Below are 72,089 nucleotides of genomic sequence, written 5' to 3' on the forward strand. Positions count from 1 at the left end.
CTAACTGCAGGAGTTAGGCGCCGCACGCCTTTGTGGAGTAGCCTTAGAAAGCATGGAGTTAAGACTACTCAAGAAGTTTTTGATAGAGCTGATTGATACATCAAGCTTGAAGATGCCATCGCCAGTGAAGGAAAACCCCCAAGCAAGGATAAGGGGACTGCCGATCCCGCCAAAGCCGCCAATGGGTCAAAACCCAACGACAACGGCAAAGGCAATGGGAACGGCAATGGCAATGGCAAGAATGGGGGGAAACGGCCGCATAATGAGCCTTCCACCTCTGAGAATAAACGCGACAAGGGCAATCATTATGAACCGCGGTTCACTAACTACACTGCCCTTATCGAGTCTCGAGGAGAGGTGTATTAAGCCATGAGTTCTAGTGTGCCTTATAAAATACCCACTCCCATTCGAAAAGATATTTCGAAGAGAGATACCACCAAGTTCTGTCGTTATCGTATCGACTACGGACATGATACAAATGAATGCAACCAGCTGAAGGATGAAATCAAGTTCCTTATCAAACAAGGACACTTGAGAAGATACGTACGGGCCTCGGGAAATTCCCAATGAGAGGCTCCAGGTGGCAACGAGCATGCGCCCGCACGCCAACGCTCGCCACCTTTGTAGCCTGACCCCGTAGCTGGCACTTTACTCACCATCTGTAGAGGCCCACACCTCGCGGGAAGCAGTGGAAAGGCGAGGGAATGATATGCTCGGACCCTACGTCACGACCAGGACATCGAGATGATGACTGTGGAGGACAGGGCATCAAAGAAGGCTCGATCAGAGGATGGTGAAATAACCTTCTTTGATAGCGACGCCCAGCATGTCTGGTTCCCACATTCCGATCTGCTGGTCGTGGACGTTCAAATCGCCAACATGATGGTGAAGAGAGTATTAGTTGATACAGGGTGTTCGGTAAACATCATGTACAAATCCTTGCTGGAACGCATGAAGTTATCCGTCAAGGACTTGGAGCCCTGCAACCAAACGATTTACGGCTTCTCTGGTGAGGGACTTACCCCCACGAGGTCAATCAGACTTCCGATAACAATAGGTACAGCGCCTGCTACCAGAACATTACTCGCTACTTTCATAGTAGTCGATTGTCCTTCGGCGTACAATGCTGTAATCGGAAGGCCCATACTGGTTGACCTCCGAGACGTCACCTCAGTATGACACCTGGCCATGAAATTCCCAACGGACGCAGGGGTAGGATGCGTGTTGGGGAATCAGAGAGAAGCAAGAGAATGCTACAATGCCTTGGTCACGAAGGCAAAGAAGGGAATGGTGAAAAGCACTCCCCCATAAAGGTTGCAGATGGCCATTGATACAGAAGCCCAATCCGGTGATGGAGTCACGAAATAGGGTGTTGCCCAAAGTGAGGATAGAGATTTAGATCCTCGCTTTGGGGATTTTGAAGAAGATGTTGGACCCGTCGAGGACCTTGAAGAGGTCCAACTTGACGAAAAAGCCCCGACCAGAGTTGTAAAGGTCGGGAATAATTTAGAAGCAACAACGAAGCATGCACTGGTGGAATTTTTGAGAAAGAACCAGGAAGTTTTTGCCTGGTCACATAAAGACATGGTTGGGATAGATCCTGCAGTCATCAGCCATGTCCTGAGTGTTGACAAGATTTTTCCACCCGTGCAACAGAAAAGAAGGCTGCTCGATAAGGATGGATCGAAAGCCTTAAAAGAGGAAGCTGAAAGACTGAAGGAGAATGGGTTCATCATGGTGGCTTTTTATCCATCGTAGGTCTCTAATCCAGTACTGGTTCCCAAGCCTAACGGCAAATTGTGAACCTGTGTGGATTTCACAGACCTTAATAAATCCTGCCCCAAAGATTGTTTCCCACTCCCAAGGATCGACCAGCTGGTCAATGCAACTGCAGGATATGAGATCCTCTCTTTCATGGATGCATACTCAGGATACAATCAGATTAGTATGCATCCCCCTGACGAGGATCACACTAGCTTTCAGACCGATACAGGGTTATACTGTTATAAAGTAATGCCCTTCAGACTGAAAAACGCTGGTGCGACTTACCAGCGATTGGTTAACCACATTTTTAAGGAGATGATCGGAGTAAACATGGAGGTGTACGTGGAGTCTTCCTTCAGGGCTCTCTTCCTGTCATCATCATGGAGTCTTCATTTTTGCTGCTTCGGGGGGAAGCTTTTTTCAATGTTAAGGGCATGGCTTATCACATTCGGGCTTATCCCTACCATGTCCGAATGTGACCACGCGAAAACATGCTGGTTCTTCTTCAAAAAGCAAATTAATTGCTATTTCATTTCTTCCAGAAGGATTTTTCCTACCTTCACTGTTTTCGAGGGGTATACTTCTTCGAGCTTGACCTCTTCGAGCTCTTCTAATGGCTCGAGATCATTGTTTTCCTCTATTCTTGGATCAATTTCTTCATCTATCTCGAAGACTGTCCCATCCTTATCCTGAATTATGACAAGTATTTGTGCACTTGTCTGTTTCTTTCCTTTAACGAAAATGTTGTAACATTCCCTTCCCACAAGCTGGTCTCCTTTCAGCGTCTTGATGCCACTAGAAGTTGGGAACTTGATGGCCAGGTGTCTAACAGACGACACTGCCCCCATCCCTACCAGGGCGGGTCTCCCGAGCAGTATGTTGTAGGCCGATGGAAGATCCACTACTATAAACTCCATCATCTTGGTTGTCGAGACTGGGAAGTCTCCCAAGGTCACGGAGAGTTCGTGGATCCCACACAGGCAATCCTTTCTCCTGGAAAACCATACAACGTCGTTGCATAGGCATTTAGGTCATGAAGCGCGAGTCTCATCTTTTCTAAGGTGGCCTTATAAAGGATATTTACTGAGCTTCCGGTATCAATCAGGACTCTGTGTACCCTCTTATTCGCGAACTGAAGAGTGATGACCAGCGAGTCGTTGTGAGGGAATTGTACATGAGACGCATCATCCTCGGTAAATGTTATGGGTTGAGATTCAACCCTTTGCTATTTTGGAGCTCTAGGCTCGGGTTCGTAAGGAGACCTGTCACCTGTTTTCAGCTCATTCACATATCGTTTCTGGGTGATCCTAACTAATCCTGCAATATGTGGTCCCCCCGAGATGGTTATGACATCTTCTCCAACAATTGGAGGGGGTCGTTCGTCCTCCCTTGCTCAGGAGTTTCTGTTCTAGGCAGGTGGTGCTGTTGCTGCCCTCTGGCTGGTGGAAGCCTGATTGGGGTTTTGATTTCTAAAATATTGCCTGAAATATCCTCTTGAGATCAGGCCTTCGATCTCATCTTTTAATTGCCTGCATTCATCGGTTGTATGTCAGATATCTCTATGGAATCTGCAGAACTTGTTGGAGTCTCTTTTCTCCTTCCGGTTTCTCATGGGGTCCGGACGTCTGAAAGGGGCCTGGTTTTCATTAGCCAGGTAGATATTCTCTCGAGACTCATTGAGATCGGTATACATTTTGTATATGGAGAAATATCTTTCCCCTTTCTTCTTCTTTCCCCATTCTGCCTCGGGATTATTCCCTTCATTCTTCTTCCTTTTAGAAGGGTTGTCCCCAGGGGGTTTTGAGGTCGTAGGATCCGCCGAAGTCGAAGCAGAGTTTGTGTTTGTTGTTGTAGTTATGGGCTGAGAGGTCATATTCAATGCTGACCTCGCCTCTTCTACATTAACAAACCTCTGAGCTCCTCGATTGAACTTGGTTAAGGACCTTACATGCTTCCTTTGCATGTCCTCCCAAAGAGGACTTCCAGGCATTACTCCGGCTCAGACAGCCATTAAATGGCCACTGTCGTCTACGTCATGAGCTTGGGCAACTTCCAAATTAAACCTTGTTCGGTAACTTTTCAATGTTTCATTCGGCTGTTGTCGAACAATGGTCAAGGCAGACACCTCAGGCCTAATTCTGACCATGGCTTTGAATTGATTCTTGAAATCTCTAGACAATTGATCACAAGAAGTGATCCAATGTCTCTTATACTTCTCAAACCAGTTTTTTGTTGGCCCTGTAAGCGATGCTGGAAACAGCATGCATCTGAGCTTGTAGCCCACATTACTCGTTCACATGATTGTATTGAACGTACTCAAATGACTGTATGGATCGGAATTCCCATCAAATGGTGGGACATGAGGAATTCGAAATCCCTGAGGAAACGGGATGCTGGAAATATGAGGGGCGAAGGGATCGAGTTCTTCGTCGAACTCATCGTCCCGATCCTGACCTGGTTCATTTTGTAAGAGCGCGAATGCTCTTTCCAGTTGTTCAATCCTTTCTTGGACTGGATCCACGGGGGGTCTGACTTGAAACTAGTTATCATTGATCACAGCCCAAGTTTCGCGCCTCCACACATGGTTCTTGCGTCCATTGAGATGATCCCTCAAATCTGGATTCGAGGGGTTATCATTACCCCGATTATGGTTCAGGTGTTCTCGTAAATCTAGGTGATCCCTTCAATTCCCAATATTTCTGCATCCCAGGTCATACATACCGATTGATCTAGTGTCTCCCGAGCCTTCACTGACATGGCTCGTTGCATAGTTGTTTCGAGATGGGTTCCTTGCCGGTTGCCTCGTCTCAATAGTGTGAGACTGAGACATTTGGCTTCTCGTGGGTTGGGTACCTCTATGCCCCTTAGTGGTCTCCCCATTTCCAATTCTCTGCCCAGCTCGCCTTTCCCTATCATCCTAAGTCGGTTGTGTGTTTCTCCGAGTTGGTGAGGGATACCTTATTGGCGATGGTGGGTGCCTTGTGGGTGATGGTGGCTGCCATCCATTACGGGGCCTAGAAGGCCCTGAGGTTGCATGAACTGGTTCAGGAACGCTCTGCGCGTTACTAGGATTTTGGGTTTGAGTCTCCGTGGGGGCTCGGTTATTCCCTATCCCGGCTGGTACCTCCGCAGATGAGTTGGCAAGAGCTCCAGCCCAGTTACTTCTCCGGGGCCTTGATGGAGCAGGTTGTTCTGTTGGCGGCAGAGGTTGCTCCGTTCTCCGAGTGGCAACATTTTTGCGCGGTCGCCCATGAGGCCTGCGTGGTGGAACATGAACGTCTGGTGAAGCCGGAACTTGGCCCTCTGGTGGAGGTGGGGCCTGAGCCACCTGTGCCTCAGCAGTCAGTCTGGCCAGCTCCTCATTACGTTTCTTGTCCTCTGCCAACTGCTTTCACAGTTGACGATTTTCGAGCTCCACTATTGGGACATATCGTTCAGGATTATAATTGTACGCCCTGATTTTCCCATGGGTTGATTAGCAGGCCGAGCTTCGGACTAATCATGGTTAGTCCATAAACATCCCCCAGACCGGAGCTCCTGTCTTGAGGTCGTACCTCCCTTAGCTCTAGGAATCCTCAAGGACTCGCCAAGACTCGCCAGGACTGGAGCAAGGAATCGGAAGGCCGAAGGTCGGGTCAAATGCGCAGCTCGTGGTACGAGCTAGATATGGAGGCTATGACCCCTTGTAAAGTCAACACACGCAAGATAAATGTGCATATATCTGACATCACGTGTCCGATATCTCCCTGACTTCTCGGACACGCAGCAGGAACGTGCGTGTTCAGACACCCACGGCTGGGTTAGGCAGTGCGGCCCATTATCTCCTTACCTATTGATTTGACCACACTTATGTGTCAGGTTTAGGAATTAATCATGAATGTCACAGAGTTGATATGACAAATAAGAAGGTCACGGGATGACCTCCTTACCAACTTCCAGGTGCCTTCTCCTATAAATATGGAGACCCTGGGAGTTGATAAGGGTTGGAAAAATAATCCTTTGTAAGAAATACTTTGTAACCAAATACTGAGTATAGATCAATAATATTTACTAGTGGAGTAGAAGGATTTTAACCTTTGAACCACTTAAAAACCGTGTCTTGAGTCACCCCGTTCGTCCCCTAAGATCATACATCTATTTCGGTTCACGTTTAGCACTAATCATTTTCTCTCATTCTCTTAATTACCTGTTGGCGAAGAACTGCGTCAACAGTTTGGTGCTTTCATTGAGAGCAAGTTCGATTAGTGCTGCTACAAACATCCAACTATGGTGACTACTCGATCCAGGCATGGCAACGAGACAGAACAACATGATGGGCAGGAGGCTCATCATACCGCCATCCCTGATGAACAAATTCCTGAAGTCCAGCAGCGGCCAGGAAAGCAGCCGGCGGGCCAAGACGATACTGGTAGTTCGGCGCCCCGGCCACCTAATCCGAACCCGTGTTATTATACTGCGGTGGAGATGGAGAACGCTCAGCTGAGGAGCCAGTTAGCAACAGCTAGTCAGCAAATCCAGGATATCCTGGCCCGACTACCCCCTCTCACAACCAACGTTAACGTTGGAGAGAGGCAAGGTGAGGCTCCTAAGTCTCGCCGGGGTAATCAGTCCAGGCATAGCCGTTCGAATAGACTTCCAGCAGCCAACTCCACCCCTTCATCGCACCATCGAGAGGCAAACTTTGGGGAAATGCCTGGGACCAGACAACAACAATACAGCCGTTCGGTTTGGACATCAACTCCTAGCTCTCAGCCATCCTCGAGGACGCCCATAGGAGCTCGAGAAAATTCCCGAAGAAGATCCGGGGAGGGCCCACGACATAAGCCCGTCCCCGAAGACCTTCCTGCGCCTCGCCCAGATCGCCTGGCGCGGGACCAGCAAGTTGGCAGGGCCGAAAGGCCCCCACCAAACTTGATCCATCCAGACGGAACTAGGATCGCCTCCCCAGTCAGGCATCCTCCATCTTCGATCAGATATCCATCTCCTCCTCGGCCAGTCCGGGACATCCCAGCCTATGGGAGTAGGTTGAGATACCCACCGTCTGCTGGACCTTCCCGGCGTAGCAGGGCACCAGGGGAAAGCTCAGATCATCACCGCCAAAGGTGGACTCCTAGCCTATCCAGCAGGAGCCATTGGACCAGCAATCGCCGGAGTGATCTCTCTGGAGGAGACCTGCGTCAGCGATTAAGTTCGGCACAAAGTCACCAGACCACCCAGGGAGGCGACCTTCGGGATCACCTCAACTCTCACAGAGAGGATCGAGCTAGAGATGGTAGTCAGGCTCGCTCGGGGGGGGGGGGGGGGGCGGTCTGAAGTACGTAACGGAGGGAATGTCCCAAATAACCTGTCTCAAGATAGAAGGGGCAATAACCCACCTAATATGTACAATGGATCCGGGGCTGTCGAGCAGCCCCGGAATAACCAAGGATCTCAGGACCAAACCCTCGAGCGCCTGACTCAGATGGAAGAACTAATGAGGAAGCTCCTATCAGAAAAGGAAAAAGACGAATATGATTCGGGAGACGAGATGGAACTCTTCGCCCCCAACATAGCAGCGACGGCATACCCATCTGGTTTCCGTATGCCTCACTTGTCAAAGTTCAACGGGGATGGAGACCCGTCGGACCATTTGGGGATGTTCAAAACCCTAATGATGGCCCATAACATTGGCTCAGAGCTGCGATGCTTAATCTTCCCCTCCACACTGACCGGACCTGCCAGGCAGTGGTGCAACCAGAGTAAAAGACAGTCAATCAACTCCTGGAAGACTTTCTCAGCTGACTTCAAAAGGGCGTTCCGCGCCTCCCAGGCCGCCCGAGTCCAGGCCGACTCCCTAGCTAACGTGAGACAGCAGCCCGGTGAGACGCTGAAAGCCTACTTGAGAAGATTCACGAATGTCGCTGCTCAAGCCAGGGACGCAGATGATAGCTCCAAGCTCATGGCCATGAGAACCGGAATCCTTGTCGGAGGAGACCTATGGAAGGATATATAGAGGAAGGGAGTCAGCTCGGTCAACGAATTCCTTAACAGGGCCCAAGAGTGGATAAACTTGGAAGAAGCCGAGGCCTCAGCTGCGAGAACCAGCCAGGTTTCCAATCAGCCTGCAGGGATAGGGGCAGAGGTTGCGGCAACAACCCCGAACGACTCACAGAGCAACTAGCCCGGTGGAGGCAAGAGAAAGGGCAATGGCGAAAACAATCAGCACGGCCAAAAGAAGAATAAGTCTGTAGACAAGTTTAAGCCCGTGTTCGCGACATATACCGAACTCACCCAGTCCAAGGAAAGTATCTTCCTGGCCAACTCTACTCGGGTCCCCTGGAAGAGGCCAGAGCCATTGAAACACCACAAGGGAAAGAGAGACACTTCCAAATTCTGCCGTTTTCATAATGACATCGGCCACAATACCGACGATTGCAGGCATCTCAAAGATGAGATAGAGACTCTCATCCAAGCATGCCCCTTGGCTCAATACTCGCGTAATCGGGTCCCAGCGAGTCGGCCTGCTCCAGAAGCCCCAGCCAGTCAGCCCGGGTCTCGGATAGATCAGGACGTCCCTCCTCCCGTGGTCGGAGGAGAGATATCCACCATCTCTGGAGGTCCGAACATGGCTAGCACAAGCAGAGGTGCCCAGAAGAGATACGTGAATGAACTAAAGGCTCATAACGGAGTGGAATTCGTCTCGGAGCAGCGTCAGTCAAAACAGCAGCGATTGGAAAGACAACCGATCATTTTCACAGAGGAAGATGCAGGCCATGTCCAGTTCCCTCACAATGATCCCTTGGTTGTAGCAGTCCAGCTCGCCAACCGGAGAGTGAGAAGGGTGCTAATAGACAACGGGAGTTCGGTGAACCTTGTATTCCGATCCACTTTAGAGAAGATGGGTCTGATTGTCGCCGATCTAAAGGCAACCTCCATGATGTTGTATGGTTTTTCGGGAGAAGGATCAGCAGCGATAGGGACGATCGAGCTAGTGATCACCCTAGGAGAAGAATCTCGAATAGTATCCAAACCACTCGAATTCGTGGTCATAGACTGCTCCGCTGTTACAACGCCATTTTGGGCCGACCCACGCTCATAGCCTTCGAGGCCATCACTTCCATCCGACACCTCGCCATGAAGTTCCCCACCTCGCTTCCAGGGAATGCTACAGCATTTCCATGAAAGGAAAATCTAAATCCGGGCAGCTGGCTATGGCCATCCTGAGTGAGGAGGAATCCCAGAAACCCTTGGCAGCTCCTGAGATTGAAAAGCCTCAAAACGCCAAAGGGGAAATTGTCACCTTGGGAGAGGACATTGACCCCCGGGTAGGCGAAGACAGATCCGAACTCCAGGCTATTGAGGAGCTCGAGGAGGTGAACCTTGATCCACAAAATTCATCATGGATGGTCAAGCTCGGGAAAAACCTCTGTAGCAAGAGAAAGACGGAGCTGATTACGTTTCTGTGGGCTAACTTAGATGTATTTGCCTGGTCCCACGAGGACATGGTGGGAATTAGCCTGAGTGTCATCATGCACACGCTCCATCTGGATAAAAGCATTCCTGCCAAGTCTCAAAAGAAAAGACGTCTAGGAACAACCCGAGCTGAAGCCCTTGAAGAAGAAGTGGCCCGGCTCAAAAAATGTGGCTTTATCCGTGAAGCCAAATTTCCAATTTGGGTCGCCAACCCCGTGCTAGTTCCAAAGCCCAACAGGAAATGGCGGACCTGCATTGACTTCTCCGACCTGAATAAAGCCTGCCCCAAGGATTGTTTTCCATTGCCAAGGATCGATCAGCTGGTGGATGCCACAGCGGGGCACGAGCTCATGTCCTTTATGGACGCGTACTCAGGCTACAATCAGATCGCGATGAATCCGGCAGACCAGGAACACACCAGCTTCATGACCCTGACTAATGTATATTGCTACAAGGTCATGCCATTTGGTCTGAAGAACGCCGGAGCTACCTACCAAAGGCTAGTAAACAGAATGTTTGCGGAACAGATCGGAAAAAACATGGAAGTGTACGTTGATGACATGCTAGTCAAGTCAAAGACTGCCGACAACCATGTTTCTGACCTGGAAGAATGTTTTAAAATATTACGAGAATACGGCATGAGGCTCAATCCCCAGAAATGCACTTTTGGAGTCGCGTCAGGAAAATTCCTGGGGTTTATAGTCAATACATGAGGAATCGAGGCAAACCCCGACAAGATCAGGTCACTGCTCGAGCTTCCTTCACCTAGGTCGCGGAAAGATGTCCAGGGCTTGATAGGGAGAGTGGCCGCACTGAACCGGTTTATTTCCAAGTCAACCGATAAGTGTTTGCCCTTCTACAACCTACTCCGAGGAAACAAGAAGTTTGAATGGACAGTAGAATGCGAAAGCGCATTCCTCAACCTGAAGGCACATCTGGCTGAACCGCCCGTGCTATCCAAGCCCAAGGCAGGAGAGCCTCTTTTCCTCTACCTGGTCGTCACTGAGGACGCGGCTAGCGCCGTACTAGTACGAGAAGAGGATCAAGTTCAGAAGCCAGTCTATTACATCAGCAAGAGACTCCTCGGGGCAGAATCACGATACCCACTGATGGAAATTTTGGCGTTCTGCCTAATCACGGCCTCGCGAAAGCTCAGGCCGTACTTCTAATCTCACTCGGTACACGTCATGACCGATCAACCTCTAAGGCAGGTTTTACAAAAGCCTGAAGCATCGGGACGTTTGTTAAAGTGGGTGGTCGAACTCAGTCAGTTCGAGATTTTCTATACTCCACGAACTGCCATAAAAAGTCAGGCCTTGGCTGACTTTTTGGTAGAATGCACGGGATTCCAGGAGAATCCAGCGGAGGACTCATCTCAGCTCACCTCGCCCCAATCGTTGTGGAAGATCTTTGTAGATGGTTCATCCAACGAAAATGGCTCCGGGGCCAGAATCATTCTGATATCCCCCGAGGGACATAGGTTCCACTCGACGCTAAGGTTCGGGTTCAAGGCCTCCAACAATGAGGCGGAATACGAAGTTTTACTGGCCGGCCTAAGGATAGCCAGGGAGTTAAAGGCGAGCTCCGTCCAGTGCTTCAGTGACTCCGAGCTCGTGGTGAACCAGGTCCTGGGCGAATATCAGGCACGGGGACCCAAGATGGCCGCCTATTTGGCGAAGGTAAAAGCCGAGATGTCCGCGTTTGAGCGAGGATCGATCGAACAGATACCTCGAGAACAGAACACCAATGCAGATGCTCTTGCCAAGCTCGCCACCTCGGGAGAGACAGAGACCCTGGGGTTGGTGCCAATAGAATTCTTGGAAAAACCAAGTATAGAAGGATATCGGGCAGAGGTCGAGATGATCGACGCCAGGCCAACCTGGATGACCCCCATTCTTGAATATCTCGTCGAGGGCAAGCTGCCTGAGGGACGTAACGACGTGCGGCGAGTCCTATATCAAGCTCCAAGATATACGATAGTCGATGGAGTGTTGTACCGACGTGGGCACTCCTTACCTCTCCTCCGGTGCGTTCTTCCAAGTGAAGCGAAGGCCATCTTGTAGGAAATTCACGAAGGATTCTGCGGAGACCACACTGGAGGGCAAAGCTTGGCCTTAAAGGTTCTCAGGCAAGGTTATTATTGGCCGACTCTGTCCAAAGACTCGATTTCATACATGAAGAGCTACGACAAGTGCCAGCGATTCGCTGCGGTTACCCGAGCTCCTCCAGTCGAGCTAAAAATGATCTCGGTCCCTTGGCCGTTTGCCGTTTGGGGAATAGACTTAGTAGGCGCCCTTCCCACTGGAAAGGGCGGGGTCCTCAAGAAAAGATTAGATGAAGTGAAGGGAGTCTGGCTGGAACAGCTCCCCCAGGTCCTATGGGCATACCGGACCTCGCATCGGACTCCTACGGGTCATACTCCTTTCTCCCTAACCTTCGGCAATGAAGCAGTCCTCCCCGTGGAGGTTAAGGTTCTGTCGCATAGAGTCCAGTCCTACGACCAAGGTCGGAACCATGAGCTCCTATGCCATTCCCTAGACCTAGTTGATGAAAGGCGAGAGGATTCGCAACTCCAGCTCGCCCATTATCAGCAGAAGATCACTCGCTACTTTAACACCAAAGTTAGAAAACGCGCCTTTAGCGTTGGCGACTTGGTCCTAAGGAGAGTCTTCCTGGCCAGGAAAGATCCCAAAGATGGAGTCTTGGGACCAAACTGGGAAGGACCATACCAGGTCATCGAAGTCATCAGGGGGGAACTTATAAGTTAGCTCGACCTGATGGAGGGGCCGTCCCACGGACTTGGAACGCCATCCACTTAAAGAAATATTATCAATGATCCACTTGTAAGGCCTGGAAAGCCACTTTCTACGTATTAATAAAAATCAGCTTTTTACGCATTTTTGCAAGTGTTATCTTAAAGTAACCACGAAAGACCCTTTCCCAGTTACTTGGGGGGCATATGGTGCCTGGATATAACCAGGTCTCCTTAACGACTTAGATGTTGATCCTTATCTATGGATCGTTGCTCTTCTTAAAGAGCTCGAGATATGGATAAGGGTTAACGCTAACTAAGTCCTATCCTGGTTTTAACCGGGTCATAAAACTTAGAAGTTGATTTAAATCTATTTCTCGTTGTTCTTCTTAAAGAGCTTGAGATATGGATAAAAGTTAACACGAACTAAGTTTTTCTAAATAAGTTCCTGGTTTTAACCGGGTCATAAAACTTAGAAGTTGATTTAAATCTATTTCTCGTTGTTCTTCTTAAAGAGCTTGAGATATGGATAAAAGTTAACACGAACTAAGTTTTCTAAATAAGTTCCTGGTTTTAACCGGGTCATAAAACTTAGAAGTTGATTTAAATCTATTTCTCGTTGTTCTTCTTAAAGAGCTTGAGATATGGATAAAAGTTAACACGAACTAAGTTTTCTAAATAAGCTCCTGGTTTTAACCGGGTCATAAAACTTAGAAGTTGATTTAAATCTATTTCTCGTTGTTCTTCTTAAAGAGCTTGAGATATGGATAAAAGTTAACACGAACTAAGTTTTCTAAATAAGTTCCTGGTTTTAACCAGGTCATAAAACTTAGAAGTTGATTTAAATCTATTTCTCGTTGTTCTTCTTAAAGAGCTTGAGATTTGGATAAATGTTAACACGGACTAAGTTTTCTAAATAAGTTCCTGGTTTTAACCGGGTCATAAAACTTAGAAGTTGATGTAAATCTATTTATCGTTGTTCTTTTTAAAGAGCTCGAAATATAGATAATGGTTAACACAGGACTAAGTTTATCAAAAGGATATATATTGTAGCCAAAAGCATAAAAAAAAAACGTAAGTTAAAGGCGTCAAGGCAAATTGTCTCGAGGTGAAAACACCTCATGCAAAGGTTACATACAAAAAACTTAAAAATATTCAAAGGCAAAAAGAGAAAAAGCGCCCTAGGCTCCGTCAGTTGGCCCTTTGGAGGTCGTTGTTTCACCCTGCTCCGCCGCACCAGAGGCTTCCCCAGTTTCTGAAGGCGGCGCCTCTTTCTCAAGGCGAGCTTGATACTTCACCAGCAAGCTCGCCCAAAGGCTCGGTGACATGAAGGAGAAGTCAGCCTTCGGGTTGAAAGCCCAGCAGTGATAGAACAGATCCTGCATGGACTGCTCCGATGTGGTCCGTTCGGCCTCCAGGGCGACCTGGGTGGCTTGGATCTCAGTCTTCGCCGCCTCGAGGTCTTTCCGCGAAGTGGCAAGGGAGGTCTCGAGCTCTTGAACCTTCAAACGAGTCTTCTCCAACTCGGCCTTCGAGGTCTCCAAGGCATCTTTAGTCACCTTGGCCTCCTGAAGGGTGGCCTGGTGCTCGGTCCTCATATCCTCGAGCTGAGTTTTGGCCCTGGTGATGCTCCGGTGAAGAGCGACGACGCCCTGCGGGAAATGAAAGATAAATTGCCTTAGAGGAAAAGTAGGGCAAAGTATAACGGTAAAAGCCTAAGACAAAGAAAAAAGGAGGGGGCAGCTTACCGTTAGAGTCATGCTCATTGAAGACTCCATTACGTCAACCGGGCTCATTGTCTCAATAGCCCGGAGTTCCTTCTCGGTGAACTTATAGATATGGTCAACGGCGTAGTTCGCCGATTCGTACACCGTTCCTCGAAAGGCCTCAGGAATCTTCTCCAGGTTCTGAGGGTTGACGGGGATGCGCACATCGAAGGCCACCGCAGCCGGAGCCTCGAGCTCCATCCCAGCGTCCTGGGTGACGGTTGGAGTTCGCTGAGGTGGTGGAGGCATTTGGCCTGCTCCGATAGCAGGAAGAATCGCTCCCGCGTCCTGGGCTGACGGGTTTTTCTCCATCTCCTTTGCCGGGGACTTGGTGGAGGTCCCAGCAGTGCTCCTGGACCCCCGGAGCCTTTTCAGTCTTGGCCCGGCTGAGGGGTTTCCCCCGAAGACTGCGCCTCCCAAGCTCCCCTCGGTCTGAGACATCTCTTTTGTCAAACAAAAAACATGGTTATTACAAGTTAACAATCATACAGAGATAAAGACAAAAGGTTAAAGCTAAAAAATATACGATTACTAAGGGAGCCCTACCCCCCGAGCTGGAAGAACCTAAGACGATTATTTCCCGAACTGGCGCAGGTTCTGGCTCCGGGTCCGATTCGGGGCTAGATTCTCCTACGTACTACCTAAGCCCCGGAGCATAGATACCCCTCTGGAGTGATGACCATGTGCGTAGGTTTGTCCCATACTCTTGTAAAAGGATCGACCTAAAAAATAAGGTGTTATCTACTACTACGGTACTGTTGTGATATTTTTGCTATGCAAGTGCACACAGTCGCAAACTTGTAATAAAATGGTAAAACCAAGTATCGTCCTCAAGGACTGATTTATCAATTACCAGTCAATTAATTTCTCATTTTATTTGATTAATTGAAATTCTTGATTTTTGTAAATACACCAAAAGAAACTATAAATTGCAAAAAAACAATAATTAAAAAATTGAATAACAACTAATAGAAAAACTTTTTAATTTAATCACTGAGAAACAATTAGGATATTTAATCTCATCAACTATCCTCCCTATTATTCCCTAATGCAAAGTGTGAATTCTTCTTCTTTTGACCTAATTCAATTAACAAGTTGATATAGCAGCCTATAATCATACTATGAATTATAAACTCAACCTAGGTGACAATTTCCTATATTTCTATGGTAAATTGAACCACACAGATAGCATTAATCTCACAACTTAATAACAGTTACACAATTAATTCAGATACTTTCGTTCTAAATTAGAATTATGTCCAATATAACCACAGCATAATTCAATCTCACTTCTCAGATTTTGACTTAAAAACATATGTAAATGACTAAAGATGGCCAATCAATAATCAATCTATAAGAACAGGTTATATGGAATTGAAGAAGATTGAAGAAGAATAATATAAAAATTGCATTAGTTCATAACAGGGATTCAAATGATTCAATTAAACATCCTAAACAGAAAATTAGTTCCTAGCCATAGTGCTAATCACAATAGAAATCAAAGATAACATCAAGAAGAAGAAAAACATGTAAAAATACTCTAAGCTTGAGCCTTCCAAATCAGTCCTCTCTCCTTTCGTCCGTACCCCTTTCTCTCTTCTTTTTCCCATCTTAAAAACCTAAGATTTTGAATTTTAAAGAGGCGGGCCGCGGCTCTACATACACTATGCCGTGGCTTGTGTCTAAATTCCTGGGCAAAAAGCCTTTTCCATGTCGCGGCTCTCTGAAGCCATGCCGCGGCCTGCATTGACGATTTCTGGGAAAAATGCCCATCTATGCCGCGGCTCTCTGTAGCCATGCCGCAACCCGAGGATTTCCTCAAAAAATCATTGCTTCTGTTTCCCCCCTAGCCGCGGCTCCACTTTGCTCATGTCGTGGCTCTTAAGGGATTTCTCAATTCTTCAAGTTTTCATCCCAAAACTTAACCAACACTTCCAAATTGTGTTGAGAACCATTCTTTATCAAAATATGATGAAAAACTTGGTTATTTATTCCCTTTCTTTGGCATTTTCTTCCACATGCTCAATTCTTCCTGATATTCACAAAGACAAACAAACAAAGCATAAACCCGCACTAAATGAAAGAAAAACGAAATAAAAGACTACTAAAAACATCACCAAAACATAACAAAAACTAGACTCCACAAACTCCCCCAAACTTAACCTTTACTCGCTCTCGAGTAAGGACCAAGTTAAACTAACAAAAAGAAACAAACACAAACGAACAAGCTAAACCATCATTACCATCTACAATGCTTTGCCAAAACTCATGAAATCTCAATTGCAATATTTATAACCAGAATTTCAGCTCAATTGCCTTAAAGTCCAATTTGTACAGTTCAATTAGGGAAATCAATAATATATCATGAAAATGACTACAACACTTGGATTCTATCATATATGCTCAACTCATTCCAGACAATTCCACAAACCAACTCTACAATATGCTTGCATTACTTGACCTTCTCCACTAATGTCAACAACACGTGTTGTGAAATCAAAAGGACTTTCACAGGTTATAGCGTTAGGCTTAGGTAAGGGTAGATGAAATTGTCATTTAGGCTCAATCATTACCATAAGCATAAAAAACCTTGAAACCAACCATATTTCTCTTCACTACACCAAAAATCACCCTTTTATATAATTAGAGAGAGAGATTACAACACTTTTCATCTTTTTCTTATATAGATATATATATATATTTAAATCACACTCCCCCAAACTTAAGATTTTCCATATCTATATAATCGAGGAGTGTGACAAAGTGATTCTTTTTTTTTTTTTTCTCAAAGACTTCTCTCTTTCTTCTTTTGGTACAATCATAATACATTCCAATCATACTAATTCCTTCTTATTTTTCATTCTTCTTTCCCCCAAATTATATGCTTATGATAACAAAGGAAAAGGAAAACAAAAATAATGACGTTAGGAAATTTAGGCTCAAATAGTATAATCAAGAACAAAAACCAAGTTTAAGGCTCAAAAAGGGTAACTAAGGATAATTAAATCAAGGTTGGCTTGAAAGGCACAATCGATCCAATAAAATTGCCTAAATCACTTTTCTAAACACATGTCATCAAGGATTTCGCCTCAAAGGCCAAATAATGCAAGTTCTATCAAAGTCAAATTGTCATTCCACCAACCCTAGTCAAACTCATATAATAAAGTCCAAAATGTTGCATTTTCAAAACATATTACAAATTTCCCACAAAACTTTAAGATTAAACTCTAAAACAATTGAACCAAGCACACAGTTGAATTCAATTTCCTTTTCACGAGCAAAGACAAAGCAACAACAGACAAGAATGATGGCTTAACAGTTACACTAAACAACACAGAAAATAACACAACAGACTAAAAACTAAACTAAATAACGCACAAAACAAAACAAAACAAAATAAGCTTCCCCCCAAACTTAAAATGCACATTGTCCCCAATGTGATAAAGAAAAGAACAAGGGAAGAGAACTTACCTGATGCCACATCAGTATGGCGGAGGAGGTGGTGGAGGTGGCCACTGGTATGGAGTGTACTGGGGCGGAGGAGTGAAGTAATTCTCATCAGCGGAGCTCATAGTCCACCTCGTCACTAACGCATTCAACTCCTCAATGTGAACTCGCCCGTACTCATTTTGCTGCACCATGAAGTCATTATAGTGCTGATTTTGCGCATGATGTGATTGGATTAAGTATTGATTTTGCTGAATAAGGTAATCCAATCGATCATGCGTGCGCTGCGTGTGCTCATCAATCGGTCCACCAATTGCCAAATTTGAAGGCGGGTTACTAGGACCGGCTTCATCTGCTTCCTCCTCCTCAGCTGGATCAATGTCCACTGGTTCATCAGCTCGGCTACGCTTGTTTTGCTGGCTAGAGTCAGGTGGCGTTAGAGAGGCCGAAGGGAATGCCGTAAACATAGTCTGATTGATTGCCCCCATTGGCCTCCGGACTAGATCGCTGTTGTAGACTGGTACCTCATAAGTGTTGCAGAGGGTCGAGAGGAAGGTACCATGGGCGACACCAGCTGTAGTATTGAACCTGCTGATGTTGCGAATGCTATAGCGAATAATGCGACCCACATCAACTTTCATTTGAGTCATGATAGCATACACCAACAAACAGCGCTCTCTATCAATAGAAGACAGATGAGAAGTCGGCAGTAAACGGGCACTCACAAAATAAACCCACGCCTTCGCAATTGGGTTTAGCTGCCACTTGTACAACTCTTTGGGCTTTCCATTATGATAATTGAAACGTGCCCCTTCCATACTCAAAACGGCAGCCACAGCGTCATAGTCTGGCTCCTCAAAGTGGGCCAACTGCCAATGCTCATCCTCTTGTGCAGACAATGAGGGAAGGCCCAGTAATTGGTTAAATGCATAAGAGGTTGTAGGCACCAATTTACCCCTGATAAAATTTTTCTGTTCTGCATCTTGATATGAGAAATTGGCAAAAAATTCATATATCTGAGAGCAATTGGCTAAGCCCACATAAGTTGAGTCACATAGGAAACCCCAATTACGGCGTACTATTTCAGCTTTGATCATGTCATAAGCAGGGTTTTGTACAGCAGTGGCCTCATTAAGCTCAAACCCCCTTTCCCTTACCACCGATCTCTTATGAATCTTTTTAAATAAATCAGCTGCGTCCTTATTGACAAATAAATTCGTGTCATAATCAGCTGGGGCAGGTGGTGTTGGTGGTGGTTGAGTGCGCGAGGAGGAGGCTTTCTTTGAGGAGGTACCTCTAGGGGGATTTCTCTTGAGACCCATAGTTTCTTTCAAACAAGAATAAACAAAACCCCCAAATAGGTTTTCAAGATTTTGAGTACAATTTTCCTTAGGTGTCACTCCCCCAAAACTTATGATTAACACAATCAACAGCACAAACATTAATTCCCAGATAAACAATCGACAAACCCCTTAAACGCTCACAAGAAAAGCACAGAGCAATCCACAATACCACAATGCAAACTATTCTCCAATCAAAAGCACTAGAATAGGTAAGATACACTTACTTGAATGGCACAAAAGTTCTTCTTTTTATCTCCTTGGCTGATGGAAGTCTCAAGAAATAGAGAGAAAAAGATGTTTTGAGTAGGAGAATAGTTTCTGAAAGTGAGAATGAGTGAGAATGTGGCCAAATTTGGGCGTTTTATCCCAAATTCGGACTCGGGCCGCGGCATTACCTTGACCATGCCGCGGCCCGCATAAAATCTCCAGGGTATAATGCCGCGGCCCTCTGATACCTATGATGCGGCCCGCCTCGATATTCTGGGAAAACTGGGGTTCAATGCCGCAGCCCTCCTCATCCATGCCGTGGCCCGCCCCTATACTTCAAAAATTCGTGGGCCTCTGGAACCCCCAATGCCGCGGCATCATATGGCTATGCCGCGGCCCTTAAGGATTTTCTATTTTTTTTTATTTTTTTGATTTTTCACGTTTTTCACGATTCTAAAGGTCCAAAAATAAACCAAATATCCAATGTTTACAAATACAAAAATAAAATAAATAACAAGTAAAACATAGGATGCCTCCTACAAGCGCTGTCGTTAACGTCATTTAGCCGGACGCTGAACCCCTCTTCAGAGAGGCTTCAGAAGGAGGATAGACTTCGCTTGATCAAAACTACCACCCAAGTATGGCTTCAATCTCTGACCATTGACTTTAAAGGACTCACCTGAATTGCCCCGAACTTCCATAGAACCATATGGAAAGACTTGGACGACAGTGAATGGCCCTGACCATCTTGACTTCAATTTGCCAGGAAACAGTCGCAGTCTTGAATTGAAAAGAAGTACCTGCTACCCTGGTTGGAACTCTTTTCTGATTAAGTTCTTGTCATGCCAAGCCTTTGTTCTTTCTTTATAAATCTTGGCGTTCTCATAAGCCTCATTTCTGAACTCGTCAAGTTCATTCAGTTGCAACAGCCTTCGTTCACTAGCGGCACTCCAATCAAAATTCAACTTTTTCATAGCCCAGAATGCCCTGTGCTCCAATTCAACTGGAAGATGACACGCTTTACCAAACACCAACCTGTAAGGAGACATGCCTATTGGTGTTTTGAATGCAGTTCTATAAGCCCAAATCGCATCATCTAACTTTTTCGACCAATTTTTCCTTGAACTGTCAACGGTCTTCTCAAGGATGCTCTTTATTTCTCTGTTTGAAACTTCAGCTTGCCCATTTGATTGAGGATGGTAAGGCAAAGCTTTTCGGTGATAAACTCCATAACGAGCCAACAATGCATCCAATTGCTTATTCACAAAGTGTTTCCCTTCATCACTAATCAGAGCTCGGGGAGTGCCAAATCTAGTAAAAATATGTTTATGCAGAAAATTAAGCACAGTTTTACCGTCATTGGCTCTAGTTGCTGCAGCCTCCACCCATTTGGATACATAATCCACTGCCAATAGAATATATTCATTGTTGTAAGATGGTGGAAAAGGCCCCATGAAATCGATGCCCCATACATCAAACAGTTCCACTTCAAGAATCCCCTGTAGAGGCATTTCATTTCTCCTCGAGATGCTACCAGTTCGCTGACACCTATCACAAGCCTTGACAAAAACATTGGCATCCTTGAACAATGAAGGCCAATAGAAACCACTTTGTAATACCTTGGCCGCCGTTCTTGATTCTCCAAAGTGCCCTCCACATTGTTGAGTATGACAGTGATTAAGAATGGACTGCATCTCTTCTTCAGGAACACACCTTCTAATAATCTGATCAACACAGTGCCTATAGAGAATAAGTTCCTCCCAATAGTAGTGTTTCACCTCAGAAAAGAATTTCTTTAATTGCTGCTTTGACATCTCAAGCGGCACAATCTTGGCGACCAAGAAATTCACTATGTCTGCAAACCAAGGGACAACTAAAGTCTCACTTACCCCAAACAACTGCTCATCAGGAAAGTAGTCATTGATTTGCACTACTTTCTTATTTTCAGTCTCCTCCAACTCAAGTCTAGAGAGATGATCAGCCACCACATTCTCGCTGCCCTTCTTGTCACGAATCTCCAAGTCAAATTCTTGAAGCAAAAGAATCCATCTAATCAGGCGGGGCTTGGCATCTTTCTTTGACATCAAATATTTAATGGCAGAGTATTCAGTGTAGACAATCACTTTGTTACCAATCAGATATGGTCTAAATTTGTCACAAGCAAACACAATAGCTAGCAACTCTTTTTCTGTAGTGGCATAATTCAGCTGAGCATCATTTAGAGTCCGACTAGCATAGTAAATAGACCTGAATACCTTGTCAATCCGCTGTCCCAGAACTGCCCCCACTGCATAATCACTGGCATCACACATCAACTCAAAAGGCAACTCCCAATTCGGAGCTATCACAATTGGAGTAGAAATAAGCTTTTCTTTCAAGCAGAAATAAGCTTTTCTTTCAAGAATTTGAAAGCCCTCAAACATTCATCATTAAAATCAAAGACAACTCCATTCATAAGCAGATTTGAGAGAGGCTTGGACACTTTAGAGAAATCTTTTATGAATCTCCGATAGAACCCAGCGTGACCAAGAAAACTCCTAACGCCTTTGACTGAAACTGGTGGAGGCAACTTTTCAATGGTAGAAATTTTTGCTCTGTCTACCTCAATTCCCTCACTTGAAATTTTATGGCCAAGAACAATCCCTTCTTTCACCATGAAATGGCATTTCTCCCAATTCAGCACCAGATTTGCCATCTTACAACGACGCAGCACGTTCTCCAAGTTACCCAAACAGAGGTCGAATGATGAACCAAAAACAGAGAAATCATCCATGAAAATCTCAATACACCGGTCTACCATGTCTGAAAATATGGCCATCATGCACCGTTGAAATGTTGCAGGGGCATTGCATAGTCCAAATGGCATTCTCCTGAAAGCAAATGTGCCATAAGGACATGTGAAGGTTGTTTTCTCTTGATCCACTGGTGCAATAGCGATCTGATGATACCCAGAGTACCCATCCAAGAAATAGTAGTAGCTATGGCCTGCCAGTCTGTCAAGCATCTGATCAAGGAAAGGCAAAGGAAAATGATCCTTTCTTGTGGCCTTGTTGAGTTTGCGGTAGTCTATACAAATCCGCCACCCCGTTACAGTCCTTGTTGGAATGAGTTCATTGTTCTCATTTTTCACCACAGTCATTCCACCCTTCTTAGGTACCACTTGGACAGGGCTCACCCATGCGCTATCAGAAATTGGGTAGATTACCCTAACATCCAACCATTTAAGAATTTGCTCCAACACTACTTCCTTCATAGCTGGATTGAGTCTTCTCTGGGCCTCTATGGATGGCTTGCTATTCTCCTCCAACAAAATTTTATGCATCACTGTCGATGGGCTGATTCCTCTAATATCTGCCAAGGTCCACCCAATGGCCAATTTATGCTCCCTTAGAACCCTCAACAGTTTCTCCAATTCTACCTTTGACAGGTCAGCAGACACAATGACAGGTAAAGTTTCATTCTCTCCCAGATAAGCATAGCGCAAGTGATCTGGGAGGACCTTTAATTCCAACTGTGGTGGCTGCTGAATGGAGGTTAGTGGTTTATCAGTCGCATCTGCTAGTTCTTGAAACTTCTTCCAATATGGTAAGAACGAGTTGATCCAGTTTACACATTCTCTGATCTTAGCATCATCATCATCGTCTCCCTCATCACCCAATAATACTGCCTCTAAGGCATCACTGCTCACCCTTCTCTTGGAGACTGCCTTTTCTATCACATCCACACTAAAGCAACTGTCACTAGCCACCGGATACTTCATAGACTTGAAGACATTAAAGACCACCTCATCTCCTTGAACTCTAAGCTTAAGCTCTCCTTTGTGAACATCAATAAGAGCTTGGCATGTGGCTAGAAATGGCCTACCAAGAATAATTGGGACATCTGTGTCCTCCTCCATGTCTAGAACAATAAAGTCAGCTAGAAATATGAACTTATCCACCTTCACAAGAACATCCTCAATGATACCTCGTGGATGTGTTAACGATCGGTCTGCGAGCTGTAAAGTGACAGTTGTTGGTTTTGCCTCCCCCAAACCAAGTCTTTTAAACACAGATAAGGGCATCAGATTGATACTTGCCCCCAAATCACATAAGGCGTGCTTGCATTCAAACTTGCCAATGGTGCAAGGTATGGTGAAACTCCCCGGATCTCTCAGCTTTTGGGGTAATTTCCTTTGTAAAATCGCACTGCACTCTTCAGTGAGTGCTACAGTCTCATAGTCCTCCATCTCCTTTTCTTTGACAGAATCTCCTTCATGAACTTAACATAACTGGGCATCTGCTCCAAGGCCTCAGCAAAAGGAATGTTTATGTGCAGCTTTTTAAACACCTCAAGAAACTTAGAAAACTGTTTATCAAGTGTAGTCTTTCTAAGCCTCTGAGGGTATGGAACTCTAACTGGCTGTTCAATAACAACTGGCGGACTCTGTTCTGACTGTTGATGGTCTTCAGTAACCCTTTCTAAACCAGACTGTTCACCCATATCTTTATTCTAAACCACTGCCTGTGGAGGTCTAGGATGCTCAGTCTGCTTCCCACTCCTCAGAGTAATTGCCTGAACTTGCTCCTTGGGGTTGACTTCAGTGTTACTAGGCAAGTTTCCCTGGGGTCTGTTATTGAGCATATTGGCCAACTGCCCAACCTGTGTCTCAAGGTTTCGAATAGAGGATCTGGTCTCAGTCATAAATTGAGTCTGAGTATTAGTAAGAGTCAACAAGGCAGCTTGCAATTCATTAGGCCTCTCAGGTTAAGGCATTGATTGTTGAGGCCTAAGCTGTTGTGATGATGAAGCTTGATTCATAGGTGGCTGAGGCATGTTATTCTGAAATTGGCCCTGAAACTGAGGTTGTTGGCCTTGATTATTCTTCCACGAAAAATTGGGATGATTTCGCCACCCAGGGTTGTAGTTGTTGGAGAATGGATTATTGAGCGGCCTTTGAAAGTTTCCCACCGCTTGAACTTGAGCATGATCCATTGGGGAGTTATTATTCATACAGATAGGGCACTGATCGACAGAATGAGCACCACCACACATTTCACACCTCACTGCCATCTGAACCGCATTAGCAGATACACTGCTCTGTTGTAACTGCTTTGTCAGAGAGGCTACTTGCGCTGTTAGAGCAGTGATTACATCCAGCTCATGCACCCCAGCTACCTTCCTAACTCCTGATGATCTTTCCTCAGACCATTGATGATTGTTTGTGGCCATGTCCTCTAGTAGCTCATAAGCACCAGTTGCGCTCTTGCTCATAAAAGTGCCACCTGCTACAGCATCAATAATGGTTCTGGTTGTAGGACATAAACCATTGTAGAAATTCTGTACTAGCATCCACTGTTCAATGCCATGATGAGGACATCTTCTCAGGAGTTCCTTAAACCGTTCCCAAGCTTCATACAGTGACTCTCTGTCATTCTGGCAAAAGTTATTTTTCTCTCCCCTCAATTTAGCAGCTTTGGACGGAGGGAAGAATTTGGACAAAAATTTCTGAGCTAGATCCTGCCAGGTGACAATAGAGTTTGGCTGCAGAGAGTTCAGCCAACTTTTAGCTCTGTCCCTTAGAGAAAATGGGAAGAGCCTAAGCTTGATTGCGTCATCACTCACCCCATTATATTTGAAGGTTCCACACAACTCCAGAAAGTTGGACAAATGGGTGTGAGGATCTTCAGAGGGAAACCCATTGAATTGCACAGAGGACTGCACCATTTGTAAAATAGCAGGCTTGATTTCGAAGTTGTTGGCCTCTACAGCTGGTGGGCGTATACTATTTTGTACTCCCGTCAGAGTGGGTAGCACATAATCTCTCAGGCTCCTCTCAGCATTGGTCTGAGCCTGAACCCCTTGTACAACTCCTGGATTTAGAACATTCCTGCCATCCCCGTCATTCTGTGCCATCTTCACAGAATTCTGGGCCTCTCTCTTGTTCTTTCTGATTTGATTGCAAGACTTTTCAATCTCGGGATTCAGAGGAACAAGTGTGGCTTTTCCTTTTCTGCCACGCATATACCAAAATTCACCTGAGATAGAAAAATTAAGCAACTAAACAGATTAGAAACAAGATAAATTAAAATCAAATTAGAATAAAAATTAATTACTGATATTGATAATTATTTCCAGTCCCCGGCAACGGCGCCAAAAACTTGTTGCGATATTTTTGCTATGCAAGTGCACACAGTCGATAACTTGTAATAAAATGGTAAAACCAAGTATCGTCCTCAAGGACTGATTTATCAATTACCAGTCAATTAATTTCTAGTTCTATTTGATGAATTGAAATTCTTGATTTTTGTAAATACACCAAAAGAAACTATAAATTGCAAAAAACAATAATTAAAAAATTGAATAACAACTAATAGAAAAACTTTTTAATTTAATCACTGAGAAACAATTAGGATATTTAATCTCATCAACTATCCTCCCTATTATTCCCTAATGCAAAGTGTGAATTCTTCTTCTTTTGACCTAATTCAATTAACAAGTTGATATAGCAGCCTATAATCATACTATGAATTATAAACTCAACCTAGATGACAATTTCCTATATTTCTATGGTAAATTGAACCACACAGATAGCATTAATCTCACAACTTAATAACAGTTACACAATTAATTCAGATACTTTCGTTCTAAATTAGAATTATGTCCAATATAACCACAGCATAATTCAATCTCACTTCTCAGATTTTGACTTAAAAACATATGTAAATGACTAAAGATGGCCAATCAATAATCAATCTATAAGAACATGTTATATGGAATTGAAGAAGATTGAAGAAGAATAATATAAAAATTGCATTAGTTCATAACAGGGATTCAAATGATTCAATTAAACATCCTAAACAGAAAGTTAGTTCCTAGCCATAGTGCTAATCACAACAGAAATTAAAGATAACATCAAGAAGAAGAAAAACATGTAAAAATACTCTAAGCTTGAGCCTTCCAAATCAGCCCTCTCTCCTTTCGCCTGTACCCCTTTCTCTCTTCTTTTTCCCATCTTAAAAACCTAAGATTTCGAATTTTAAAGAGGTGGGTCGCGGCTCTACATACACTATGCCGCGGCCCGTGTCTAAATTCCTGGGCAAAAAGCCCTTTCCATGCCGCAGCTCTCTGAAGCCATGCCGCGGCCCGCATTGACGATTTCTGGGCAAAATGCCCATCTATGCCGCGGCTCTCTGTAGCCATGCCGCGGCCCAAGGATTTCCTCAAAAAATCATTGCTTCTGTTTCCCCCCTAGCCGCGACTCCACTTTGCTCATGCCGTGGCTCTTAAGGGATTTCTCAATTCTTCAAGTTTTCATCCCAAAATTTAACCAACACTTCCAAATTGTGTTGAGAACCATTCTTTATCAAAATATGATGAAAAACTTGGTTATTTCTTCCCTTTCTTTGGCATTTTCTTCCACATGCTCAATTCTTCCTGATATTCACAAAGACAAACAAACAAAGCATAAACCCGCACTAAATGAAAGAAAAATGAAATAAAAGACTACTAAAAACATCACCAAAACATAAAAAAAACTAGACTCAACAGGTACCCCTAGGGCGGCTCTCCTGGTGGTCCAGCATGAGCCGGTCGACACAATGGAGCAGGAGCGTGTTCAGGTCCGGATCGCTCCTGTGACGATGGACGAGTTGCCTAGGATTGAACCTAGCCAGCCGGGGGTCTGCAGCGGCCCTATCTAGACTCCTAAACAAGTAAGGGTTACCTTGGCCAGAGCGACCCGCGGCTGCTCCGGATTGGATCCTCTCCTCGCCCGTCCTCTGGGCGACCTCCAAAGTCCTTTTCCTGATCCTCACGAGCGGAACTTCGTCGCCCTCGTCCTCCTCGTCTTCATCTCCCGCAACCTCCTCCACGATGATAGGTCTGGTGTCGCGAGCTGGGGGCGGCCCCCGGGGCCTCTTTAGGTTCAGGGTTTGATTCAGAAAAATCAACTTGCAAGCCACCATCGTCTCGTCCGTCACGAGCACGCGATAATCCTTCTCACTGGGGGGCAAGCCGGCCAGTATTTCATACTGTGCCCCGAGGGTCACAGATTTCTCTATCCTCGCGAAGATGGCTGCGTAATGAGTTTAAGTCAGAAAGAGGTGCAGGAGGAGCTAAAGTGATATTTAAACACACGAGCTAGGGTCAGAGAGCACTTACGAGGACGATTGAAGTAGTGGTGCTCGCAGTTCCGGAACCCAGTTGACATGAAGAACTGGTCCTTGAAATCATTGGGGTGGCTGGGCAGCTCGATGACCGCCGCCGTGTTGGGAAAACGGGTTAAATAGTAAAACCCATCGCCTCGCCCCCGCTGGTCCGGGCTGGCTTTGAGGCAAAAGAAACATAAAATATCTGCAGGAGTGGGGACCTCCCACTCTTGCTTCTGGAACAAGTACCTCAATGCTGCCAGCAGACGGTAGGAGTTGGAGGGAGCTGAAATGGGGCCAACCCCACGTAGTTCAGGAAATCAGCAAAGTACTGATCCAGGGGAAGGAAGGCCCCTGCCTTAAAGTGTTCACCGCTCCAGGCCGCGAACGATTCGTCGAGCGGCGCGCAGCTCCGCTCGCCATCCGAGGCAGGTCGGGCAATAACAGAGGCTTTCCCCAGCGCGATTTTGTGAGTGAGGAAGAGTTTGTTAATCTTCGTCTGATCAATTATCTTTGAGACGATTCTCTCCGCCTCAAAGAATGCGTCAGGGGCCATTCTCCACTGCCAGCCCAAAACGGGGGATCGGGGAACTAGGCATCACCGCCTTTCCTTTCTCCTGCTGGGAGGCCGAGCTTCCAACGTTCTTCTGGGGGAGATTCTTTTTTGGAGCCATTTGATCGCCTAACGAACAAAAGAAAACACTTTAGAAAAGGCGACCCAAGCATGAGGAAGAAGCAATTATTACTTGCACGAGCTGAGGTAAGCCCAACCCGTGGATTGTGGTGCCACGCGGTTCAGTGAACACGCGCTCATACTCCCAACAGATCCCCGATTACTCAGAATTCGTGTGTCAGGAGGTTCAGAATAGAATTTTCCTTGGGGGAAAATTTCAGTAGGCAGAAAATTGCAAAATCGCTTGTGAGGCGTGTTCCCTAAGCTACCCGGTTTTGCACCCAAAAATTCCCAAAACTCCTACCCAGAAATTTTCCCAGGAAAGGCATCCTGAAACCCATATTCTAAAGCGATTTCCTACAACAAATATACCCTAACCTAAAAAGGCTGTCACCCTCCATATCCACAAAACCCAGAAAACTCTTGCATGCGGCTACAGTAAAAAAAAATTTACCTAAGCTACAGTAGCATGTTTTCAAAGCACACAGGGTCGGGAAACTTACAGTGTATGGCTGGGAGGTAGACGAGAGTGTTGCGTTGGTAGGAGCTTCGTCGGTGTATTAGCTTCCAAAGCTTTGGAGAAATCCGTACGCCTAAGCTTCTTGAACGATGAAAATGGCAGCAACATAGTCGAGGGTTTCGTTCTTCGGGAATATGGAGAGGAAAGAGGAAAAGAGGTTTGGAAAATTTCGAATGAAAGGGTGGCCCATGCGTAGGGTGGCCACCCCTTTTTATATGCGTGAAGGATCATGTGTAGAAGGCTCTTGGATGGCCCTGATGAGGGATCCGAGGCCCTCCACTCGAAATACGAAACGACGGCTGGGCATAGGCTAGGCCATTAAATGCGGTTCTCGTAAGACGTACCGTCACCACCCACGATGTTCCACGTATCAGGCGCCTGCTTAAAGAGTGGAATGCGAAGAGTTTGTGGGGAAGTGTAAAAGCCCCTACTGTGGTCTTATATGCGACGTCATATACCACGAGCAGGAGCTTGGGGGGTAGATGTACGCCCTGATTTTCCCACGGGCTGATTAGCAGGCCGAGCTTCAAACTAATCATGGTTAGTCCATAAACATCCCCCAGACCGGAGCTCCTGTCTGGAGGTCGTACCCCCCTTAGCTCGAGGAATCCTCAAGGACTCGCCAAGACTCGCCAGGACTGGAGCAAGGAATCGGAAGGCCGAAGGTCGGGTCAAATGCGCAACTCGTGGTACGAGCTAGATATGGAGGCTATGACCCCTTGTAAAGTCAACACACGCAAGATAAACGTGCATATATCTGATATCACGTGTCCGATATCTCCCTGACTTCTCGGACACACAGCAGGAACGTGCGTGTTCAGACACCCACGGCTGGGTTGGGCCGTGCGGCCCATTATCTCCTTACCTATCGATTTGACCACACTTATGTGTCAGGTTTAGGAATTAATCATGAATGTCACAGAGTTGATATGACAAATAAGAAGGTCACGGGATGACCTCCTTACCAACTTCCAGGTGCCTTCTCCTATAAATATGGAGACCCTGGGAGTTGATAAGGGTTGGAAAAATAATCCCTTGTAAGAAATACTTTGTAACCAAATACTGAGTATAGATCAATAATATTGACTAGTGGAGTAGAAGGATTTTAACCTTTGAACCACTTAAAAACCGTGTATTGAGTCACCCCGTTCGTCCCCTAAGATCATACATCTATTTCGGTTCACGTTTAGCACTAATCCTTTTCTCTCATTCTCTTAATTACCTGTTGGCGAAGAACCGCGTCAACAATAATACATGTCCTCGTCGTCCCTGGGGGCCGGTGGTCCCCGAGAGTTGGATGACCCACTCCTCTCATTAGGGTCCGAATTCACCATAGGCTGCTTTCCAAGGCGTCGGGGGTAGTCAGCTTCATCTAAAATTTCCTCCTCAAGAACTTTGGGATCATTCGCTGCCATTGTTGATTCAGGGAGGCTTTTTTACTAGACTCACACACGTACTGCTTAATGCTCTCAATGAAAGCACCAAATTGTTGACGTTGTTTTTCGTCAACTTAAATAGTAGAGCAATTAAACAAATGAAAAATGGAGCAAATGAATCTAAAGAGGAAGACAAGAAGGTTTTTACTTGGTTCCGCAGTTAATTCTGCCTAGTCCACGAGTCTATGTTATTAAGAGTTGGAGTTTTCTGGAAATTCTTCAGAGATGAATTCTCCAGAGCTTTCTCTCAAGAAAATCAGGAATCCGTCCTTTACAAGTGGGGATTCCTTCTCTATTTATAGAGAATGATGCAGAATTCATTCTCACATATTTCGGGAAGATATTTTGTAAATCAATTGAAATAATGATATTAAATACATTATCTCCTATATACACGGAAATGTCCCATGAAGATCGGGAACGAATAACAGATTAAATGGCATCCCTTAAATATTGGGATTACACAACAATAAATATGTTCACATGTAATGGGCTACCCCAGGTGATTCGTCAGGTCTTCGAGATCAGCGATTGGCATTGAGTCTGTCAGGACTTATGGATCAATCGTGAACCTGCCACCCAACTTCACACTACGCTCGGGATAGGTAGGTATTGTCGAGGTTGTCGTCCCTGAGCTTATACCTCCCGAGCTCGAACTATCTCGCCTGAGGTCATTCGGTAAAAGATATATTCAAGTGTCGTGTCATTGCTCGTCGCGAGCTCAGAGACTATCCGATGTTACACACCCTCGAGGTCGTTGCTTTACTTTAGATGGTTCTACAGCTGGACCATATGATGTTTTCATACATTTCGAGCTTGCACCTGACGAGCCCAGTTTTCAGAGTCGTAACTTCTCATCTCGAAATCTGAGTGTAACAATAAGGATAATGATAATTTAATTTGAAAAAATAAACATTTTATAAAAGTAAGGGCAATTCAGTCAAAATAACATTAATGCCATCTCATTCCATAATATATCAAACGCAATAATACTTATTCAGATTTCAATGTATTTACCAAACAAAGTAATGAAAATTTTATTACATTCCATTCTTATTATTATTATTACCATTATCATTCTAATTTTGTTTTGCAACCAAATGCCACCTAAGTAATAAAAAATAAGTAAATTAATAAAAAATATTATATTAATGTAATTATTAAATATTCTATTAAATATTATTATAATGATATTTTATAATATTTAAATCTATATAAATACAATTAATAAATATCTATTTTTAATAATTTTTGAAAGTATACTCCATTAAATATTTGTAAGACATTTAAAGTTAATAAAATAAACTGTTAATACCAATAATTTTTATTATCTACACATTTTTTACATGGAATATACTTTTTTTATTTCAATGATAACTTTCTAATTTTTTTTAAAATTTGAATAAAGTGAAATTAATTTATGTGTTTGCACCGAATTGAAAACTGAAATATACTGATTAAAAATAAATTACCAACGTGAATAACAGATTCATAACCTAATTAAACATATAATGATTAAAAAAATTATCCAACTTGAATAACATGAGTTGTATTCATAACCCAATTGTTAAAATAATAAGCCAGTTGGACATTCGCTCTAACTCAAACATGTATTAAGATTATATTATCAATGCTAATATCAAATTTAACAAACAAAAAAAGATTAGATGTTATAAATAAAATAAATTAATAATTTGATTGATCAAATATTTATTAAAAATATAATATTATTTTTGTGTTGAATGATCGGTTGTTCATAATGGAAAATAACATTTGCTTATTTATATTAGGGTTGGCAACATGAATATTTAATACACATAATTGCTCTTTTTTTTAAAAAGGAAGACACACAACCCTTTATCTTAGAGGATTTAACTAAAATAACCCTAACATATAAAAAAAAATGCATAAAAAATTATTAATTTTTATTGAATTAAAATTTCAAATATATTTATTTTTAGGTAAAAAATACACACAACAAAAATCTCAATTATATAAAGTAATAAATTTATTCAAAATGTAAACAAAAAGTTTATAATTTCGATTAAAATTTAAAACGTTAAACATATTGTTTATATTTATATATAAATTTGAAATGATAAACAAATAGTTTACACTATGTTTAAGTTGTTTGAAATTGTAAACAAGCAGTTTACTTTTATGTTTAAGTTTGAGTGTTTGTTTATGTTGACTGCGTTTTTAGCCAACGACGTGAGAACGTCAAATACGACGAACCTTCAAGAGAATGTAAACGACAACAGACGGTATAAACAAGAAAAGTAAATAACACAGAATTTTTATAGTGGTTCAGCCCCGATTGTCGGTAATAGCCTAATCCACTTAGAGTTGTGATTTATAAATCTATACTCAAGATCAGATGGACTATGCCAACTGAGTTTCTCCAGTATAAATTGTGAAAATACAAGAATTCTCTCTAATTTCAGCACTTTCTCTCTCTAGAATAGACAGACCCAATTTTATCTCTCTAGAAAGAATAAGCAGAAGGGACCCCCCTCTCATCTCATAAGCTCTCTATTTATAGAGATGGGATCCTCAACTGATATCCCCTCATAATAGGGATATTCTATTATTTACCTAATATTTATATTACAAAATAAACATTCAAAATATAACTGATCCCTAATTTCGAGTGAGGATTGAGTGATTCCCGGATGCTTGGACCGATCCTCACTGAAGTAGTTTTGGGCAGTTTGACGTAGCTTCTCATGCATGTTGACTATTCTTCAATCAAGGTCCAATATGACCTTACACTTTGCTCCTCGGACCAACATGGTCCGAGCCATCTTCTTCCTAGCATATCCTCGGACCAACATGGTCCAAGCGCTCCTGCAGGTGTCTTGCGCGATCGGGGGAGGTCATGTGCGATCGGGGGAGGTTTTATGCGATCGGGCATAATGCCCCTTGGACCTAAATGGTCCAAGCTTCCTTTGCTTAACCAAGGTCCGATCGGACCTTGGTCCTCTCTCTTCGGACCTAGGTGGTCTGAGCCACCACCTCTCCTTGATCAAAAATGGTCCAAGGGCTCTTGCAGGTGTCTTGCGCGATCGGGGGAGGTCATGTGCGATCGGGGGAGGTCTTATGCGATCGGGCATAATGCCCCTTGGACCTAAATGGTCCAAGCTTCCTTTGCTTAACCAAGGTCCGATCGGACCTTGGTCCTCTCTCTTCGGACCTAGGTGGTCTGAGCCACCACCTCTCCTTGATCAAAATGGTCCAAGGTACTCATAAGTACCACGTCCGATCGGGCACACATCCTTCTCCTTAGGCCAACAAGGTTCGAACCTCTTCGCTCAACCAAATGCTCGATCGGGCATTAGGCTTTTCTCCTTAGCTATTTACCTTGGACACGTTCGAGCCAACACTTAGAAAACCTTGGGAGGCTTGCCTCCTGCACACCCTTGGGGTCTCCTAGGACCACACCCTCCTTGGGGTCTCCTAGGACCAACCCTCTTAGCCCTCCTAGGAGGCACTCTCCTAGATGCATTCTCCTTAGCCTCCTAGGATGCATTCTCCAATTTTTGGGTATAACAGTTTATTATTAATATTTTTGTTTGAAATTACCCACACCCATCAAAATAGACCTACAAAAATATATTTATGTAATTTAAAATTACAAACAAGTAGTTTACATTATCATTCATAAAGCCTATGTCTTGTAGAGAAAACAATTTTTTTTCAACAAAATGTAAATATTGGGGTTGTTTGGTAACACTTAAAAAATAGTTTTTTATTTAATTCATTAGAAATTTGAAAATTAAACATATGGTTACGTTTTAAAAAAATTTTAACTCAAAAATAAAAATATTTTTTTGTTTTAGGTTTTTTTTATTTTTATAAAATAAAAATGCGTTTGGTAACCATTTTTGTTTTCTGTTTTTTTAAAATAAAAATGCGTTTGGTAACCATTTTTGTTTTCTGTTTTTTTAAAATAAAAATAAAAATGTGTTTGGTAACTTTTATTTTTATTTTTTGTTTAAAAAAATAAAAAACATGTTTGGTAAATATTTTTTTTAAAATTTTATTTTTTTATTTTTTATTTTCATTTTCTAAACTAAAAAATAAAAATATTTTTTGTGACCACTATTTATTATTTTAAAATAAAAAATAAGAAAGTTATAGTAAAAAAATATCATATTGATAAGATCCAAGTAATCTCAAATTTCAAAACTTAATATCTATCCACGAGATAACACAAAATCAAGAAAGTTTACATAGTAAAACAAAAAAACGTATGAGCTGATAATTGTCCAAACTTAAAGTAAAGTATTAAACGAGTCATAACAATTAACTGATGTATTTACTCAATCTCACTATCGTCGACTAGCTCTCCATATATGATCAGCAATTTGATCACGAACATGAGCCATTTCACATATATGAGTTCTAGAAATACTGAACTCTACACTATCAGTCAAAGTTCTATCCGTGCTTTGTAAAGTAGTGGCCTGTACTTCAGAATTTCCTTCACCTCCATCAAAATATACATATGCTTCTGCATTTGTCCTTATAAAATTGTGAATCCTGCATCAAGCAATGACAATGTACTTTTGTATTCTTAGATCATATGAAGGCATTTGTTTTAGGATTGGAAAGCGAGCCTTCAACACGCCGAAACACCGCTCAATGACATTTCTCAAGGAAGAGTGTCGATAATTGAAAAGCTCTTTTTTTTCCTATGGGATTAAGACCTGTGTACTGGCCCAAATGATACATTTCTCCTCGATATGGTGAAAGAAAATCAGGCATGTTTGTATAACCAGAATCAACAAGATAATATTTTCCTAGTCTAATGATAATTTATGTTAGTTTTTACTTATAGATGTTTAATATAAAATAATGTCAATCAACATAATAAGTTTGATAAATACTTACCTTGGGGCGGCATTAGAAATCCATAATCTGGGTTTGTGGCACATTCTAGAAGAATTCGTGCATCATTAGCTGATCCTTCCCATCCAGGAACAACGTATGTGAACTTCATGTCAAATGAACATACACACATAACGTTTTGAGTTGTATCCACTTTCCGACCTCGATATGGTATTTGTTCATCAATTGGAACATGCGCAGAAATATGAGTCCCATCTATAGATCCAACACAATTCTAAAATACAAAATAAATTATTATAATTTTTTTATTGAATATTGAAAAGAAAGGAAAAAAATAATTCAAATTTTATTACCTTAAAAAATGGATAGTATCTTGGATCGAATCGAATTTGTGGAGGAGTTACATCAAATGAAGGTGGAGTAATTAGTTCTTTGGCTAGACGACGTATTGCCTTTAAAACCTTCCTAAAATAATGAGATGTGGTTGAGATGGAGTGCTGAAATCGTTTAGCAACCACACGATGTCGTTCATTATGGCCAATCACAAATAAGAACATAGCCACTTGTTCTTCAACAGACAGATATCGTGAGTTCTTTAATAAAAAAAATTCTTTTAGAACACCACAAAATAGTTTGAAGACATCTTTGTTCGTTATGAACAAATCATAACACCTACTCCAATGCCCATGCAACACTTCCATAACGTATTCATGGCCTGAAAGAGCTGAATTTCTACAAGGTTGCTTAGATAGATATAATTGATTATATTCCTCGCAAGCAAAATATAACAAAATCTCTCCAAACTCATCATCTGAATCGTCCAGTAAATTATCCTTGTTGAACCGAGCAACGTTCCAAGACATTTTATCTTGATAGTAGAAAAAACTTTTAAATTTTACATTCAATATATAAAAATATATAAACACTCAAAGTCAAACCATAAAACAAAATAAGCAAAACTAGTCATCCAGTCAATAGCTAAACAAAGTCATACAATCAATAGCTAAACAAACTCATCCAGTCAATAGCTAAACAAAGTCATACAGTCAATAGCCAAACAAAGACATACATTCAATAGCTAAACAAAGTCATACAGTCAATAGCTAACAAGGTCATCCAGTCAATAGCTAAACAAAACTAAAGTTAATAGCTAAACAAAGTCTAAACTTTTCACTTCAAATTCAGCAACCAATCTATTATTCTATGCTCTGGCATCTTTAGAAACAATGCTCTAGACACCTCGTTCTCAAACTTCTCAATAGCTTTTGCGTATACTTCTCCACTAATCAATTTGATTAAGAGCTTCAACACTCTCATCCAATAAGTAATGTGATGCAGATGTTGCCATTGATCTCTCTATCAATTATGTCTTTCGCTTTGCAGTTTCATTATATGTTGCCAGTGCATCTGCCAAAGTTGATGAGAACTTTGCTCTTTTTACTGATCGAGAGTTCGAAGTGGCTGTTGATTTACCTCTTCTTTTGCTAACATCCTCATCAAAACCACTTTCTTCATTCCTAGTAGAAGGAAATTATCGAAGTTGCATCATCATCATTAGTATCTCCATCATTAGAAGGACTTAGAGTTGAAGGATGAGCATTGGAACCAGTTGCAGTAGTAGCACCAAAGATAGTGCATAATTTCTCATAAAACTTACAACCTTTCTTTCTAAATCTTTTAGCAGACTTGTTAACCTACATGAAATGAAATTATATTGATAAAATATACCAATACCTATTACAATAAAACAAGCATAAAATCTATTTTAAATAATTTTTACCCGAATAAGTTTATCCCAAACTTCATCAGTCGCACTAACTTCTCCAGTCACTGCATTATATCCCATGCCATTCTCTTTCAGTAAAGACTTAAACTCCTTATGCTTTTGCTTTAATTGATTGTATTTGTTCCTTAGTTGCATATCACTATAATTTCTTCTTGCTCGTGCACAAAGCTCTTCCTTTATATATTTCCATGATTGCTTTGTAAATGTTGTGGTTTTCTTATTTCCCTTTAAAACTTCTTCTTCCATAAGTTCGATGAAAATTTCTTCATGCCTTTGAGTCCAAACAGAAGCCTCATCATTGTTCTCAATAATAAGAACTTCATTATCAATACCTGCCATCTAGGTAAGACCTAAGAATTCAATAAGAATTCTAAATGAAAATACAAGACAATTACTAAAGAAACAACCATTTCAAGAACAATAAGAATTGAAAAAATGATTTAGTTAAAATTACCAAGTAATTCCAATAATACCAATGAAGAGTATCCATATATTCATCAAATTAACAAAATAATACAATGTCATATGAAATAAAAACACACACCAAAAAACATAAAAGGCAGATATTCAACACAACAAAAGATTACTAAAGCAGTACTCTCTAGATACTGTTTCTGGTGATTTGGAATAAAAGGGCTCTGACAACAGGTATTATCACTTCATAAAAGTAACATAATTTTTATTGGCAGCCATGTTTCTGTGTTTAAGAACATAAATTCATTTGATGCAACAAGATTTGTGCAATGAATCCAATTGTCAGGGTTGATTCTTCTCAGAGGAGTTAAGAGAGAGAGAGAGAGAGAGAGGGAGAAAGCATGACTTAAATGTCAGCTTTTGCCTATATGTCCATACAAAGATGAGGCCAAATGAAAATATTATCCAAGCTTTAGTTTGGCTCTTATTTTCAATACAAGCTTTGTTTTGTTCCTAAACAAAACAATCTGAACGGAAAAGTGATTGAACCATATATCTATCAGTTGTTGTTGTTATAATTCAATTCAACATGAATGTGTAGTGTTATATTCCTATATATATATCACACTACTCATCCAAGTTTCCAACCAACCATTCAAGCTAGCTAGCTAATAATATATATCATAAATAATGATAATTGCCAAATAGTATTCAAATGCTATAATAAGATACCTGATAATTATATGTGTAAGGTACATGATTTCATTGACATTTTTTGGGTCAATTAATTGTGTGTACTTTCTATTTATTATTTGATTGATTTTTCAATTCATCAATGTATCAAATGAAACCATTTGAGTCCCCAAAACCTTGTCATAAACCCTGTCGAACTCCTCCAACACTTCACCTAAAAGACCCACTTTGTTTTTCCTAACCAACATTTTTACTAAACGCACCAAGTGCCTATTAAACCTCCCTTCTTTATTAACCCCTTGACTAATCGACCCTTTTCTTCCTCACCCATTGGTGGCTTCTTGGGTTTCTTGGCATCAATTTTTCTACTCATCTTCTTGTGTTCGGCTTTTGACTTTTGAACTGACCTAACCAACGTTCCCTCCTGGTTGCTAGCCATTAATCTTTTGTTTTCCTAAAAATGGGTTCCTGGTTGCTACTCATCAAAACCATTTTCCTAAAAATGTTCGAGCAGAATAGATAAAACCCAAAGCAGCATAAACTATAAACCTAGAAAATAAATTCTCTCTTTTCTTCTCTTTTGTTTTGGTTCTTTCAATATTCATACAAACACACTTAAATTTCACATAACTTAATGTTTTCTACTCGTTGTGGAAATGGGTTTTTCATTTCAAGGCACCCTAAAGAGAAGAACCATAAAAGAACACATAAAAGTGGTTGATATTGTTTTCTTAGGAACCAAACAAACAAAGAGTCTGGGAGAACAAATTAGTGAATTTTCGTATGAAAGAAAATTGAAAGTAGAAATAACTGAGGAAGTTGAGAATGATTATAGAGTGGAAGGTGTTTCGGTGAGTTGGACAGAGTCAGAAGCTGAGGATGAGTGAGATATGTTTATGTTCAGATTTGATCTTCCCTTGTCTAATCTAAATATAATACAAAATTTCAAGGAACTCATGTTGTCAATCAAAGTACAATATTACAAAAAAATATATATAAATCAAGAATCCAAAAGAGGTTCAAACCCAAAAGAAAGAAGAAATATGTACCTGTGAATTAAGAATACACTGAGCTTAGCTAAAACCTCAGAGTTGAGACCCAAATCACGGAGAGCAATGAGCCCTGTCAATTATATTGGACAAGAGAAAAAATGGAGGAAAATCACAAACCCTAATCCCAAACAAAATCAGAAAAAGAGATTGAGAAGAAGAAGAAGAAATCATATGAGGGAGAGACATGAAAGAGATGGTGTACCTGAAGAAAATTTGGAGAGACCTATGAGAAGCCATTGAAGCTTGAGAAAGGTCTTTGTACACGAGCTTGAGATGGGAGAAAAAAAATTGGTTTAAAAAAATTTTGAAAGTATGAAAATGGTGTTTTCAAAATTTTGTCAATTTTAATTAAAATTTAAAAAATTAAAAATAAGTTTAAAAAAATTTTAACTCACCGAACATGTTTTTCGGTGTTGTTATCAAAATTTTTATTATTTAATAAAAAAAACTATTTAAAAAAAATTACCGAACAGGGCCAATGTGTTTGATAACGCTATTTTTATTTATTATTTTTTAAAATTTTAATTAAAATTTATTAAATTTTTCACTTTTAAATTTTTTTTAAACAGTTTTCATTTTTTTCTTCTCTTCTTCAAGCCAACACCTTATATTGTTAAACAAAAAATAAAAATAAAAGTTATCAAACACATTTATTATTTTTTGTTTTTTAAAAAAAAAATAGTTACCAAACATGTTTTTATTTTTTAAAAATAAAAAATAAAAAATAAAATAATATTTTCATTTTTGTGTTTAAAAAATTCAAAAACAAAAATTTTACCAAATGGGCCTATGGATTTACTCTTTATTATTTATTTTAATGAAATTGTAAACAATGAGTTTACTATTTAATAAAGTGAGAGTGAAATGCCTATGAAGCTTATATCTTGTAGAGACAACAAAAAATTTTATTTCAACAGAAATGTAAACAATACTGTTAAATTATTTATTTCAATGAAACTATAAACAATGACTTTTTTCTTTAATAATTTATTTTAAAAATTCTAAATTTTCTAAACATTATATTTGAAATTATTAGTATAATTGACATTAAAAAATTTCATTATAATTTTGTTTAAAACATTAAAAAAACGAAAAAAAAATAATCATTTATATTTGAAAGTGTGAATAAATAAGTATTTTATTTGACTAAGAGATTAATAAGAGTGTTAGAGAATGTGAAATTTAGAAATTTGATAAAAAAAAAAAATCTAAGCATGAGAGTTTAAAGCAACAAGTAGAAACAAAATTTATAAGAACGATTAAATTACTAAAAAAAAATGATATTTTGGGAATTTTACTATAAAAAAACAAGTATTAGTAAGGAAATTATTTTAGAAAAATTGAGCAATTCTATGGAGTGATATGGGAAAAGGGGCATTGGTGGCCATTTCTGTTTTGTATTGAAGATTGTATGGTAGGTCATAAATTGGGAGTAATAATTTGACATGCAAGTGATATACTTAAGCATACTTAGAGCATCTCAAATGGAGTGTCAAAAATGTAATAAATTGATATATTTTAGCACATTCTAAAAAACTACAACTTCATAGTGTTCGGTGCCAAATTTGGCACAATAAATTCTAATTTATTTATTTATTATAATATCACTAATTATTATGATTCATTAATTATTATGAAATTCACTTTCTTTATTTGCCATTATTGACTCGATTTTCTTTCAATTAATAAAAATAAAAGAGAGCTAGTAGAAAGAAATAAATCAAAACACGGGCTTATATGAAACCCAGTCCACGAGTCACTTGTATTAAGAAAATATCATCAGAATCACAAGCTCTTTAGGATTTATAGCTTGGGCAGATGATAGTCTTTCTTAAAGGTAAAATGGGAGTCCAAAATCTAAGGCTTTCCCTCCCTACAAATGACCAATTCATGCCCTATTTATAGGCGACGTGAGGGTAGCAAATGGGCTGCTAGCCTTAACAAAGAAATAAACGTTTACATTCATCTCCACATTTTGTGAGAATTACCTATTACATAATAGTACTCTACACGTGTCACTCAGCTATTGGCCTAACTGGCTTCTAGCCTAAAAAGGGGGTGGTCCTCGAAATCCTAACGTAATGGCACCAGAGACCATTCCTCCAATCAAGTCTGTGTTGAGCTTGTACTGTGTGGTCCCCAGATCTCCGAAAATCTCCCTATACCATTAACGAGATTTCTCGGGCTCTCTCAGAAGCTGACGTGAAGGCCTTCTTCCTGGACCTGATCTTTGGGACCTCCCAAGGAGTTATGTTTCGGGGATTCACGAAGGGTTCTGAGGTCCTTCCTCGGATGTCTGGTAGTTCATGTACTGATGATTCATCGGCGAGGTAATCCACCCCCGAGGACTTCTCGGGAGATATGCCATATATGCCGCCATATGTTGCTTATTGCTGACGTGGACGGTAGGTCGTAAAAGGTCTGGAACAACCATATTGCCATATATTTTTGCAATAAAAAGTGAAAAAGATGATAATTGTTGTATATTCTCAATAAATATTAAATGACTATTAATAATAATAATTTTTTTTTTGTTACTTAATTTGCATCTTGTGCATTGGAGTACAATTACAAATAGTAGGTCAAATATATCATTAATTTCATTTTTTATGTCAAATTTAACACAAAATTTACATCATGCACTAAAATGGTCTTAGTACCAAATTTAGTGTAATTTTTGGTGTATGTTAAATTGAGTATAATTTTTAGCATTATAAGGAAAAATTATTTTTCTCAATTGTGCGATTTTATAACATTGCTCCAAAAATTTAACACTATATTAAAAATACTTTTAAAAATAAAGTGTTTACCGACAAATCTATCTATAATTTTTTTTTATAACATATATATATTTAAATCTTTATTTTAAAAAAACACAATTTTTAAACCAATTTTTATAATGTTTTAATACAAGAATAAAAAACTTTTAAAACTTTATGGGATTTTCACACAACTCATTACAATATTATTTTATATTACCATATTAATACTAATTATACTAATTCCATTTTTATATACAAATCTTAACCAATTTTAGATTTTAATTAATAGGATTCTTTTTTTTATTTATGATTTTATTTTATATTTTTTAAATATTATTTATTGTAAAGGGTGAAAAAATGGATTTGTAATCAAAACTTCCCATTTGATAACCTTTTTACATTCTACTTTATTTCAAAAAATTAAATCACATGTGCCAAAAACTCAAACCACGCAAGCCTCTCTCTATTCCATCTATTTCCAACAAAAAACTCAAACCCCCAAACCTGTCTTTCTTCTTCCTCTTCCAGTCCCATGGTTTCAACTAGGAGTGTTGGTGATACACTCTCCACAGAGTCGCCGGAGAAGGAGAATGATATGGAGGTTGCGTCAGAATCCGAGGAAAGTGATGAGTGTTGGGGTTTTATGCCCTAATTAAAACTCAATTTCTTTGTAATCTAATTTATTATCAATAAAAGAATAGAAATTAATCTTGACTTGGTCAATCACTTTGCTCACATGGTTTATTTTCATAATTATTTATTTAATATAAACTTCTATTAAATCCTGAGCATATAGCTAATCATAATTATAGTGACGTAATCACAGTGGAATATAAATATGATAATATGTTCAAAATAAATTAGTTATAAGATTAGTTAGTGCACAGGATTCACACTGACTTGCCAATCTACGATATGATCTACTTACACATTGTAGTGTTATGTTCTTTCCAAAACATTAGCAAAGTAGATAAGACCGGATGTATTTGTTACATCAGATTGGACTGATATTGACAGTAGATAGGATAAGTAAAAATACCGTAATTATTTATTCTAGGCATATCATATAGTTGACCATAGGTGTAATGACCCAACTACTCTAGACTTTGGATCATTAATGACTACTATACATAGACACTAATCTTTAAGAAAACGTACATATGAAATAAACATTTCTTCATTAGAACTTGTATAACAAATGTTAAACTTCATATAATTCAAAGTATGATATGGGATCCCATTGTTTTAAAAATAAAAACATAACATAACTAAAATAAATGGGTTACAAAATTAGATGCAGAAATACATAAAAATCATAATTAAAAAACTAAAAAGAAAATTCATCCTCGAATCGTTCACGCAGTCCACCGATGTCATTCTCCCTCAATACACATTTCCAAGCTGCCAAGAACCTTCCCGCTGCCATAGCTATTTGCCTGCACATATAAACATAAAGGAATGTGCCTAATGCCCAGCAAGGAAAATCTACTACAAGCATGAAACATAATCATACACATAAACTATAAGCTATAAACATATATGTATAAAGATGTACATCATATAAGACTATATTATTAATGGCCATTAAAACATGTGATAAACCATCTACGTCCCCTTTCTAATATCTAAGGTAGGTTAGATCACATAGTAGGTTTATGATAACCCATCTACATCCCTTGTCTAATATTTGAGGTAGGGTAAATCATAACCATGAAACATAAGAAAACATAACATATTATATTATAGCATAACTTATCATAACATATAAGCATATAAAACTATCCTATTTTCCTTACCAATATACCGGGATGATGAGAACAAAGTCGGGATTTTGGAACACTCCTAAATACCATAATGAGAAGGTGGGTATTTCTAAAAGAAGAAGAAGAAGAAGAAGAGAATGAACTAAACCATTTGAGAAAGATACATACCAACAAGAACCTCAAGTTCAAAGAACTTAGATGCCTAACCAAGAGTTAGGATTTGAGTAGAGAAAAACTATTAAGAACAATACAGAAAGGAACTAGAATTAGGAATACCTTGAATGCTTCTATGACCGAACTACACCTTGAAACCGAAATATACTATAAACCTTACTTCCCAAGTGTTTAATAAGCTTATAATGATTAAGCTTATAACCCCAACCCAAGTGTTTAACACTCTAAAGTAATCCTAGCAGATTGTAGGCTCTGAACTCACCTTGATGAATGAAGAAATGGTTGGGTACTAGGTCCTATTTATAGAGTTCAAGAATGAAAATATCTTCATTTAACTTGAATAAAATAATGGGTTTTTAATTGAAAAACATTTGAATAATCGTTCAGCAGAGGCTGAAGACTCGGTCAGAAAGATTCTGGACTTATTAAGAGGTTAAGGAATAAAATGAGCTCGGTTTCAAAATTGCTCAAAATTCATGCACCATAGCCGATATATCGCCCATGCTAGGCGATATATCGCCTGGGATGATATACTCAAGGCTCGTCGAGGTTGTCGTGCGAAGCTACGTGTTTTTCGTATCCCCGTATGGCGATATATCGCCCCCTATAGTTGCAATATATCGTCATACGCTGAAATATTATACACGTAATTACACTTTTTCAGCCTATTTTGAATTAAGTAAACAGCCTTGACTAAGGTCCTTTAACGATTTCAAAGCTGCTGGCAGACTCTAGGATTTCAAATATTACTCTTAATAAACTTATTCCTCAAAATACTTAATTTCTCATTAAACCTACACATGACAAGTGTTAATATCTTATTGGGTCTATCTAAACCTTATAGTATAATTAATATCATCTTCATAATCAATCATATTAATCAAACCTTAGGTTATAATTAATATTCTTAAACTATAGGTTAAACTTATAAAATCTACAAGTGTGACTATGAGTGTCCAACTAAGTCCCGGCTTGAACTAAAATCCACAGTAATAAACATACTATAACTACTATTAGCTATTACTACTACTACTACTACTACTACTACTACTATCTAACTAGCTAAGTAAAGTTCTTGGACTCTACAATTCTCCCCTACTAAAAAGAATTTCGTCCTCGAAATTTACATACCAAACAATTCTGGATACCGGCCTTGCATGTCCTCTTCCAACTCCCACGTTGCCTCTCGTTCAGAACTATTACTCCATAGGACTTTGACTATCGGAAAACTCTTGGACCGTAACTGCTTCATTCCTCTATCTAGGATGCTAACCGGTCGTTCCTCGTAACTCAAGTCTTTCTGGAGTGCTATCGTGTAGTATTTGAGGACGTGAGATGGCTCTGACACATACTTGCGTAACATTGAGATGTGGAACACGTTGTGACTATCTGCTAGGGCTGGCGGTAGGGCTAATCTATACGTAACTGCTCCCACTTTGTCCAATATCTCTAAAGGACCTATAAATTAGGGACTAAGTTTGCCTTTCTTCCCAAACCGCTTCACACCTTTCATAGGAGATATCTTCAGAAAGACTTGATCTCTGACTTTGAATTCCACATCGCGTCGCTTGGCATCCGCATAGCCCTTCTAACGGCTTTGAGCAGCAAGTATACGCTGTCTAATTAGTGCTACTTCTTCTTGAGTTTTTATAACAGCTTCGGGACCGAGAAGCTGCCTTTCTCCTACTTCGTCCCAATGCAACGGTGATCGGCACCTTCTTCCATAAAGAAACTCATAAGGTGCCATGTCGATCATTGACTGGTCTATTGTTGTAGGAGAACTCTATCAGCAGCAAGTACTTATTCCATGATCCTCTGAAATAAAGTACACAAGCGCGTAGCATATCCTCTAAAATATGAATCGTACGCTCGGAATGCCCGTCTGTCTGAGGATGAAAAGCTGTACTAAGACTTAACTTAGTACCCATGGCTTGCTGTAAACTTCCCCAAAATCTCGATGTAAACACCGATCCTCTATCTGACACTATTGTCTTGGGGATTCCATGCAACCGTACTATCTCTTGGACATATATGTCTGCGCACTAATCCGCTGTGTATGAAGTCTTAACAGGCAGGAAATGAGCCGACTTGGTTAGTCTATCTATTACCACCCAAGTCAAATCATGCTTCTTACTTGTTCGTGGCAAACCTGTCACAAAATCCATAGCTATATCATCCCACTTCCATTCTGGTACGCTAAGCGGTTGCAATAAGCCTGCAAGCCGCTGATATTCTGCTTTCACTTGCTGGCATACTAGACATTTATACACAAACTCCGCTATGTCCTTCTTCATCCCTGGCCACCAATAGATTTCCTTGATGTCATGAGTCATCTTGGTCGACCCTGGGTGAACTTAGTACGGGGTACTGTGCGCTTCTTCTAGAATCGTCATCTTAATCCTTTGATCATTCGGCACGCATCCTGATCCTTATATCTCAATAACCCTTGACCAAATATTGAGAAATGTGTGGCCTTGCCTTCTCTAACTGCATCCATATGTATCGCTAGTGTGTCTTCATGCCCTTGCCCAATTCGTATATCTTCTAGCAGATTTGACTGGATAGACAAATTAGCCAGCTTACCGACAACTATTTCTATTCCGGCACTGATCAACTCCTGATGTAGTGGCTTTTCTATTCCTGCTAGTGTTGCTAAACTTCCATAATGCTTCCTACTTAGTGCATCGGCAACTACGTTTGCCTTTCCCGGTGGTATAAAATTTTGAAGTCGTAATCCTTCACTAACTCTAACCACTTACGCTGCCTCATGTTGAGCTCCTTTTGAATAAAGAAGTACTTTAAACTTTTGTGGTCCGTATAAATCTCACACCGTTCTCCGTAAAGATAATGGCGCTAGATTTTCAACGCAAAGATCACCGCTGCAAACTCCATATCGTGTGTTGGATAGCGTTGTCCATACTCCTTCAGCTGTCGTGAGGCATAGGCTATCACCTTGTCATTCTGCATCAGCACGCTACCCAACCCTTGCTTCGATGCATCGCAGTAGACTATGAACTTATCATTGGGTGTCGGTACACAGAGTACTGGTGCTGAGCACAGCTAGTCCTTAAGCAACTGGAAGCTTTCTTCACATCTATCATTCCAGTTGAATCTTTGCTATTTCCGGGTCAGGTTGGTGAGTGGAGTGGCTATCTTAGAAAAGCCTTCTACGAACCTCCTATAATAACATGCTAATCCCAGAAAGCTTCTTACTTCGGATGCGTTCTTTTGTCTTGGCCAATCCTTCACGGCCTCTACCTTTGATGGGTCTACTGCAACTCCATCCTTGGATATAATGTGCCCGAGGAACGCCACTTGCGAAAGCCAAAACTCACATTTCTTGAACTTGGCGTAGAGTTGATGCTCCTTTAATCGTGACAAAATCAATCTCAAATGTTCCTCGTGCTTTACTTCATCCTTGGAGTATACTAAGATATCGTCGATGAACACTACGATGAATTTATCTAAGTAGTCCTTGAAGACCCTATTCATCAAGTCCATAAACGCGGCTGGTGCGTTGGTAAGACCAAAAGACATAACTAAGAACTCGTAGTGCCCATAACGAGTTATAAAAGCTGTCTTAGGAATATCTTCTCCCCGCACCTTGAGCTGATGGTACCCAAACCGTAAATCTATCTTTGAAAATACGGTCGCACCTTGGAGTTGATCAAACAAGTCGTCAATCTGGGGTAGCGGGTACTTATTCTTAATCATTACTTTATTCAGCTCGCGGTAGTCTATGCACATCTGCATGCTTCCGTCCTTCTTCTTCACAAATAGAACCGGTGCTCCCCATGGCGAATGGCTTGGCCTAATAAAACCCAAGTCTAGGAGTTCTTGCAGCTGCGTCTTTAACTCCTTGAGTTTCGTAGGTGCCATCCGGTATGGTGCCTTGGAGATAGGCTCGGTGCCCAGTACTAATTCTATTGTGAAATCAATTTCCTGAGTCGGCGGCAATCCTGGTAAATCATCGGGAAATACTTCTGGGAATTCTCTTACAATGCAAACGTCTCCAACCTTAAGTGGTGTTTCCTTTACTACATCTTTGATGCTGCCTAAGAATGCTTAACACCTTTTTTCTATCATCCTTTGAGCTTTGAAAGATGATATTAGCGGTGTACGTAGTCCGGAAATTTGTCCCATGAAGCATAATTTCTGGCCGTCAGGAGTCTCCAACATCACCTTCTTGTGTTTGCAGTCGATGGTTGTGCCATGTCGTGCTAGCCAGTCCATGCCTAGTATCACGTCGAAGTCCTTGATCTCCAGTTCTATCAGGCCTCCTTCTAGTTCCGCGTCCTCAATCTTGATCGGTATGCCTCGTACTATCCATGATGATAGAACTACTTTACCCGAAGGCAACTCGGTTACAAACCTAGTTCTAAATCTTTCACAAGGTTTGTCTAGTTTTTCTATCATTCCTAACGAGATATACGAATGAGTGGCTCCCAAATCAAATAATACAGAACATATATTATTGAGGATAGAAACTTGACCTGTGACCACCTTATTGCTAGCATCAGCCTCTCCTTGGGTTAAGGCAAAAATCCTGGCAGGAACCATCTTATCTTCCTTTTTCCCTTCTGTCTTGAGCTAAGGACATTCTTTCTTTCGGTGTCCCTCTTGAACACAGTTGTAACTTCCTTTGTTGTTTGCCCAGCATTCCCCAGGATGTTTCCTTTGGCACTTAGCACATGGTAGGTATTCTACATAACCCGACCTACTTCCTCCATTATTTTTCCGTGCCCTTTTATCGTTGTCGGACTGTTTGTTGTCAGGATGCCTTCTTTTCTGACCATTGTTGTTGTTGTGATTGTTGTTCCGACTTGTCCGAGATTGACCCTGCTGTCTAGGCTCAAGCTTACTGGCTTCTTCTTTACTAACATTAGCCTGCATCCTTTCTACTTCTATTGTCGTCTCTAGAACATCGGCATAAGTAGTGTTTCCTGGGTTTTCTAACTTAACCCCTAGCTCGATCTTTGGTCGAAGTCCTCTAACGAACTTAGACACCCTCAGATAGTCAGTTGGAACCATTTCCGGTGCGAACTTAGCCAAATGGTCAAACTTCCGAGCATACTCTGCAACTGATAAACTCCCTTGCTTCAAGCCAGTGAACTCCTCAACTCTTGAAGCGATTACAGCCGAATTATAGTACTTTTTGTGGAACAGCTCCACAAATCGAGTCCAAGTCATGGTGGCAACATCATGAGTCTGCTGGACTAAGTCCCACCATATCCTGGCATCTTTCCTGAGCTAGGACGAAACGCAGGATATGCGATTCGCGTTGCTGAGGTTCATGTGCATCAGGATTGGCTCCACATATCTTAGCCATTCTTCTGCCTCAAAGGGGTCTGTAGTCCCTTCAAATTTCAGAGCGTGTTGCTTACGGAACTGCTCGTAAACTGGCTCCATGTGTTGTATTGGATACGTCGCATAATTCGCCACTGGCCATCCCCCATATGTACCAACTTGTTGGGGTGCTGAGGCCATTTGCTGTGGCTGTGGCTGCGGCAGAGGCGGAGGCTGAGTCTGGGGCTGAGCCTGTTGTCGTTGTTGCTGCAATAGTTCCTCGACTTGTTGTCCCAGTCTGGCGATCTCCGCAGTGTTGTCAGTTGGTGGTGGCGGCGCGCTGTGGCTGGCAGTAGCACGCACTCCCCTTCTGCGAACCGGAAGGGCTTCATTGTTCACCAGAGCAGCGTTGGAGGCATTTCTATTGGTGTGAGCAGATCTTCGGAGCGACATCGCAGCAGAGTTCTAACAGTTGAGAGAAACATGTCAAAACTTACCCTAATAGGCTCTAAGGGAAAAACTTAATCTAATCAAACATATCTCGGACCTATTGATTATGACTTCTTATGAAAGTTATATAAGTCTTCTTTATTATTAGAGTGGGTTTCTATAATTAGAAAAACAAGCCATCTTTATTATTTTCTAAGTTTGTTTCTAATCATCCTATATGACTTAATTCTCAGGCTCGAAACTCATCTTTGTTCCAAAGTTAACCATATTGAGGGAGGGCTGGGATCAGTAAAATCGTTCCCACTACTATGGCCCCCTAACTCTCAATATAGAAACTTGGTTCATTGATTTGTATCCACCTTCACCGAACTTAGTCATTATTTATTTTATTTATTATTTATTATGATTGTGAAAGAAAATCAAACTCATACATGATAACAAAATAACCATGATATTAATTTGGAAAAAAAAAAAGTTTTCACTATTTACAACCAAAAAAAAGAAACAAATAATAAATTAAAACAAACAATGAAACTAATTATTCTAAAAATCGAGATCTTCTATATCTGATCCTTCATCTAGCATATCATCATCTAACTCCTCATAGTCCTCATTATCATGCGCCTCAAAATTCCCTTGAGGAAGGTTCGTAAAAATTCTATGCTTTTGCTCATTTGTAAACTGAAATTCTGTTTTTGAAGTGAACCTAATTAAGAGAAAATAGTATCTCATTGCTACCGGGAATTCATCTTCATTATCCATTGTTTCCCATATTTCCTCTAAGGCTGCAATTACGGTATGATAATCTCTAAATAGTCTAATTACTAAAATGTATTTCTCCGTTGCTCTCATCATGATCTGCTTAGATTCTTGGAGGTGACATATTTCTCTGTGGAACAAAACCAGCCTCCAAGTGATTCTTTCTAGAACTCTTACAGTATTTTTCAGTTCCCTAATTCTTTTTAAAGCCTTAATGGCTCAGATATCCTCATAAGTTAATGCTTTGTTCATTCTTAACTAAAACATAAAGGCCAAAATCGTTAGCAACACATATAAACATAATAACTATAACTTAAATACTTACTTGGCGGTCAGATTCGGAGCTTTGAGTGTGTGTATCGAGGAGAACTTCAAGCGAATGAACCATTTCTCTGATACCAACTGTAACGACCCAACTACTCTAAACTTTGGACCATTAATGACTACTATACATAGACACTAATCTTTAAGAAAACGTACATATGAAATAAACATTTCTTCATTAAAACTTGTATAACAAATGTTAAACTTCTTAAACTTCAAAGTAGGATATGGGATCACATTGTTTTAAAAATAAAAACATAACATAACTTAAATATATGGGTTACAAAATTAGATGTGAAAATACATAAAAATCATAATTAAAAGACTAAAAAGCAACTTCATCCTCGAATCGTTCATGCAGTCCACCGATGTCATTCTCCCTCAATACACATTCCTAAGCTGCCAAGAACCTTCCCGCCGCCATAGCTATTTGCCTGCACATATAAAACATAAAGGAATGAGCCTAATGCCCAGCAAGGAAAATCTACTACAAGCATGAAACATAATCATACACATAAACTATAAGCTATAAACATATATGTATAAAGACGTACATCATATAAGACTATACTATTAATGGCCATTAAAACATGTGATAAACCATCTATGTCCCTTTTCTAATATCTGAGGTAGGTTAGATAACATGGTAGGTTTATGATAACCCATCTACGTCCCCTGTCTAATATTTGAGGTAGGGTAAATCATAACCATGAAACATAAGAAAACATAACATATTATATTATAGCATAACTTATCATAACATATCAACATAACATATAAGCATATAAAACTATCCTATTTTCCTTACCAATATACCGGGATGATGAGAAAAAAGTCGGGATTTTGAAACACTCCTAAATACCATAATGAGAAGGTGAGTATTTCTAAAAGAAGAAGAGAATGAACTAAACCATTTGAGAAAGATACTTACCAACAAGAACCTCAAGTTTAAAGAACTGAGATGCCTAACCAAGAATAAAGAGTACTGAGTTAGGATTTGAGTAGAGAAAAACTATTAAGAACAATACAGAAAGGAACTAGAATTAGGAATACCTTGAATGCTTCTATGACCGAACTACACCTCGAAACCGAAATATACTATAAACCTTACTTCCCAAGTGTTTAATAAGCTTATAATGATTAAGCTTATAACCCCAACCCAAGTGTTTAACACTCTAAAGTAATCCTAGCAGCTTGTAGGCTCTGAACTCAGTTTGATGAATGAAGAAATGGTTGGGTACTAGGTCATATTTATAGAGTTCGAGAATAAAAAGATCTTCATTTAACTTGAATAAAATAATGGGTTTTTAATTGAAAAACATTTGAATAATCGTTCAGCAGAGGCTGAAGACTCGGTCAGAAAGATTTTGGACTTATTAAGAGGTTAAGGAATAAACTGAGCTCGGTTTCAAAATTGTTCAAAATTCATGCACCATAGCCGATATATCGCCCATGCTAGGCAATATATCGCCTGGGTTGATATACCCGAGGCTCGTCGAGGTTGTCGTGCGAAGCTACATGTTTTTCACCCCATATGGTGATATATCGCCCCCTATAGTTGCGATATATCGGCATACGCTGAAATATTATACACGTAATTAGACTTTTTCAGCCTATTTTGAATTGAGTAAACAACCTTGACTAAGTCCTTTAACGATTTCAAAGCTACTAGCAGACTCTAGGATTTCAAATATTACTCTTAATAAACTTATTCCTCAAAATACTTAATTTTGTCATTAAACCTACACATGACAAGTGTTAATATCTTATTGGGTCTATCTAAACCTTATAGTATAATTGATATAATCTTCATAATCAATCATATTAATCAAACCTTAGGTTATAATTAATATTCTTAAACTATAGGTTAAACTTATAAAATCTACAAGTGTGACTATTAGTGTCCAACTAAGTCCCAGCTTGAACCAAAATCCACAGTAATAAACATACTATAACTACTATTATCTATTACTACTACGACTACTACTACTACTATCTTACTAGCTAAGTAAAGTTCTTGGACTCTACAATAGGTCAATTCAATCTCAATTCTGAGTGGTTAGTATTCTAACTGATTGTATTATTTGAGTTTTTTTACTTGTTTGTTACCTGCTTACCCTACGGACTAGCCCATACTTACATTTGGGAACTCGGTAGTATAATTGAGTGGGAGTGTTAATCATAGATATGAACATCTATAGCTTTTGATGAAGAAGTAAAACGATGGTTTCCTTTTAGTTTGGTTTGATGTGCTAAATGATAGAGATCTCATTTCAGCAATTAATATTAGTTTACTGAAATGTCATTTATAAGGAACTAAGTGTTTTAAGGATAAAATACAATGAGGGGTAGCACAGTTAGTCGCATCTCATTGTAGACCGTCTATAGAGGATTGAGTGATAGTTATGGTTGTGACAATGGATAATTAATAACGTATCTATATTTTTTATAGAGCGTTCTATGAATTCAAGAGTGCAATTCTGAGTCTTTAGTGGAATCACGAGGAATTAATAAGTTAGTAAATTTAATTGTTAAATTTATGATAACTTATTGGAGATTGATTTATAGGCCCATGGTCCCCACTGTACTTTGGATAAAATCATCTAGATAGTCTCAATTAATATTTAATTATCAATTAAAATTATTAAAGTTGACCAGGTCAATTTTGGATAGTTTCACAGAGTTGTGCAATTTAGAGAAGAAAAGAGATTTTATGGCAGATTTATTATTTAAGACAAATTGGTGTTTAAATTAATAAATATGTTTAAATCAAGGTTCAAATTATAAATAATTAATTTGATGAAGGATTTAAATAATTATTTAATTAATTAATCAATAGAAAATAATATGGGCCTTGATTTTAAGTCCAACGGGCTTATAATTGAATGGGAAACTTCACGGGCCTAAAGCCCATGAGAATTTCAACCTAAAGGTTGATACTGCCTATTATTTTATTGACTTTTTAATTAAAATAAGTGACCTAATTAAGCCTATAAAAAGAATGTTAAGTGAGAGTTGAAAAGGGAGATGTTTTAGATGATCAGAAGATCTATTCTTGATGCTTTAGGGTTTTAGACTCTCTCTACAACAAAAGTCATTTTTCTAAGCCTCAATATTCTCTTCTCTTCTTTTCTCTGTATCTATCTCATGTGTTGATAATTTCCCACTCTAGTCTAGGTGATTCTAAGGATACTTTGGAAAATTGTGCAGAATTTGAAGATCGGTTCAGTTTCTTGGTGATACCCTGCAACAAAAATGATTCAAGGGTTAGAGAAATTGAAGGAAAGACTTATTCGTTCCGCTGCACATAATGTAAGTGTTCTTACCATTATCTTTGTTTAATTAAATTATAGAAACATGTTCTATGTTTTCTTATATTAATTTGTTTAATATAAGATTTATATGAAAATAAATAAGATCATGTATAAGTTTTCCCAACAATGAGAATAGAGAGTCACCCCCTAGTGTGAAGATGCATGCTTCTCAGATGAAGAAGAAAACCCGTTCACTGCCCTATGTTAACAGTCGCTCTAAGAAGAAGATGAAAATGGTGGAGGAGGCGGATGTGGTTCTAGACACGGGATTTTATTCCGATGATGTCCCCAATTCCCCATTGATCAAGGTTTTTTGTTTAAAGTTCACAACTTTTTTTTTCAAAAACCATAAACGTATCATCACTTTTTTCAGTTTATGTTTATTTTTTGCAGTTTTTGAACAAGAAAATGATGTTTTCTTTTATGTTTCCATTAAAAAAAAAATTAGTAGGTTTTAAAAAAAAAATTGTATGGTTTATTTTGTTATCAAGATGTGATTTTTTTTAACTAAATCTGTTAGCTAGAGAAGTGCTTGTTATATATAATTTAATAAGACCTATTTAAGGAAATAAGAGAGAGATTTTTTGGTACAAGACATTACCAAAGATATCGTAGAATGAAAATGTAGCCACTGTCTCAGTTATTTCCATTGACATTAAACCTTGCCCATCATAGCACAGCTTTAGCTCCTCTAGGTTCCACTTTTTTGCATCAATCTACATGCCTTGGATCCACCTCCACTTGAATACACAAGAATCTCCAAAAAAAAATATACGTGGAATACTAATTTTATGAATTAGATGAATCATATTGTTGTACCCTAAATTTAGCACAAGCTAAATTACTCAGCTCGAGTACAGTTGGCAGTTAATAGTGTAGAAGAATCATCAAGTAGAGTATCTATTTATTAACCATGTGCAGCACGAGGTTCAATCCAGTTCGTACACGATGTACAAGTCATTACATGACCAACACTTAAGGTAATAATCGAGGTCGAGACTCATAATGGTCAGACCCAATTTTAGGCATTCTGAACCTACTCCGATCTCGGAGTCAGATAGTTATCAAGCACGAGCTCAGGTGAGATATTCAACTTGTGAGGACCTAGATATAACACATACTGGAGGATCCCAGTAGATTCGGGAATTCTTTGCGCGCTCATTAATGACCAGGCTGTATCATATATCTATTATTTATTATCTGAGATAGCAGGAGTGTATTTATTTTGTTATCAAATCATATCCCAATGTAAAAAATAATTTGTATTAATTACATGCCATATATAATTATGTGGTTTGTTTACACAGTGTCCCGAACTTGTTCATGGAATTCCCCTATAAATACTAGGAATGTTGGACATGGAAGGAGACGATTCTTTGTATTTTCGAAACTCTGCAGGAATAGAGAGAGAAACAGTAATAATATTGACTCGTAGACTAGGTGGATTTTAACCACTGAACCACGTAAAAATTATGTGCTTTTGAGTGAATGCTTGTTATTTCATTGTGGTTTATAATCTAGCACTAATCTACCCATTTTATTTCTTAATACACTTTTGGCGAAAAACCGCATCAACAGTTTGGTGCTTTCATTGAGAGTAAATTAGTGCTTCACAAGTTCCAATGAATTCTCATCATGGTGGTCACTCGCTCAATGCATGATAATGAGATAGAACAGCCTAGTGGGCAGGAGACCCATCATACCACTGTTCCCAATGAAAGGGGCCCGGATGCTCAGCAACGTTCAGGAAAACAATCGGTGGGCCAGGACGATACTGGGAGTTCGGCATCATCACCGCCAAATCCTAATCCAGGGTACCTGACTATCGTCGAGATGGAAAACATTCAGTTGAGGAGCCATCTCGCTAGGGAAAACAGACAAATTGAGGAGGTCATGGCTCGGTTACCCCCTCTTGCAATCGATGTTAATGTCGGGAAAGAGGCAAAGGGGGTCTCATAAGTCCCACATGAATAATCGGCCTAAACCGAGTCGATCTGTCAGAACTGCCACTTCGAGTGCTGTGCCTTCAGGGCAAAATCACCCAGAATACTCGGCCCACTGATCATCACAGGGATCATCAGCATGTCAGTCAGTCAGTTAGGACTACGACCCCAAGCTTGGTGCCTTCCTCACAGATTCCCATAAATGCCCATAACAATCTGGGAGGAGGGGTTGGGACAAGCTCATGAAGGCACAACGCTCCAGGAAATCTCTATGTGCCACGATCAGAGCACTAGGCACAGAGAACTAGGGACGTTGGAGTAGAACCAAGGCGACCTAATTTAGTCCGTCCCGATGGAATGAGGATAGCCTCGCCAATAAGGCATCCTTCGTCACATGTAAGACATCCAACACCACCTCATCCTCAACGAGATATTCCAGCTCATGGGGACAGTAGGAGAAATCCTCCTTTGTCCGCAGATACTTTCATCCCACAAACGCATGGTGATAATCCAGGTCCTCGATCTCAATTGTGAGCTGTAAGTTTCACAAATGGAAGTTATTGGACAGAGAACCATCGTGGAGACAGGTCCGAGAGCGACCTGAGAAATCATTTGAGTTCAGCACGAAGTCCTCGATATGATCCACAGCCCAACCTGTGCGATCATCTGAACTCACAGAGAAGGTATCCAGCTCGGGATGAGGATATTAGATATACTCAACATGAGGGAGGCCCGTCCATAGTAAGCGACAACGGGAATGTCCCACATAACCAAGCTCGAGCTTGGAGGGACAATAACCCGTCAAACGCGTATAATAGGATGGGAGCTGTTGAACACCCCCCGACCAACCTAGGGACTAGGGATCAAACCTTTGAGAGACTGGCTCTAATGGAAGAGAAAATGAAAAGACTCTTGTTCGAGAAGGAAAATGATGATTGCGACTCAGATGAGGAGCTCGAACCTTTTGCTCCAAACATTGCAGCGGCAACATATCCTGTAGGTTTCAGGATGCCACACATGTCGAAGTTTGATGGAGATGGAGATCCATCTTATCACCTCTGAATGTTTAACACCATGATGATTGCCCACAATTTTGGGCGCGATCTAAGGTGTATTTTGTTTCCCGCAACTTTGATCGGGCTTGCCAGACGGTGGTTTAAACAATACAAGAGACATTCCATAAGCTCGTGGAAGAAATTTTCCTCCAGTTTTAAAAAAGCATTCCGAGCTTCATAGGCAATTCGGTTCAAGGCCGATTCATTAGCCAACGTAAAACAACAACCTGACGAGACACTGAAGGCATATTTGAGAAGATTTGTCAATGTTGCTGCATGAGCTAGGGACGCTGATGACAGCTCCAAGCTCATGGCAATGAGAACGGGAATCCTCGTCAGGGGCGACCTATGGCAAGAACTCCAAAGAAAAGGAGTTAAGAGCGTAGATGAATTCTTGGCCCGAGCTCAGGAATGGATAAACCTGGAGGAAGCACGAGCTTCTGTCGCAGGTACCATCTAGACCCCTGTCCAACCCGTTGGACCGGTAACGGATGTTGCAACTACGGCTCAAGCTGTTACCCAAAATAACCAAGTGGGGAACAAAAAAAGGAAGGGGAACGATGAGGGCGATCAGAGCAGGACTGTAATGCCCCGAATTCTCCGATGTGGTTTAATGGCGGGATTAGTAGGCCGGGAGGGCCATACTTGTTTAATTAAGCCATTAAATGATATTATGCATGTATATGTGAATTATATTATAATATGATGTTAAATGTATGCATGTGGGTCCACATTTTAATTATAGGGGTGTGATGGTAATTTGGCCCGTTGTGGGTATAATTGTATATTTGTATGCATGTCGGTGATATATGTTGAGACCACATTATAATGTGGGTTCGTTCGAGCTATTCGGTATGAGACGACCATGGAATGTTAATTAGCGGTCTGGTCATAACAGGTTTAAGTTCGAGGCTCGGGAGGAGTCTCGGGGTGGTTTTGATGATTAGAGCGTTACCGGGAATTAAAGGGTAACAGGATGTGAATTATTGGTGTTTGGGGTTATTGAGAATAGCGAGAATTGGAGATCGTTAATTATGATTAACGAGATAGGTTGGAAAGGAAAAATATGCCCTTGGGAGCCTTTAGAAACCCTTAAATGACCTAGGGGTATAATGGTCTTTTCACCCCTAGGATAGATATAAACTGAGTTGAGCAGTAAGTTGATGAGAAAAACAGAGCAAGTTCTTGAGCTTCCCGTACCTTCTCCTTCTTCCATTTTCTTTGTGATTTTTGGTGATCTTGTTGAGGATTCAAGCTTGGGAAGTAGACCTTGGGAGTTTGGGAGAGTGTTCCACCATTGAAGAGCATCACAACCTGAGTTTGAGGTAAGATTCCAGCCATTAGTTTACTGGTATACTCTGTTTTGGCGTTAGTTTTCAGCTTGTGTTTTTGTGGTGGATTGTTGGAATTGATGGAAGTTTTGGTTGGGGTTGATCTTGGGTTTTGCTAAGGGAGTGATATAGATTAGAGGTTGTATTGGAGGTTTGAGTGGTGTTTAAGCTTGGTTTGAAAGGTTGGTTCCAAGAGAAATCGTAAGGGAAGAAAAACAGGGGTTATGGCTAAACTGGAGGTTGGGCCGCGGCATGGCCAGGGAGGGTCGCGGCCCTTGAAGGATGCTGAAGTTGGGCGCCTCTGTTTGAGGGGCAGGCCACAGCATGGCCAAGGAGGGTCGCGGCCCTTAGTGGCTTTTTGGCCAGAAATGGCTTTTTGGCTCGGGGATGCTAGCCTTAGGCCTCGGGGTCGATCCTACTACCCGGTTTAGTAGTGTTTGATGTCTCGGAGGCTAGGTTTTGGCTTGGGAACCTTTTATTGTTCATTTTATTGATGGAGTCCCATAATTGGTTATGACCAGGTAACCACTAAAGGACCAAAAGGTTTATCGTTCTCAAGGGTCGTTCTTATTATTAATTCTCACTCGAACAGGAGGTAAGAAAACTGGACCCTGTGTATATATGACATGCGTGATTATTATTAGGGCATGTTGGTTGATAAATGTGGACATGGATTGCCTATTGAATACTAGTGAATGTTGAATACTTGTATATGTACAGATTAGTCAGGGACACTGACCTAAAGAGTCAGAAATGGCATAGCGTCATGAACGTCGAGCCAAACGAAGATTAGATCTAATCGATATCAGCATTGAATGACTCATATGGGGTATTAATGTTGAACCGACCCTAAGGTCGATGAACTTATAAGCGCTTGTCTGGTCTAAGACCAGTTATTTAGAGCCAGGGCATATGGCCCCGGTGACTGTTTGTCACACAGCTAGGGAACGCTGTTCCAAGGTTATGACTCTATGGTCATGAGGAAGGTTATATTGGTGACTATTCACCATACACCTATCATGTTCAAACTTATGAAAGGTTCACTTATCAGTTAAGCCCGAGTGACCCTATCGTCACATGGTTGGAGGGGGCTCCACCCACTTTTGTGACTTTTACGACTGTCACCTATTTGTTTGGACTGTTGGTCCTGAATGATTATTACGATCATTGTTGATATTATATCATGTTTTATTATGCTTTTCTTGCTGGGCCTTGGCTCATGGGTGCTATGTGGTGTAGGTAAAGGAAAATAAAAGCTCACCCAGCCATGAGTGGAGAGCTTAGGTGGTGATGTGTACATATGCGGCCGCTTAACCACCACGTCCAAGGCGTTCTCAAAGGAGCTAGGGGGTTACCCTATTTTTGCCGCTTAGGTCGGCGGGATTGTAAATTTGAAGCAGTAATGACCATTTTGTAATGAGAACAACTTGTAAATGTTTTGATTAGCTCTACAGAGCAGTTTGTAATAAAAGATATCCATTCCCTTTTTATTAATTTTCCACCTTAACCTGTTAATTATACTTAGAGCACGTTTTTGACCAAGGGATTTGGGTAGCGGGTCAAATTTCCGGTCCACCGTTCACCGTAACTGTTCTGGGGTAACCAGGGCATTACAAAGACAAAGAAAAACAAGTCCATGGAGAAGTTCAAACCTATCTACGCTACATATACTGACCTAACAGATACTCGAGAACGTATCTTTCTGGCTAATTCTAATCGCCTCCCATGGAAGAAGCCAGAATGTTTAAGAAACCAGAGGGCGAAGAGAGACCCTTCAAAGTTCTATCAATTCCATAATGACATTGGTCATAACACTGATGACTGTTGGCAGCTGAAGGATGAAATTGAGACTCTCATCCGAGCTGGGTCGTTGGCCCAGTACGCCCGAAATCAGGTAGTACCCAATCAACCCACCGAACAGAACTCTCAGTCAGTCCCGGAAGCTCCGATAGGTCAATCTGGAGCTCAGGCAAATCAAGTTGAACCTCTTCCAATAGTAGGGGAGATATAACCACTATTTCTTGAGGACCTCATTTGGCTGGCACGAGCAGCGGGGCCAAAAAAAGGTACATTAATGAGTTGAAGGCTCATAAAGAGGTGGAGTTCGTCCTAGAGCAATGGTTATTGAAACAACCGCGATTAGAAAAACAACCAATCAATTTCACGAAAGAGGATGCTAGCCACGTCCAATTCCCACATAAGGATCCGCTGGTGGTAATCGTGCAGCTCGCCAACCAAATGGTCCGCAGAATACTGGTGGATAACGGAAGCTCCGTAAATTTACTTTTCAGATCCACCCTGGAAAAAATAGAATTGTCCGTATCTGATTTGAAGTCGACCTCGATGACTCTGTTTGGATTTACGGGTGAAGGAACGGCGGCCATAGGGACAATCAGACTGGTGGTGACATTGGGAGAAGAATCACGAACTGTCTCCAAAGTACTCGAGTTCATGGTATTCGATTGTCTGGCCACATACAATGCGATTTTAGGTCAACCCATCGCTAATGGCATTTGAAGCCATAACATCGATCAGACACCTGGCAATGAAATTCCCCTCAGCTTCAGGGATATGCACAGTCAGAGGAGTTCAGCTTGCTGTCAAACAATGCTACAACATTTCTATAAAGAGAAAGTCATAACCCGGGCAACAGGCAATGGCCATAAATTATGGAGGTGAGGAGTCCCAGGAAGTAGGAGTCAGTCATGGGATGGAATAACCTCAACAAGAAGGGGACAGTGAGGTCGCCCAACGTGATGACATTGATCCGCGGATAGGCGAAGACAGGTCAAACCTCAAAGCCATAGAAGAGCTCGAGGAATTGAACATCGATCCAAAAGAAGCTTCAAGAGTCGTAAAAATTGGAAAGAATCTTGAAGACAAAAGAAAGAAGGAGCTAGTCGATTTTTTACGGAAGAACCTGGATGTTTTCGCCTAGTCGCATTAGAATATGGTGGGAATCAGTCCGAATATAATAATGCACACTTTAAATTTGGACAAGAACGTGCCTATAAAATCCCAAAAATGGAGGCTTTCGGGAACAGTCCGAGCTGAAGCACTAGAGGAGGAAGTAGCTTGGTTACTAAAATGCGGGTTTATCCGGGAGGAAAAATACCCGATCTGGGTTGCCAATCCCGTGCTGGTCCCGAAGCAGAACGGGAAGTGGAGAACCTGTGTCGACTTCTCCGACCTAAACAAGACTTGTCCCAAGGATGTTTCCCACTACCAAGGATTGATAAGTTGGTAGACGCCACGGCAGGTCACAAGCTCATGTCTTCATGGACGCGTACTCTGAATATAACTAGATTGCGATGAACCCTGCAGACTAAGAGCATACCAGTTTCATGACCGAGCATAACATATATTTTTACAACGTTATGCCATTCGAATTGAAAAATGTCGAGGCTACATACCAACGCTTGGTCAACAAAATGTTCGCTAACTAGATCGGGAGAAACATGGAGGTGTATGTCGATGGCATGTTTGTCAAGTCAAAGACTGCCAATAACCATGTATCCGACTTGGAAGAATGTTGTGGAATCTTAAGGAAATATGACATGAAGCTGAATCCCCATAAATGCACTTTCAGGGTGGCATCTGCAAAATTTGTGGGGTTCATAGTCAACACAAGGGGAATAGAGGCGAATCCTAAAAAAATCAAATCTTTAATAGACATGCCTTCACCTAGGTCACATAAGGAAGTTCAAAGCCTAACTGGAAGGGTGGCGTCTTTAAATCGCTTCATTTCGAAGTCCACTTACAAGTGTCTACCATTCTACAACTTTCTCAGAGGAAACAAGAAATTTGAATGGGCCGAAGAATGTGAACAAGCATTCCACGATCTGAAAATGCATCTGGCAGAGCCCCCGGTATCATCCAAACTGACATCTGGAGAGTCTCTTTTTCTTTATCTGGCCGTGACAGAGAATGAAGTTAGTGCCGTGTTAGTTCGAGAAGAAGACCGTGTTCAGAAACCAGTATATTATGTAAGTAAGAGACTTCTCGGAGCTGAATCACAGTACCCACTAATAGAGAAGCTAGCATTCTATCTAATTTTGGCTTCTAGAAAGCTCTGGCCATATTTCCAGTCCCATTCTATCAACGTCTTAATCGACCAACCTTTAAGGGAGGCACTATCAAAACCTAAAGCGTCGGGATGTCTCTTAAAATGGGCCATCGAACTTAGCCAGTTTGAGATATTACATATGCCACAAACTTTAATCAAGAGTCAAGCCCTTACTGATTTTATGGCTAAAAGCACCTGCTTTTATGATGAGCTCATGAGGGAGCCGGTGCAAGAATTATAGAAAATATTCGTTGATGGATCATTAAACGAGAACGGGTCAGGAGCTGGGATAATCTTAATTTCATCTAAAGGAAATCGGTTCTATACAGCTCTTAGATTCGGATTTACGGCATCCAACAACGAAGCAGAATATGAGGCCTTACTAGCAGGGATAAGGGTGGCAAGAGAGTTGAAGGTGAAATCCATCCAATGTTATAGTGATTCCCAACTCATGGTAAGTAAGATATTGGGAGAGTATCAAGCTCGAGGCATCAAAATGGTGGCCTACCTAGCTAAGGTGAAGGGGGAACTGCCTGAATTTGAGTTTAGCTATGTTGAATAGATACCCCACGAGCAAAACTCTAACGCTGACGCTTTGGTACGACTTACTACCACCAAATAATCTGAAACATTAAATGTAGTACTAGTGGAGTTCTTGGAAAGCCCAAGTGTAACGGGAGAAACGATGGAGGTCAGAATGATTGACATAAGACCAACCTGGATGACTCCTATAATGGAACATCTCGCAACTGGAAAGTTACTTGATGACAGAAAATATGCGAGAAAACTACTTTATCAAGATCCATGGTATGTAATAGTTGATGGAATCCTATATCAGCGAGGTCATTTGTTGCCCCTCCTACAGTGTGTTCTTCCCGAGGAAGCCAGAATAATTTTGCAAGAAATACATGAAGGTTTTTGCGGAGATCACGCTGGAGGGCAAAACTTAGCACTGAAGGTACTGAGACAGGGTTTTTTTGGCCCACTTTAATGAAAGATTCGATCTCGTATGTTCATAAATGCGACAAATTCCATCGTTTCGCCATAGTTGCCGGAGCTGCTCCAATCGAGCTAACAATGATTTCATCCTCGTGGACATTTGCAGCATGGTGAATTGACTTGATAGGTTCCTCACCTATGGGGAAATAAGGAGTTCGATATGCAGTAGTGGCAATCGATTACTTCACAGAGTGGGTAGAAGCCGAACCTCTAGCAACCATCACCTCAAAGAGAGTCTTGGATTTCGTGGTAAAGAATATCATCTATCGATTTGGACTCCCTAAAAAGATTGTATCGGACAACGAGACGCAGTTCGATAGTGATCTCTTCACCGAATTTTGTGAAAGATACAGAATAACGAAGAGTTTCTCGTCAGTAGTATATCCACAAGCTAATGGGCAGGTCGAGGCTGTAAATAAGACCCTCAAGGCGAGCCTGAAGAGAAGGTTGAACGAGTCTAAAGGATTATGGTATGAGCAGCTCCCGCAAGTACTTTGGGCCTACCAAACTTCTCATAGAACCTTCACGGGGCATACTCCTTTTTCTCTAGCCTTCGGGAGTGAGGCCATGCTTCCAATTGAAGCAATGGTGGCTACTCACAGGTAGAGGACATTTGATCAAGAATAGAATAACGAGCTACTTAGTGCATCTCTCGTTCTGATCGAAGAAAAATGAGAGGAATCGCAATTATAGCTCCCCCACTATCAACAAAAGATCACTCATTATTTCAATTCAAAAGTCAAGGGACGCAGACTCGGATTAGGCAATCTGGTGCTCCGAAGGGTCTTTATGGCGAATAAAGACCCCAAAGATGGTGTGTTGGGCCCGAACTGGGAAGGACCGTACCAGATCATAGAGCTCTTACGTGAAGGAACTTTTAAGCTAGCCCGACTAAATGGAGAAATAGTCCCACGGAACTGGAATGCTCTTCATTTAAAAAAGTATTATCCATATTATTATTATCAATGTAAGGCTTATTTATAAACGTCATTTCAAATAAATGATATATACTATTGAATAACCATTTCTTGGTTTTATTATTGCAAGCTCGTGCTCTCACATTGTAAAAGCAACCAGGAAAGTTTATATGTTCTGGTTACTTGGGGGGCACATAACCGAGGTGAGTTTTTGAGAAAATTAAGCTTACTCGGATAAGATTAAAAACTTAGAAGCTTTGAGAAATTTATTATTCAACGGCTTTTTAAAGCTCGAGTTTTCAATAAACCTAGCACGAGCTGAGTTTGAAAAATCATCTAAAAACATGGATATACCTAGGTCCGAAGCTTAGAAGCTTGGAAAAATTGATTATTCAACGACTTATTAAAAGCTCGATTTTCAATAAACCTAGCACGGACTAAGCCTAAAAAAGTTTATTAGAAACTCTGGATATAACCAGATCCGAGGCATGAGTCCTAACAGGTATAATGCTATTAAGTTATTAAAAACCCTGGATATAACCAGGTCTGAGGCCTGATTCTTAACAGGTATGACGCAAATAAGCGAGCAAAATCTTGGATACAACCAAGATTGATAAAATCTATCTCAATCTAAAATTCGACCCCTAAGATTTCGAATGTACAAGAGTCTAAGGATTCATAAACATGAGAAAATAATAAAAGGAAGACAAATAGATCAAAAGTTAGACATATATTCAAATAAAAAAATATTGTCTCATCAAGGAGAAGAAACCTCGAGCTGAGCCCTAAGGTAATTGTTTTAATCCCATGGGATTGTTACAGAAACTTAAAAAAAAATAGTTACAACAAAAATCTTAAATAAGTCATTGGGCTGCATCAGTACGCTCCATCGAAGTCACTTCCTCACCATCTCCCTCTGCAGCTCCAAAAGCCTCACCAGTCCTTGAGGGTTCCTGTGAAAATTGTATCTTGAATTTCACAAGATACGGATCCCACAGATTGGGTTGCATGAAGGAGAAGTTCCCGTCCTGGTTAAAAGCCCAGCAACGGTAAAGCATCTCCTCCATTGTCAATGAGGACATTGCAGCCTCCTCCTTGGCCTTAGCTTTGGCCTTGATCAGCTTCACTTTGAGTTTGTTGTTCTCGGCTTGAAGCTCATCAGTGCGGTGATTTTCCTCCATGACCTGAGCCTGAGAAGTTGACAATGCGGCTTTCGCAGACTGCTCGCCCTCTTGAGAAGAAATGAGAGTAGCTTTGGTAGCATGCTCACTCTCTTGAGCAACACTCAGGGTGGCTTTTGTGACCTGCTCATTCTCATGGGCAGCAGTTAAGGCAGCTCGTAGTTCCTCATTCTCATGAGCTATGCTTCAGTATTGAGCCAAGACAGACTGCAGAATAACGAAGCAAGTTAACAAAAAAAAAAAGACATAGTAAAGAAAAAGACGGTTAGAAGTGGGAAAAACACCCACGATGAGGTTCATCCCCATAGCAGATTTTAGGACATCTTCCGAGCTGCGCTCTTCTATGACCCTCAAATCCCTAGCACTAGCTTTGTACACATAGCCCACCATGTGACTCGCCGTCTCGTACACGATACCCCAAAAAGCCTTAGGGATCTTATCCAGATCGTGTGGCTCGACCGATATCCGGACGAGAGGAATCTCACTTCGGACGGGGGCCTCGGTTTGAATCACTTGGGGATGTGAGGAAGGCATATGTCGAGGAGGGGGAAGAGGATCTTGCTGGACAATGACATCGGAGCTGGGGGGAGTTCTTTTGATGGTTGCTTACGAGCAGTGTTTGCACATTTACCCTTGTGAGGTGACTTTGTAGTACCCCCTATCTTAGGGGTGGTCTTCTTTGCCACCCTGGGCCTTTTTACTACAGGCCTAGCTCTGGACCGTCCGGCCTTGAAGGCACTCCTTAAATCTGGATCTCCAAGAAATTCCATCTCTTCACTTGAAAAAAGAATGATCAGAGGAATTAATTCACAGGAGTAATTCCTCAAAGGTATTATAAATGCAAAGAAAAAAGAACAAGGATCCTACCCTCCGGGCTAAGGGAGGAATCTATTACGATCAGCTCAGGTGTATTGATTGGGCTAAGTATAACCTCCGATCTTGGGATTAACGGAGGGGAGGGGGAATCTAAGCCTACGATCTCCTAGATCCTAGGGGGTTCGGGTCCTTCCTCGGGGCTGGATTCATCTACGTACTGCCTGAACCCAGGAGCAAATGCATCCTGGAGAAAGGAAGGCCAAGTCCTACGGTTGGTCCCATACTCTTCAAAGATGCTGGATCTAAAGTTTAATATGTTGTCGACTACAACGGTGCCTTTGGGATAGCTATGATCATAGCGTAACACCAAATGATCCACACATTGGAAAAGGATTACATTTAGATCTGGATCGGTAAGGTGACGGTTAACGAGATGGTTAGGGTTAAAATGGATCAGCCTATAGTTGGCAGCAGCCCGATCTAATTCTCTGAAAAAGGTATGGGTTACCTTGACTGGAGAGGCCGGCTGCTTCCCCAGATGAAGCTCATTCAGGATCGGTCCCCTGATTATCTTCATAAGCTCACCTTTTTTGCACCAACGATGCCACATCTTCTTCCTCCTCGGTGTCCTCGGTGGCTGGCGAGGCCCCTTGAAAAGAGGGGAGCTCGGGGATGACGGGAAGTGGAACTCGGGTCCTCAGAGCTATTTTCTGACCCTTGCTGATTAATTTGCATGCCACCATCATGGCGTCGTTCACGATTTGGCGATAATCTTTTTCTCGGGGAGGAAGGCTAGACAAAGTCTCATATTGACCCCCGAGGGTCTCAGATCGTTCTGTCCTCACGAATATAGCCGCACAAGGAGCAAACTTAATCAAAACATATATAAAAATAAATTTCATGATGATGATAAAAGTTCACGTGCTGAATTCACAAAGATAGAAGACTTACAAGGACGGTTGAAGTATCGATGCTCACAGTTCTTGAACTCATTCGACATAAAGAATAAATCTTTGTAGTCATTTGGGTGGTTGGGAAGCTCGATAACTACAGTGGAGATCAGAAACCAAGTGAGGTAATAAAATCAATCACCTCACCCTTTCTGGTCAAGACTAGCCTTGAGACAGAAGAAGTATAAGATATCTGCAGGAGTGAGGACCTCCCACTCGTGCCTCAGAAACAGATATTTTAACCCTGCCAAAAGCCTGTACGAATTTGGTGGGAGCTGAAAGGGATCCAATTTAACGTATTTAAGAAAATCTATGAAATATTAGTCCAGTGGGAGGAAGGCACCAGCCTTTAGGTGTTCATCACTCCAAGAACTGTAGTCATCTTAGAAGGGGGTACAACTCCGTTCCCCTTCAAGTTCAGGTCGGGCGATAAGACCATCAGCCCCTTTCTCGATATTGTGACTCAGTAGGATCTTGTTCACCTTCCCCTGAGTTATTATCCTCGAGACTATATGCTCAGCCTCAAAAAACGAATTGGGGTCAACGACAACCTCTCTTTCCACCACAGGACCAAAGTGTGGAATAGGAGAATCAGAGGCGGCCTGCTTGCCTTTGCCTTTGTTTTGGGTAGATGAGCTCGCGACATTCTTCTTAGGAGGCGCCATGATTCAGATCACCTAACGATAAAGCGGCCTAATTAGCAAGTGGCCTAAGATGGTCTATAGCTATGATCGTGGAGATACGGGAAACGAAAAGGCCTAATTGGACTACTTTCAAAATTTTAAAGCTCATACGAGCTAAATTTTTCCCTAGCTTCAACGCGTGGCCCCACGCGGTATCCTAGACCACGCGCCTTGATTTCTTAAAATCCCCAAATACTTTGGGATTCACGTGTTAGATCCGTCAGACCCATTACTTTCCTTTTCAAAGCGGTTTAATGCAAAATTGTCTAAGGAATCGTAACCCCTAAGCTACCTAGAATTAAACCTAAAACCCTTTCGGTTTCTACACCCCAAATAGGTATTCAAACCGATTTTCCAATAGGGTTTTCCCAGATTAACCTAGAGAATTGCCCAGATTTATGAATATCTTATTTCTAAACAAATTTGGTTTCATTCATGTGACCTAGACCGAAGTCCATTTCTTATTTTGCACTCAAAAATAGCCTAACGATACCGAACAACGAGCATTTTTCGAAGTAGAAAAAAAAACTCACTGGAAATTGAAGAATAAAAAAAAATCAAACCAGATGATGAAATACTTACAGAAAATAAGTTTGATTCAGAGAAGATGTCGATATATCCACAGGAAGCTCCTTGAAAGCTTCAAAAGATTTGAGAGGCAAAGAAAGTTTTTGGGGATTCTGGAGAAAAAGAAGGAAAGCTTGAGTGTTTGAAAAGGAAATTTTTTAATACAAAGGTGGTGAGGTCTCAGGACAATTGACCCTATTTATACGTAAACTATGGAAATTAATCTGAACCATCCAATTGGGTTAGCTCGAGATCCAAGGGTCAAGATTAAATAAACCATACGGTGGCAAAAAGTTGATAGGACAGTTGTTTCAGTCCTCGAAACCCGAACGGACGCCAATTGTAGGAAGCCACGTATCCAATACTTGAGTAGTGGGCAAGCACAATTTTATATGACAGAAGTCTAAAAGCCCCTACTATGTATGTCACAAAGTGACGACATTTAACACGAGCAGGAGCTTGGGGGCAAATGTTGTACCCTAAATTTAGCACGAGTTCAATTACTCAGCTCTGGTACAGGTGGCAGTTGAAAATGTATAAGAATCATCAAGTAGAGTATTTGATTATTAACCATCTGAGCCGCTCGAGGTTCAATCTAGTTCGTACACGGTGTACAAGTCATTATCTAACCAACACTTAAGGTGGTAATCAAGGTCGAGACTCATAATGCTCAGACCCAATTTTAGGCGTTCTGAACCTACTCCGATCTTGGAGTCAGGTAGTTGTCAAGCACGAGCTCATGTGAGATATTCAACTCGTGAAGACCCAAATATAACACATACTGAAGGATCCCAGGAGATTCAGGAATTCTCCATGCACTCATTAATGACCAGGCTATATCATATATCTATTATTTATTATTCGAGATAGCAAGAGCATATTTATTTTGTTATCAAATCATATGTTTGGAAACTTATACAGGATCTTTATTTATTTTCATGTAGATCTAATATTAAACAAATTAATATGAGATAACCAAGAACATGTTTCTAAAATTTCATTCAAAGAGAAACAAAGATAAGAATACTTACAGTATACGCAGCGGAATGAAAGAGTCCTTCCTTCAGTTTCTCTAACTCTTGTATCCTTTCTGCCGCAGAGTATTATCAAGAAACTGAATCGTTCTTCTAATTTCTTCACAGTCTTCCACAGTATCCTTAGAATCACTTAGACTAGTGTGGGCAATTCTCAACACATCAGTTAGAAATAGAGTGAAGAATAGAAAATAACAAAGAGGCTTAGAAAAGGACTTGTGTTTAGAGAGAATCTAAAACTATCAGAAAATCTGATTTTTGAACTTATGAACTTGTGTTTTGACTTCTCTCTAAGCACTCCTTTTATAGACTTAATTAGGCCATTTAATTTAATTAAAAAATCAATAAAATAATATCCAATATGAAGCCCTAGGTCGAAATTATCATGGGCTTTAGGCCTGTGAAATTTCCCATTTGATTATAAGCCCATTGGACTTAAAATTAAGGCCTGTATTATTTTCTATTGATTTAATTAATTAAATAATTATTTAAATCCTTTATCAAATTAATTATTTATAATTTTAACCTTGATTTAAACTTATTTATTAATTTAGATACCAAATTATCTTAATTAATAAATCTGCCTTAATTTCTCTTTTCTTCTCTAAAATACATAACTCAGTGAAACTATCCAAAAGTGACCTGGTCAACTTTGATAATTCTAATTGATAATTAAATCAATTAATTGAGACTATCTAGATGATTTTATCCAAGGTACAATAGGGACCATGGGCCTATGAAATCAAGCTCCAATAAGTTATCATAAATCTAACAAATAAATTTACTAACTTATTAATTCCTCGTGAATCCACTATAGACTCGAAATTGCACTCTTGAATTCATAGAACGCTCTAGAACAAATATAGATACGCTATTAATTATCCATTTTTACAACCACAATTGTCACTCAATCCTCTATAGATGATCTACAATGAGATAGGACTAAAATACTGTTTTACCCCTCATTGTATTTTACCCTTAAAACACTTAGTTCCTTGTAAATGATATTTCAGTAAACTAATTCAATTACTGAAATGAGATTTCTATCATTTAACACCTTGAACCAAACTAAAAGGAAACCATATTTTCACTTCTTCATCAGAAGCTATAGATGTTCATATCTATGATTAACACTCCCACTCAATTATACTACCGAGTTCCCAAGATGTAAGTACGGGCTAGTCCGTAGGGTAAGCTGGTAACGAACAAGTCAGAGAACTCAAATAATACAATAAGTTAGAATACTAACCACTCAGAATTGAGATTGAATTGACCTATGGTCAACTATATGAGATGACTATAATAGATAATAACAGTATGTTTACTTATCTTATCAATTGTCAATATCGGTCCAGTCGGATGTAACATATACATCTGATCTTATCTACTTTGCTAATGTTATGGAAATAACATAACACTGTAATGTGTAAGTAGATCATATCGTAGATTGGCAAGTCAGTGTAAATCCTGTGCACTGACTAATCTTAGGACTAACTTATTTTGAACATATAATCATATTTATATTCCACTATGATTACGTCACTATAAATAAGATTAGCTATATGCTTGGGATTTAATAGAAGTTTATATTAAACAAATAATCATGAAAATAAAACATGTGAGCAAAGTGTTTGACCAAGTCAAAAAATGATTTCTATTCTTTTATTGATAATAAAATGAGATTATAAAGAATTTGGGTTTTAATTAGGGCATAAAACCCCAACAAACTCCCACTTGCACTAATTGAAACTAATGCATTAATTCTACTAATCCCATTTCCTTGATATGCTTATCAAAAGTAGCTTCTAGTAGTGTCTTTGTAAACGGATCCGCAAGATTGTCTTCAGTTGCAATCTTTATAACCTTCACATCTCCCCTGGCCACATATTCTCGAATAATGTGATACTTCATTTCTATATGCGTACTCCTCTTGTGACTTCGAGGTTCTTTCAAGTTGGCTATCGCTCATGTATTGTCAAAAAACAACACAAGTGGTTTATCCATTTTTGGAATAACACCAAGATTCGAATAGAACTTCTTTAGCCAGACTATTTCCTTAGCTGCTTTTGACGCGACTATGTACTCAACCTCCATGGTGGAATCTGAGAGTGCAGACTATTTTACACTTCTCCAAATCACAGCTCCACCCCCAAGAGTAAACACCATTCCAGAAGTAGACTTCCTGTCATCGACATCAGTCTGAAAATCTGAATCGGTGTAGCCTATAGGGTTCAGAACACCACCCTTGTAGACTAACATATAAGCCCTAGTCCGTCTCAAATACTTCAGGATATGCTTAACTGCTATCTAATGTTTCGATCCTGGGTTTGACTGATACTTGCTCACTACTCCCACTGCATAGCAGATATCTGGTCTAGTACACAACATGGCATACATCAGACTTCCAACTGTAGATGCGTAAGGAAATTTTCTCATTGCATCTTCCTCTTCAGGAGTCTGGGAGACTGCTTCTTTGAAAGATGAATTCCATGGCGGGACAGTAGACGCTCTTTCTTGGAATTTTTCATTGGGAAGCGTTCAAGCACTTTATCAATGTAAGCTGCTTGAGATAGAGCTAAGAGTCTGTTCTTTATATCCCTAATTGTAACACCCTGGTTACCCCAAGATTGTTACGGTGAACATTGAACTGTGAATTTAACTCGCTAATCGAGTTCTTTAGTTGAAAACGTGCTACTAGGTGTTATTAATAGGTTAAGGTGGAAAACCAACCAAAAGGAAAGGATATGTTTTATTTAAAACATAAAACTGTTCATGCCATAAAAATGTTTACAAGTTATTTACAATGCAAAATGGTCATTACAGTTTGAAATTTACAACTCGTTGATCTAAGCGGAAAAAATAGGGTAAACCCCCTAGTTCCCTTGAGAACTCCTTGGCCGTGGTGGTCAAGCAGCTGCATATGTACACATCACCACCTAAGCTCTCCACTCAAGGCTGGGTGCGTTTTCTTTCCTTTTACCTGCACTACATAGCACCCATGAGCCAAAGTCCAGCAAGAAAGCACAATAATGCAAGTATATAATATCAAATGATGATCATGATAATCATACAGAGCTTATAGCCCTGAATAGATGAGTGATTTAACACTTGAGGTTCTGTTAACCATACTGAGGCTTATGGCCTTAATCAGATGAGTGACTGATGAGTAAGTCACTAGCTTAAATAGATGAGTGACTGATGGATAAGTCACTAACTTAAACAGATGAGTGACTGATGGATAAGTCACTATGGGGCTCGACACCCATAGCCATGTGACTAAACAGTCACTGAGGCTCGCTGACCCTGGCTCTAAATGACTAGCCTTTGGCTAGTTAAGAGCTTTTTAGTTTTCATCGAACTTGAGGTCGGTCCGGCATTAATGCTTATTTGAGTCATTCGATGCAAATATCGATTAGATCTAATCTTAATT

At 40.7% G+C, this 72,089-nt stretch overlaps 2 protein-coding genes and 1 non-coding gene across 3 annotated transcripts; 1 reads left to right on the forward strand and 2 right to left on the reverse strand.

The window, feature by feature from the left end:
- Positions 1 to 24,072: 24,072 nt before the first annotated feature.
- On the forward strand, positions 24,073 to 24,179 carry LOC133793339 (small nucleolar RNA R71). Its single transcript, XR_009874787.1, has one exon. It is a non-coding gene; the product is annotated as a small nucleolar RNA R71 (small nucleolar RNA).
- A 9,641-nt stretch (positions 24,180 to 33,820) lies between these two features.
- On the reverse strand, positions 33,821 to 35,203 carry LOC133791795 (uncharacterized). Its single transcript, XM_062229712.1, has 4 exons — positions 34,694 to 35,203; positions 34,383 to 34,614; positions 34,222 to 34,291; positions 33,821 to 34,031 (listed from the first exon to the last, which is right to left on the reverse strand). Exons 1-4 carry the CDS (start codon positions 35,201 to 35,203, stop codon positions 33,821 to 33,823), a joined length of 1,023 nt encoding a protein of 340 aa, XP_062085696.1.
- A 654-nt stretch (positions 35,204 to 35,857) lies between these two features.
- On the reverse strand, positions 35,858 to 36,465 carry LOC133791796 (L10-interacting MYB domain-containing protein-like). Its single transcript, XM_062229713.1, has 2 exons — positions 36,121 to 36,465; positions 35,858 to 36,034 (listed from the first exon to the last, which is right to left on the reverse strand). The coding sequence occupies exons 1-2, from the start codon at positions 36,463 to 36,465 to the stop codon at positions 35,858 to 35,860; spliced, it is 522 nt and encodes a 173-aa protein (XP_062085697.1).
- Positions 36,466 to 72,089: the final 35,624 nt, after the last annotated feature.

The sequence above is a fragment of the Humulus lupulus genome, chromosome 7, assembly GCF_963169125.1.
Source record: "Humulus lupulus chromosome 7, drHumLupu1.1, whole genome shotgun sequence".
NCBI lineage: Eukaryota > Viridiplantae > Streptophyta > Magnoliopsida > Rosales > Cannabaceae > Humulus > Humulus lupulus.

What these genes read in the sequence shown, in the direction of transcription:
- LOC133791795 (XM_062229712.1), bottom strand. Translation starts at nt 35,203, where the DNA reads ATGTCTTGGAACGTTGCTCGGTTCAACAAGGATAATTTACTGGACGAT. An exon ending in GATACTATCCATTTTTTAAG is followed by an intron (nt 34,615 to 34,693) that starts GTAATAAAATTT and finishes TTTGTATTTTAG; the next exon opens with AATTGTGTTGGATCTATAGA. An exon ending in ATTTCTAATGCCGCCCCAAG is followed by an intron (nt 34,292 to 34,382) that starts GTAAGTATTTAT and finishes TCATTAGACTAG; the next exon opens with GAAAATATTATCTTGTTGAT.
- LOC133791796 (XM_062229713.1), bottom strand. Translation starts at nt 36,465, where the DNA reads ATGGCAGGTATTGATAATGAAGTTCTTATTATTGAGAACAATGATGAG. An exon ending in TTTGGGATAAACTTATTCGG is followed by an intron (nt 36,035 to 36,120) that starts GTAAAAATTATT and finishes CATTTCATGTAG; the next exon opens with GTTAACAAGTCTGCTAAAAG.